General features: G+C 37.2%; 7 protein-coding genes across 9 annotated transcripts; 6 read left to right on the top strand and 1 right to left on the bottom strand.

Moving 5' to 3' along the window:
• Positions 1-3,437: 3,437 nt before the first annotated feature.
• Positions 3,438-4,679, top strand: LOC131775933 (adenosine receptor A3-like). The gene has a single exon (XM_059092051.2). The coding sequence runs from the start codon at positions 3,438-3,440 to the stop codon at positions 4,677-4,679; it is 1,242 nt and encodes a 413-aa protein (XP_058948034.2).
• A 27,327-nt stretch (positions 4,680-32,006) lies between these two features.
• LOC136277126 (tetratricopeptide repeat protein 28-like) lies at positions 32,007-35,782 on the top strand. The gene is made up of 3 exons (XM_066158811.1): positions 32,007-32,564; positions 32,712-35,623; positions 35,749-35,782. Exons 1-3 carry the CDS (start codon positions 32,007-32,009, stop codon positions 35,780-35,782), a joined length of 3,504 nt encoding a protein of 1,167 aa, XP_066014908.1.
• Positions 35,783-35,798: 16 nt separating this feature from the next.
• On the top strand, positions 35,799-37,448 carry LOC136277127 (tetratricopeptide repeat protein 28-like). Its single transcript, XM_066158812.1, has 2 exons — positions 35,799-37,036; positions 37,415-37,448. Exons 1-2 carry the CDS (start codon positions 35,799-35,801, stop codon positions 37,446-37,448), a joined length of 1,272 nt encoding a protein of 423 aa, XP_066014909.1.
• Positions 37,449-39,477: 2,029 nt separating this feature from the next.
• LOC131775931 (receptor-type tyrosine-protein phosphatase S-like) lies at positions 39,478-45,055 on the bottom strand. 2 transcript variants are annotated; one of them, XM_066159202.1, is made up of 4 exons: positions 44,803-45,046; positions 43,911-44,179; positions 42,744-43,034; positions 39,497-41,858 (listed from the first exon to the last, which is right to left on the bottom strand). In XM_066159202.1, the coding sequence occupies exons 2-4, from the start codon at positions 44,020-44,022 to the stop codon at positions 41,743-41,745; spliced, it is 519 nt and encodes a 172-aa protein (XP_066015299.1). In that variant the 5' UTR covers positions 44,023-44,179; positions 44,803-45,046; the 3' UTR covers positions 39,497-41,742. The 2 variants fall into 2 exon arrangements, with proteins under 2 accessions (XP_066015300.1, XP_066015299.1); XM_066159203.1 differs by having other exon boundaries at positions 39,478-41,855; positions 43,911-45,055.
• A 1,545-nt stretch (positions 45,056-46,600) lies between these two features.
• Positions 46,601-55,418, top strand: LOC136277300 (RING finger and CHY zinc finger domain-containing protein 1-like). Of its 2 annotated transcripts, XM_066159201.1 has the most exons (10): positions 46,601-46,750; positions 46,896-47,061; positions 47,894-48,012; positions 48,858-48,936; positions 50,434-50,478; positions 51,919-51,977; positions 52,307-52,336; positions 52,896-53,016; positions 54,231-54,254; positions 54,428-55,418. In XM_066159201.1, the coding sequence occupies exons 4-10, from the start codon at positions 48,901-48,903 to the stop codon at positions 54,734-54,736; spliced, it is 624 nt and encodes a 207-aa protein (XP_066015298.1). In that variant the 5' UTR covers positions 46,601-46,750; positions 46,896-47,061; positions 47,894-48,012; positions 48,858-48,900; the 3' UTR covers positions 54,737-55,418. The 2 variants fall into 2 exon arrangements, with proteins under 2 accessions (XP_066015298.1, XP_066015297.1); XM_066159200.1 differs by lacking the exon at positions 46,601-46,750 and having other exon boundaries at positions 46,761-47,061.
• Positions 55,419-58,026: 2,608 nt separating this feature from the next.
• LOC136277128 (growth hormone secretagogue receptor type 1-like) lies at positions 58,027-58,944 on the top strand. The gene has a single exon (XM_066158813.1). It carries the CDS (start codon positions 58,027-58,029, stop codon positions 58,942-58,944), a length of 918 nt encoding a protein of 305 aa, XP_066014910.1.
• A 6,354-nt stretch (positions 58,945-65,298) lies between these two features.
• On the top strand, positions 65,299-66,540 carry LOC131790890 (adenosine receptor A3-like). Its single transcript, XM_059108139.2, has one exon. The coding sequence runs from the start codon at positions 65,299-65,301 to the stop codon at positions 66,538-66,540; it is 1,242 nt and encodes a 413-aa protein (XP_058964122.1).
• Positions 66,541-71,441: the final 4,901 nt, after the last annotated feature.

Below are 71,441 nucleotides of genomic sequence, written 5' to 3' on the forward strand. Positions count from 1 at the left end.
CTCATAATGTTAGCTTGGAGAATTTGATATAATTACAGTACAGCTTATACAATGGAATCTTTTCAAAATTAAATTATGTATTTCGTTTAGTTCTACTTACAAACTTCTTCTTGTACTTTGCCCAATACGTAACAAGTCCCTTATTAATATGACCCGCATGTGGCACTAGATCTGGAGATATCTCAGACACCCATGCCAGAGGAGTATAGAGAGTTCTATGTACTGGTAAGATGCTTCTGTTAATCTACTGCCTGCTTTTTAACTATTTATGCCCCAAGTTCTGATTGTTACATGTAGTTCTTTCCTTAAGCTGCTACACATTTCCTTATCAATTAGTTATGAGAAGCTGGTCTTAAATCAAGATAATAACTTCTACATGTACCTGATAAGTTTGAGTATTCTCATTTCCTGTTTGGTGGATAAAGTATGGATATTATCAGGAGAAATTTCATTTTAGTCACTTCTGGGAGCTGGAAGGTTACTGGTAATGAATATGATTTTTAGTGATATTGAGACATTTATTTTAGACCTAAATGTTGGTCCTACTAAAAAACTTGCCAGTGGTGATCTAACAGTCATAAAGAGGTGTAAGAGTGATTACCATCTAATTTCTCCTCACAATATCTCCCCTGAATCACTCATTAAGTAATGGGTTAAGTACAGGATGACCATAAAGTTTTGTGTGGGTTTGGAACATTACATAGTTGAACCTTGATTATCCAGAATCCTTGGGGACTGGACAGAATAGTGTGGATAATTGAGAGTCTGTATAATCAAAAATATGAATATTGATGAGCCAAAAATAAAACTGACCAACTGAAAAGAAACTACATGTAGATCACTTAATTATTATCATGCAAGAATTAAAGCATATTCTCAATTTTTTGTCTATTAACTTTATTTTGCTAAAAGTATTTACAAAAAGGTATTAACCATTTAGCCCCTAAGAGTGACTAGCATCTAATTTCTCCTTACTATATCCTCCCTGAATCAATCATGAAAGTTATGAGAATATAGGAGATGATGACCAACTAAAGCAGCTCTTGACTGTTACACAAATTCTCTTTGTCAGCCTCTTTGGAAATGTATTGAGAACAGTATGGAGAATATACATACTGATGTTAGGGGGGGAAGGATTAAGGTGGCCAACAATGTTTTACCACAACGTAATTGATCTTTTGGGCAAAGGAAATTAATAAAAAGTAATCACAGATCTTGAATTTGATGGGGACCAGAGAAGCAAGTCTGGATAATGGAAAAATCTGGATAATTCAGGGTCGACTTTATCACCCATTTTATATCCAGCTTACTAACTAATTCAGGAATACATAAAATTCTAATGACCAACAGTGCAGTTGGAAATGCAATATTTTTACCTCCGTTTTGGTCCATTGCAGGTTCTCTGTCGCGATTGTAACAAGGTAAGCAGCTTGAAGTCCTGGCATAATTACACTTAGAAAATTTGAAACACATTAACTAAAAGATGTTGCAGTTAATGGGTAAATCACAGTGCTGAGAGACTGTAAGCATCACTTCAAAGTGGTTGTAGGAAAATATTGAATGCATGTGAATGTCATGAAACTTTTTTTCCAATAGAAATGCAAAGTAAAATTTCATGTTCTCGGCTTGAAGTGCATGGAGTGTGGTTCCTACAACACAAGCAGAGAGGGTGAGGAGGGTGTGCCTGTGGTACCCAGACCTGCCATATTCAACCCGGTATTTATTGTTGTAAAAAGAGATATTCCATCAGTCCGCTCATACACACCATCTGAGGCGGCTCTCGATCGTTAAACAAGTTCTCTTCGTCGGCAGAATCAGAAATGTATAGAGAACAGTATGGAGAATATGCATACTGATGTTAGGGTTTCAAAGGGCTAAGGCAAACATTCGCTCTAAATGTTATTTCTGCGTGTTCCGTTACTGCATCTTTCTCGTTAGATATTGCATTAAGTGCCATTTCGTTTTTCTTTACAATAGTCAACAAACATTTATTTTTTGGAGACTACTTAGTCATTTTGGCCGCCGAAAGGCGAAATGTTCAGTATATTGGATACAAGTGCGTAACCTCTATTGGTCGTGTATACTCGTTTTTAATCTGTGCCCTCATTAGCTCTTTGGGGTAACTTCCCCTCTCATTGACTGATGTTACTACCTGGTTTTGGTATTACGACATTCAATCGAAAAGTGTGTCAAAGAGATCCTTGTTTCCGAATCGCTCTGGAAATGAAATGATTGCTTAGGGTTATCTTACTAAAAGAGAGCAGTAACCGTCCCTTTGTCTTTATGGAAATAGAATTAAAAAAAGCTGAAGAAGTTTCACATAATCTGTAATTTAACAGCAACAAAAGCAAGTTAGACGAGCTCCATCGCACTTACCGATGGGCTTGGACTATATCGCGCTCGCTAACATACGAGAGAATCAACCCTTTTTTTACCTTCCTGTTTTTTTTCTTTGGTTTACCATCATAAATTATCTTATCAGATTACAAGCCATTTTATATTTTCGTAGGACGCTTTTTTCTAATGTGCATTTTCAAATTGCTGATAAACTATTTTTCAAATACGAATAAAACGAAAAACTCGTTCTGAAAGGAAATGATTTCTCACCGTTGCCTCATCACAGACATTACTGTGAAGATTTCCTCGGTCAAAATGGTTTTTTTTTTAAAATAAATAAGGCTCCTTAAAGGAAAATGTGCGTTTTAAAGTTGCTGATAAACAATTTTTCAAACACGAATTAAACGAGAAAGCTCGTTCTCACAGCTTAAAGTGCCTATTACACGAAATTCTTTTTTTGCGTAAATATTTGGCTTATCAGATGTAAAAACCAATTCCGATTGAAAAAAAAATTCAAAAAGCCCAAAACATGGTTTTTTCGGGCCCTTAAGTGCTTTTATTTTGTCTTTAAGTGTCCCGTGGACTGGTAACGAATTAGTGTCATGGGCACTTTAAGGAAATGATTTCTCACCGTTGCCTCAATACAAAGATATTTCTGTGAAGATTTCTTCGGTCAACATGTGTGATTTTTTTTAAACTGAAATAAGGCTCCTCAAAGGAAAATTTGCGTTTTCAAATTGCTGATAAACCATTTTTCAAACACGAATAAAACAAAAAAACTTGTTCTGAAAGCCAAGGGAAATTGTCTCTCATGGCTGCCTTAATACAAAGACATCTCTCTGAAGATTTCATCGGTCAATTTGTGATTTTTCTCACAGAAATCAGGCTCCTCAAAGGAAAATGTGCATTTTCAAATGAGAATAAAACAAATAAACAAAAAACAACTCGTGCTGAAAGCCTAAGGAAATGATATCTCACCGCTGCATTAATACAAAGACATCTCTGTGAAGATTTCATTGATAAACATCCGTGATTTTATTTAAACGGAAATAACGGTCCCTTAAAAGGAATATTGATCACTTCACTGATCATATTTCGACATGAATGTCAGTATGTCTGAAGATCTCCTTGTCAACTCCTCCGGGTCAAAGTTCTTTTGTCCAAGTGCTCCGCAGATTATCTGGGATTTAGAAAGGAAAGTGTTCATACAGCTTGGAATCGTTATATCTGCCGTCATAGGTTCATTTACAGCTTTGTTGAACATTTTGGTGATCTCAGCAATCAAGAAAACGAGAGAATTGCAGAGGAAGTCTATTATTTTAATCAGCAGTTTGGCAGTCGCAGATCTCTTAGTGGGTGCGGTTTCTGCCCCATTTAACATGACTGTAGATGCGTTGATTCTTCGAGGAACTGTATCGGTGGGCATGATTTGTTTGATAGCTAAACTTACCAAATTTGTTTCGAGTTCTGCTTACCGTGCTTCGTACTATCATGTAGTTCTGTTCAGTTGGGAGATGTATGTTGCGATTGTAAAGCCTATGAAGTACAAGGCTATAGTAACCGAGAAACGCTTAACGAGATTAGCGATAATCGCTTGGATGACAGCCCTTACACCATCGGTCTTATTTCTCGCATTAGAAGCCACTGCGGTTTCCAAAATGGTACCTCGTGTTATATTTGCCATTGTCCAGTTACTCGCCTTTACCCTTATGGTGTATTTTTATTCCATGGTTTATATCGGAATACGAAAATGGAACCGAAGCCAATTCAGCCACGTCAATGCTCTGATCAAAGCGAGGATGGAAAGTAAAACGGCTTTGACGGTGTTTCTGCTAACAATTGCCATTTTAATCGCTATCGTTCCTTTAGGAGTTGCACACGTCTTAGCGCAACGTTCCCTTTTTTTTCGTGAAATTTCAGTTTTGCGATGGGCAGAAACTTTCCTCCTGTTAAACTCCATTGTTAATCCTGCGCTGTATTTTTATAGAAAAAGGAAATACAGGAAAGCTGCTCTTAATCTGCTAAGTAAGCCACGGGAAATTCAGCCAGCGGTTCACGTGGGTCTTCGTAAAGGACGCCAGCGATATTCCTCCGCGTTTGTAAATGTTAAAGAGCTTGTCCACATAGAACGAGGTCAACGTCTCACACGGTCACAGTCCTGGACAGCGGACACACACGTGGTCGCTGGAACACCGACCGTGCCTCGAGAACCAGTGGTCGCAATAATTAACAGAAGAATGTCATTTCCACCCTTAATAAGGCATGAAAACCTTCGTGAAGTGATTCTACCTTTAACTCGAACTTTCAAGGTGCAGATTGAACTTACACCTACAAAGAAATAAGCAAAGAGGAAAGAGAAATTATCGTATGTTTGTAAAGGAGATCAGATGTCACAACACACACGATCAAAAACTTGGGAAGAATACTTATATCTTGTGTTAGAATTTGTGGGCGTGACTAGGCGTGACTACATTAGGTTCGACTACACTTGGCGTGACTACACTAGGTGTGACTACATTAGGTTCGACTACACTTGGCGTGACTACACTAGGCGTGACGTACTGATGTACGCGCGCATAGCCTTATGGGCTGTGCAACTTCGTGCTTCCTCGCTTGTGTTGTGTTTGTAAGTACAGTCCCGAGTTGTAAGATTAAAATGTTTATATTGTAACCTTGATTGAACCTAAAATACTTTCCAATATCTTATACCTAAAGAAACCTGTTACAAATCGCCCCAGGCTACCTCTCAAAGACGCAATTTTAAAGACATCTCTGTGAACATTATATCGGTCAACATCTGTAATTTTTGTCAACAGAAATAAGGCGCTTCAAAGGAAAACCAAAGAAATATTTATTAGCTTTGGTCTTCTTTTACTTCAAACTAGGCTTCACGAGTGATTGATGTTTGTCACTAGAATTTGAGTATATCAGAAGAATCGCTTACAAACTCTTTCCGATCAAAACTCTTTTGTCCAGGTGCTCCACTGTTCGTGTGGCGAGTGCAATTTTGTAATCTTTGAAAAATTGAAAAGTGCTTATTAACACCAATGCCCCTATTCCCCTACCTTTTTTGCTGAAGGTTATGCGTTACCGTGACTAGCGTAAGTTATTCCTGCAAAGCTTCTAAAATGAACGATATTAGTCTAATTATCGTTTTTTTGAAAAGAGATGAGCGTACGCTTTGCGGTGAGTAAATACTTAAACGGATCAATGTTGTTTAAGAAAACCATCGTCAACCCAAAAGGCTTTTTAAGTCGAGGTAATGGACTGAGAAAAAAATTTATGATCGGGATCGGTATTAGCCGGTATAATCTGCCGGGATTACTGAATCAGGAGAAAGCTTTTGTCGGAATCGCGGGATTGAAGAACCTTTTTGAGGACCCCCCGTATGAATTTAGTTATGCCAGTTATCGTACAAAGAGTGTCCTCCGATACAGTTCCTCGAATAATTACTGATCACATCCAAACTGAGGTCAATGAAGCAAAAACCGCACCTACTTAAAGATCAGAGGCAGCCAAACTGGTGATCAGGGAAGTTCGAGTTCCTCCCTTACTCTCTTGTTTTCTTGATCGCTAAGATTACCAAGATGTTCAATAAGATTGTAACTAGACTCACGATGCCTGTAATGACGATTCCAAGCTGAGGATAAATTTTTTTCTTTGAGTCCGAGATGGACAGTAAATCACTTAAACAAAAGAAGACTGGCTCATGGGAATAATTGTCTACAGTTATAAATTTAGGAAGTAATCAGTCAAACCCATTTACTTGAATCTTTAGTTTTCCATGATTTTGTAAGTTAAGAAAGGCGTGGTATGCGAGACTTCCGCTAAAGCTTAGGAAAGGAAATTACTTGCAATCAGGCAATTGTCAGACGTCGGACCATTTAGCACGAAGATTCAAAGAAATACTGTTAATCTAGATTTATTACTAAAGAACACCACCGACAGTAAATATATCGATCTTCTTACCAGAAGTGTAGTCTACATGCTCCATACAGTTAAAGTCACCAATTCACGTGAGCAGTCAGAAACAAACATAGCTACCAATAACTTTTACCTTTTCGTAAATTCGATTCCTCCTTTTTCCTTTTTTTTTTTTACATAACTAAATGAAAATGTACATTACTATTATCAAAGAGATCTCCAAATTGACGAGTGTTGGGCGGAAATTGTTGACGAATACGTGAGCGTGACGAGCGTGATTGGTTATTTTTTCAAAATTTCTTTTTGTTTATATTTTTTCAAAATTTCTTTTTGTTTATATATTAATATTTCTTCAATTTCTCACTTTTGACATTTATTAAAATACACTTCTTCCCAGCCTCTATTCTTCTCTACGATGTACCAAAGATGCCCGCGGTGGCAAAAGGGGAATTACGAATTAAAGTGACGTTTATAAGCTGGAGCGAAAAACTCGAAAATCATAATTGCGTTTGCTCCACAACCTCGTGGAATTTTAAATAACGGTCATACGACCGATAAAGCTCGAGAAGAACAAATCTGTAGAGTAACAAGCACGGACATAGCTTTCTGTTTCGCAGAATTTCTCACAAAGTTAGAAGGAAACTCTGCACACGTTGGTTCTACAGACTTGGACTGTATACTATCGGTTAACTTGACTTTATTCTTCACAATCCAACATTACACGTTCTGTTTTTCGACCTAACTCAATCCCATCTTTTTTGAGTAACAAAAATGCTATGTTTTATTAGCTACGGATACACACACCCAGATACGTAAGTCCGGAGTGGTTAGATAATTTAAGCTAACTTGACAAAGTTCCAGTTTTGTTTTACACATTCTTCAATGATTCGTGGCCACTAATTTCCTGTTACGTCGGCTTGCTCGACAATCATAATGTTGATCTACGCATGCGGTTTTACTAGCGACTATTTGATTAAATACATCATTGTTTAGTTTGTGAAGGCTCGATCACACGATGCCGGTTAATACTTCCTTTGACATTCCACAAATCAATGTTAGCGAAAAGAAATAATAACTTACTTAATCAACTACTAAATATACCGGAACAGGAAAACTTTCTTATGAGCACGTGCAAACCTTTCACGACATTCTGTGTCATCCGAGGGAAGCTGGAAAACATTAAAAACATTACATGTACAACTAGAAATGATTTTTAAAATACACTCCTTTAATATGAACGCGGAATTAACCCTTTCATTTCCAATATCTCAATAGTAACTCTCCCTACTGTTGGTCGCACATTTCTAATAATCTAAGTTCGGAGAATTATGTGTTATATCACATGAAAATGACTGAAAGAGATTTTTTTTCTATTCTCATCACTTGCTTGCTTGACATTATATTGATTTTGTAAGGAGAAATTATGTCTTGGTCACTTCTAGGGATGCAATAAAGGGTTAACAGCCAAATGATTCAACGCAACAGGACTCTAATTTGGGCCGAACTTCGATTACTTTTTCTGTTTTAACTGATCAGCTCCATTTATTCCTTTTCTGGCCTTTTGCATTACATGTACGTATGTTTTGAAAAGAAATTTTTATTTCAGTTTCTTGCCTATAGTTTCATCAGTCATTGCATAAAAACAGTACGGTATGTTTCTGTCTCCAAAGATATGGGATTTCCTTACCTGATGGTTCTATATGGCGAATGATAAATAGTTCATCGATATCGGATTTAATTATTCGTGAGGGGAACGTTTTGGACAAGCTTGAAGGTAAGTACTGCATCAAATTCTTACAATCGACAAACATGAAAATGTTTGACAACCAGAGACCATTAGCAGCTAAGCAGAAAAATCACGATTCAGGAGTTGGAACTTAAAGATAACTATACAAAGTCTCTGCATACTCGGTTTATAATTTAATCCGAATACGAAGCTTTAGCCGAGTTCTTTGTTAATGGACGGTTCTCGAACTACCACAGACAACTCTAAATACTGTCCGCATTACTATACTGGAAGCCCAAGGTTTGTGATTGAATTAGTGGACAAAAAACGGACCAAACCTAAGAAGCACAGAAAGAAAATTGTTTCGTTTGGTATCCTGTTTTATTCTGAGCAGAGTTATCAACGACAAAACATTTTGTAGGCAATTATCACTTATTTGGGGTTCACAAATTACCGTCAACAATTTGCTAGACTGGTGTCACCTGATATGAAACCATGATGTCTATTTTGATCACGCATTCGCGAAAGTGCATGTACCCGATTGAAAGACTTAGGCCCAGTTCAGAAGTCTTCTACCATGAACAAAACAGGGCAGAAAAACGGCGTCTGAACCAAACCTTTTAATTAAGTTCGGCAAAGAATTTAAGTTCGACAACCCCCGCCGTGCTACACGACTCTGGCACGACAAAATTCATAAATTATACTAATGTACTTCGGCGGGATTGCGTTACCGTGGGGAATTCACGAGAATAATTCTGCTTTATGGGGTATGCGCTAAAAGTGCTTCGGTAAATACTGAATTTCGCACGACATTAGCCCGACATCTGAATCAGAGTTGTGCTGGCCTAAGTGAATCAAGTGCGACATGGGATTCAGATCTACCTAACAGGGGAATCTCAGTAGTTTGAAGCTCTGAGGATTTCTGAGAAGATTCGACATCCATAGTTTTTGTTTGTCTTGTGTTTAATGAGTCCAGGGAAAACTTTTTTTTAAATTTGTCACGCAAATTTTTTGTGGTAGCTAGTTCAAAAGAGTGTCACAAAATCCTTCCTCAAATGCCACACATCACCAAGAAATTATAATGAGCAAAGACAATGCATGTTAAAAAAAAAAAACGTCTACATTTACCTCGACGTTTTCCTGCAATAAACAATGTTAGACAATGAAACGCGACTCTAAACATGTATCAATCTGATCGGGTTTTCCTGTGCTGTCGTCATAGTTATTGACGTTTATTTTTATTTTATGTGCATAGATGAATTTCATTTTTCTTCCTTTTCGTTTTTAAGTCATTTTTTACCATCAGGATGCTAAATATGACATGTTTCTGTCTCCAAAGATAAACAACTTCCTCCACACGACTAATTTTCGCTTGTCTTTATTTTCCAGTGGTTGAAATTTGATTCATTCGAGTGAGGAAAGTTTTGGAGGAGTTTGAGGGTGAGTACGATTTTTGTCTTCTTTCAGCATATTCTGTCAGAACTCAAGGAAGAATGAATGATGTAAACATTGATCGCTTGGGGAACAACACTTTTTGAAGCGACGTTTGGGAGCCATATTTTCCTGTCGTGACGAAAGAAATATTTCCGCCATATTACAGATATTTTATCGCAATACAAACAACCCTTTTACTTGCACACATGATCAAATATACAGTTAATCTCTAAACAGTGTTGATACAAAATCCAGCAATCAGATGATGAGAATAACTCAATCAATCAGCACGAGGGTGTAATCTTGATTTGACACCAAATTCTCTCTAACAATTTACAAAAATTTATGGCAGATGGATGGGAGACTTACGAATCACATCTTAGCAGTCAGCGGGTCATCAATATGAATTACTCTTCAGAGTCAGAATTTGAGCCTAATTACGACTAATTTGAACAGCTATTCTCATAAAACTTTTGCCAGATGTTTTGCTGAGCAAATTTTTTTAACTAAATCGAACACCTAGTGACAAACTGCTTTCTGTATCACTAAAATGCTTCAGTCTCCAAGCCAACATCATGGCAACTGTGGTATCGAATATACAACAGATCAAATCTAACAGATTTAATTCAAGGCCGGTTGATGAAAGAGAGGCCCCGTTCTCATCAAAGCGACGTTTTCATGCTACAAACGAAAAACGTCGAAATCATAACGGCTCAAAGATATGATGCGTAAATGCGAATGTTAGAAAAAAACAGTTGCATCACCGATCAAATTCAAGAAGAGCGCTAAGTTAGCTTTATGTGACATATGAGGGAGTCAGAAAGCAAAAGTTTTCAGTTTCATTGAAAAAAGACATCACGATCTGATTAAAACTTGGTCGTTTGTTATTGTGTACGATTTAACAAAACGAGTCAAACCTTTATTTAGTGATTTCTTTTTCTTTTTTCTGCTTTCAACCGTTCGGGTTTAATTGCTCTTAGTACGGCTTTTTGTATTAATTATATTCTGCTACGAAAAACTCTCTTCAGCTTCTTGCGTTTAGTTTCAAAGTCATAGCAGCGAAACATTAAGATTTGTTCTTGTTGCTAAATTATAAACTTTGGACACCTTATGGTTCTGCATAGCTAATACTGACTCGCTTTTCTACTCAGCGAGAGGAATTTTATTAATTTGTATGAAGGAAACGTTACAAGAGTTTGAGGGTAAGAACCACATCACAATCAGCTATGCTATTCTGGGGAAAAATAAAACAACTTAACCCTTTTTTCCCCAGAAGTGATTAAGATGTAACTTCTCTCTATGATATCCATAAATCATCCTCCAAAAAGGTAATGAGAATAATTAAACTTATCAGGTAGAAGTTTTTGTCTTAATCGAAGACCAATTTCTCGTCACTAATGTACATGAAAATGTGTGGCAGTTAGACGGGAAAAGGGTTTAAGAGCGAATTATAAATCAGGAGTTGTCTAGAGGCTAATTTATAAAATTCTAACAAACACACGGCATGCACGGATTCCCTACTTGATTTGAATTACTTCAGTTCCAAGGCTTTGATCGAATTTTTTTTTTGTGTGCTGGATTACAGCATGTTCTCTGAGATCCGCGAGCAAACATCCGAGTGCTGCTAAAGTATGGACGAATACCAGTTTGAATCTTATACCGCACTCAGCGTGGCAGAACCGCTGCGCCTGATCTACGCAGATGCATAATCGCAAAACTATCTGCACTTCATCATCTTAAGTTCCAATTGTAAAATAGCTGTCTACTGCAATTTAAGCTCATAACTGTCACGCGACGAAAGTACAATAGGAGCGGTTTGAATGAGTTTGTTCTGCGTTTATGTTCAGCTGAGAAATGAATTCATGATCAGTGTAGTGTGAGGTCTCGGGTCGGAGTTGTGTTGGGCCTTAGTGAATCAAGTGCCACGTGGGATTCAGATTTAACTGACAGAGCAGTTTCATTAGTTTGAAGTTGCGGGGATTTCTTAAGAGGATTCAACAAAGTGTCACAGAAGTTTTCATTTTCATTTAAAAAGACATCACGATCTGATTAAAACTTGGTCGTTTTGTTATTGTGTACGATTTAACAAAATGAGTCAAACCTTTCTTTAGTGATTTCTCTTTCTTTTTTCTGCTCTCGACCGATCGGGTTTAATTTATCAGCTAATGCTGACTTGTTTTTCTTCTCAGAGAGAGGATTTTGATTCATTTCTATGGAGGAAATCTATGCAGATGTATAATCGCAAAACTATTTGCATTTGACCATCTTTAGTTCAAGTTTTAAACTAGCTGTCTACTGCAATTTAAGCTCATAAGTTTCGCACGACGAAAACATAATAGGAGTTGTTTGAATGAGTTTGTTCTGCGTTTATGTTCAGCTGAGAAATGAATTCATGATCAATGTAGTAAGAAGTCTCACGTCGGAGTTGTGTTGGGCCTTAGTGAATCAAGTGCCACGTGGGATTCAGAGTTATAACTGTCAGAGCAATTTGAAGTCTGATGATTTCTTAAGAGGATTTAACTGCTATAGTTTTTGTGTTGTTTGGTGATTGAACAATGAGTTGAGGGAAAACTTTTTTTGAATTTGTCACACAAATTTGTCAGGGTAGCAAGTTCAAATAAGTGTCACAGAATCTTTCCTCAAATGTCACACATCACCAAGAAATTATACTCAGCAAAGAACACAAAGGTTAAAATGATACGTCTATATTTCATTTAGCTCGACGTTTTGTCGCAATAAACAATGTTAGACAATGAAACGCGACTCTAAACATGTATTAGTCTGATCAGGTTTTCCTGTGCTATCGCCTTAGTTATTTGCGTTTATTTTTAGTTTATGTGCATAGATTCATTTCATTTTCCATCCTTTTCTTTTTTACGTCATTTCTACCATCAGGATGCTAAATATGACATATTTCTGTCTCCAAAGATAAACAACTTCCTCCACACAACTAATTTTCGCTTGTCTTTATTTTCCAGCGGTTGAAATTTGATTCATTCGAGTGAAGAAAGTTTTGGAGGAGTTTGAGGGTGAGTACGATTTCTGACTCAAAAAAAATTCCAGCATATTCTGTCTGAACTCAAATAAGGAGGAATAAAATAAACTTCCCCTTTGAATGATGTAAACATTGATTGCTATAGGAACAACGCTTTTTGGGGCAACGTTTGGGGGCCGTATTTGCCTGTCGTGACAGAAATATTTCCGCTATAGGACAGATATTTTACCGCAATAGAAACAACCCTTTTACTTGCACACATAATAAAATAAATAGATATTCTCTTCACAGTGTTGATACAAAATCCAGCAATCAGATGATGAGAATAGCTCAGTCAAGCAGCATGAGGGTGTAATCTTGATTTGACACCAAATTCTCTCTAACACTTTACAAAGAAATTTATGGCAGATAGAAGTCAGACTTATGAATCACAACTTAGCAGTCAGAGGGTCAACAAATACTCTTTAAACTCAGAGTTTTAGCCTAACTACGACTTATTCGAACAGTTATTGTCATGAAGCTTTGGCCAGATTTTTCGCTGAGCAAATTTTGTAGAACTAAATCGAATACGTAGTAACAAACTGCCTTCTTCATAACTAAATTGCTGCGGTCTCGAAGCCAACTTTTCCAACATCATAGCAACTGAGATATCGAATATACAACAGATCAAATCTAAGAGATTTAATTCAAGGCCGGGTGATGGAAGAGAGACCCCGTTCTCATCCAAGGGACGTTTTCATGCTACAAACGAAAAACGTTGAAATCATAACGGCTCAAAGATATGATACATAAATGCGAATGTAGAAAAAAACGGTTGCATCACCAATCAAATTCAAAAAAGAGCGCCAAGTTAGTTTTATGTGTCATATAAGGGGGGGGGTTTGAATGAGTTTGTTTTGCGTTTAGGTTCAGCTGAGAAATGAATTCATAATTAGTGTAGTGTAAAGTCTCGGGTCGGAGTTGTCTTGGGCCTTAGTGAATCAAGTGCCACGTGGGATTCAGACTTCACTGACAGAGCAATTACATTAGTTTGAAGTTCTGAGGATTTCTTAAGAGGATTTAACTGCTATAGTTTTTGTATTGTTTTGTGTTTGAACAATGAGTTGAAGGAAAACTTTTTTTTTAATTTGTCACGCAAATTTGTCAGGGTAGCAAGTTCAAAAAAGTGTCACAGAATCCTTCCTCAAATGTCACACATCACCAAGAAATTATACTGAGCAAAGAAAACAAATGTTAAAATGATACATCTTTATCTTATTTACTTCGACGTTTTCCCGCAATGAACAATGTTAGACAATGAAACGTGACTCTAAACATGTATCAATCTGATGAGGTTTTCCTGTGCTGTCGCTATAGTTATTGACGTTTATTTTTATTTTATGTGCATAGATTAATTTCATTTTCCTTCAATTTCGTTTTTACGTCATTTCTACCATCAGGATACTAAAAATGACATGTTTCTGTCTCCAAAGGTAAACAACTTCCTCCACACGACTAATTTTCGCTTGTCTTTATTTTCCAGTGGTTAAAATTTGATTCATTCGAGTGAGGAAAGTTTTGAAGGAGTTTGAGGGTGAGTACGATTTCTGACTCAAAACAAACTCCAGCATATTCTGTCTGAACTCAGATAAGGAGGAATAAAATAAACTTCCTCTCTGAATGATGTAAACATTGATTGCTTTAGGAACAACGCTTTTTGAGGCAACGTTTGGGAACCGCATTCGCCTGTCGTGACAACAGAAATATTTCCGCTATATCACAGATATTTTATCGCAATACAAACAACCCTTTTACTTGCATACATGATCAAATATATAGATTTAGGCAAGCCTAAAAGCGGAGCTCGCATTTTTTTTCCCGCACGTCAACAAAACTAAAGCCCCTATTATGGATAAAGTGCGTGGTAATATTAGTGGATTTTCATTTGCAACTTCTCCGTGTCCTTGTAGAGGACTGATTATAAGAGAGTGCCAGTGGTACAGTTGGCCGCGCATGCTAAAAGTAGCACCTTGTGCGGTCGGTCATACGGTCGTACATTTAAGTTTTTTCGGCTTGATGGCTTACTACTATTTTGTATAATTATGGGGCTACGCTCTGCGTTCTCCGCCAATATACAGTTATTCTCTTTACAGTGTTGATACAAAATCCAGAAATCTAATGAAGAAAATAGCTCAATCAATCAGCATGAGGGTGTAATCTTGATTTGACACCAAATTCTCTTCAACAGTTCACAAAAAATTTAAAGCAGATGAAAGGGAGACTTACGAATCCGAACTTAGCAGTCAGAGGGTCAACACTATGAAATACTCTTCAAAGTCAGAATTTGAGCCTAATAACGACTAAGTTGAACAGTTTTTATCATGAAGCTTTTACCAGATTTTTTCGCTGCGCAAATTTTGTGGAACTAAATCGAACACCTAGTGACAAACTGCTTTCTGTATAACTAAAATGCTTCAGTCTCCACGCCAACATCATAGTAACTGTGGTATCGAAATACAACAGATCAAATCTATGGGATTTAATTCAAAGCCGGATGACGGAAGAGAGGCCCCGCTCCGATCAAGGCGAAGTTTTCATATTACAAAAAAACTTCGAAATTATAACGGCTCAAAGATATGATGCGTAAATGCGAATGTTAGAAACAAACAGTTGCATCACCGATCAAATTCAAGAAGAGCTCCAAGTTAGCTTTATGTGTCATATAAGGGAGTCAGAAAGCAAAACTTTTCATTTTCATTAAAAAAGACATCACGATCTGATTAAAACTTGGTCGTTTTGTTATTGTGCACGATTTAACAAAATGAGTCAAACCTTTATTTAGTGATTTCTTTTTTCCTTTTCTGCTTTCAACCGGTCAGGTTTAATGTCCTCTCACAACGGCTTTTTGTATTAATTATATTCTGCTACGAAAAAATCCCTTCAGTTTCTACTAGCTGTCTACTGCAATTTAAGCCCATAAGTGTCACGCGACGAAAATAATAGGAGTGGTTTGAATGAGTTTTTTCTGCGTTTATGTTCAGCTGAGAAATGAATTCATGATCAGTGTAGTGTAAGGTCTCGGGTCGGAGTTGTTTTGGGCCTTAGTGGATCAAGTGCGACGTGGGATTCAGATCTAACTAACAGAGCAATTGCATTAGTTTGAAGTTTCTGCTATCGACCGGTCGGGTTTAATTTAACTCTTACTACGGCTTTTTGTATTAATTATATTCTACTACGACAGAATCCCTTCAATTTCTTGCGTTTAGTTTCAAAGTCACAGCAGCGAAACATCAAGATACGTTCCTGTTGCTAAAAATATAAACTTTTGACACCTGATGGTTCTGCATTGTTAATGCTGACTTGTTTTTTTTCTCAGAGAGAGGAATTTGATTCATTTGTATGGAGGAAATCTATGCAGACGAATAATCGAAAAACTATTTGCACTTGATCATCTTAAGTTTCAGTTGTAAACTAGCTGTCTACTGCAATTTAAGCCCATAAGTGTCACGCGACAAAAATGTAATAAAAGTGGTTTGAATGAGTTTGTTCTGCGTTTATGTTCAGCTGAGAAATGAATTCATGATTAGTGTAGTGTAAGGTCTCAGGTCGGAGTTATGTCGTGCCATAGTGAATCAAGCGCCACGTGGGATTCAGATTTCACTGACAGAACAATTTCATTAGTTTGAAGTTGCGGGGATTTCCCAAGAAGATTTAACTGCTATAGTTTTTGTATCGTTTTGTGTTTGAACAATGAGTTGAGGGAAAACTTTTTTTCCATTTGTCACACAAATTTGTCTGAGTAGCAAGTTCAAATAAGTGTCACAGAATCCTTCCTCAAATGTCACACATCGCCAAGAAATTATACTCAGCAAAGAAAACAAATGTTAAAAATAGGTCCGCAATGCGTACATGTGTGGCTTACAAATTTGAGCTGCTTTTTAGTGTCTGGTGTCTCATTGGGTTTCTATTAGAAGAGCTAATATCTGATTGCCATTAGATAGTTTTCAATATCGATCCTGTTCATCAATAACACAAGATAAATAGCATAAAAAAAGTCCTGAAATGTTCATTCTGAAGATGAGAGTTATTGGCCAAACTTTGTTATTGGAGGTCTCATTTTGACAAGAAAGGTTGCACATGTAACCCAAGGATTTTAGGAACTGAAAAAACATCAGCATAATTTCCCATAGTGGTCTGATAGATTCAGTCATGATTATGTTTACGTAACGAAGTGGAATTGACTTTTGAAGTTTGTAGGTTGATTGTCTTTTTCAAGGCAAGTGATGTGAAATGAACTCTAAGGAAGAATTTAATACGAATATTTTTGGAATTTTGTGTACCAGTACACAAAATTAAAATAGATTTTTCACAGACATCAAATGTTGAGCTCATAGCGTGTGTGCAGTTTAAAGTACTTGAAAAATTTACAAGTGCTCATCAGCTCATCATATGAGAAATCATGTTATTAATTATTCATAATGTATACATGAAAGATACACATTTTCAGGAAATCAACAAACTGATGGCAGATAAATTTGACAGTATTGACTAAATGAAGTGTGCCATCAAAATTTGTCCTTCAGCTGAATTCTTACTCAGAAATGCAATTTTGTTAGTGTTTATCAATATACATAAGAGTATCCCAGCTTTTGTATATTTTTGTCAGCTACTGCATGTATCAATCAGAACAACCTACTTTGTGCAAATCTGATTGGTTTCTAATGTGATCTATTGTTGCTGGGCCTAGTTTATATTATTTTGTACACGAGTTATTACTTGAAAAAGGCACCGAGCTATTTTTAGCCAATCAAAAAAGTGTAACTTTTCATGTATGTCAGTATTGTGATGAATTCACCAAACCAAACAAGTAACTGAAAAGGAGTTGTAGTCTACGAAATAAAGGCCTTGTATTGCTACCAAGCATAGATACCAATGCTTATCTGGACTATTATGAAGAGAATCTAGAAGACTGCTAAGCTTGAAGGAAGTCATGAAATGTTAAGGTCTCAATAATTCTGGCCATAACTTGGAAAACATAACACTAATCACATTTCAGTTAACATTAAAGCACTAGGCTCCTATTCATATTTTAAGAAAAGCAAAACCACTTTGTCACTGAGTTTCAATGGATTACTCCCCAAAGTTTGGAATCAATCACAATAGACATTTCGCATCGCGTTAATGACAAACCGCAGTTTCAGGTTAGGCGTTAGACGTTTGTGACTTTCACTGGTTTAGCTAAAAGTATGTAAACATGGAAGTATAATTTCATTTAAAGAGGCCGTCAAATTGAATTTCCAGACAACAGCAGTGTTTGATTTTCTAATGGCAACAAAAAAGTCATATTTTCACTCACTGGCTAAAAATTGTTTATTCTATTCGTATTGGATGACACGTAATGCCATGGGTGGCAGGGTATTCTGCAGTTTAGCCAAAATTTTTATCTCAGCATGTACTAAAAAGACTGGTTAAGTAATTTTCTTACTAAGCATGTGGTATAAACAGAAATTCAGGATAAAAAACGTTCCGCTAAATGACTTACGTGAAATGTGACCGCACAGAGTCAATAATAACTCCTAAGTTTTAATGTGGCACGACCTGCACTGAAGGTCCAGACCATGAAATGTTGGCCTGTGAGAGCACAACTCCACGCTGTAATCCGCACTTAGAAGACAAGCCGACTATAGGAAAGCCGGCGTGTGAAATCTAAGCAACAAAGATGAACGAAAAACTAGATAAAAAACCGATCTTCGACAGCGTGTTACAGCTACCATTACAAAATAGTCGCTTTCTGAAGCTTTGAAACTCAGGCAACTTAGCCGAGCATAGACTGGAACCTATCTCCGACGATAGTAAACCACGTGACAAGCGCTCTGTTCACCGTGACAAATCCAGCCAGGAATAAATATCTTCGATCATGACGTAGTGTGGTTTACAATTCGTGTAGGCCACACAAAAATGATACGTCTCTTTTATTTACCTCGACGTTTTCCCGCAATAAACAATGTTAGACAATAAAACGCGACTCCAAAGGTGTATCAATCTGATCAGGTTTTCCTGTGCTATCGCCATAGTTATTTGCGTTTATTTTTATTTTATGTGCACAGATTATTTCACTTTCTTTGTACGTCAATTCTACCGTCAGGATGCTAAATATGACATGTTTCTGTCTCCAAAGATAAACAAATTCTCCACACGACTAATTTTCGCATGTCTTTATTCTCCAGTGGTTAAAATTTGATTCATTCGAGCGAGGAAAGTTTTGGAGGAGTTTGAGGGTGAGTACGATTTCTGACTCAAAACAAATTCCAGCATATTCTGTCAGAACTCAAATAAGGAGAAGCAAAATAAACTTCCTCTTGGAATGATGAAAACATTGATTGCTTTAGGAACAATACTTTTTGAGGCAACGTTTGGGATTCGTGTTCGCCTTTCGTGATGACAGAAATATTTCCACTATATCCCAGATATTTTATCACAATACAAACAACCCTTTTACTTGCACAAATGATCAAATATAGTTATTCTTTTTACAGTGTTGATACAAAATCCAGCAATCAGATGGTGAGAATAGCTCAATCAATCAGCATGAGGGTCTAATCTTGATTTGACACCAAATTCTCTTCAACACTTCAAAAAACATTTATAGCAGATGGAGGGGAGACTTACGAATCACATCTTAGCAGTCAGAGGGTCAACACTATGAAATACTCTTCAAAGTCAGAATTTGAGCCTAATTACGACTAATTTAAACAGCTATTGTCATCAAGCTTTTGTCATATTTTTTCGCTGAGCAAATTTTGTTGAACTGAACCGAACACCCAATAACAAACTGTTTTCTGTATCAGTATCCAAGCCAATATCATAGCGACTGTGGTATCGGATATACAACAGATCAAATTTAAGAGATCTGATTCAAAGTCGAGTGACGGAAGAGAGGCCCCGCTCTGATCAAGGCGAAGTTTTCATGCTACAAACGAAAAACGTGGAAATTATAACGGCTCAAAGATATGATACGTAAATGCGAATGTTAGAAAAAAACAGTTACATCACCCATCAAATTCAAGAAGAGCGTCAGGTTAGCTTTATGTGTCATATAAGGGAGTCAGAAAGCAAAAACTTTCATTTACATTAAAAAAGACATCAAGATCTGATTAAAGCTTGGTTGTTTTGTTATGGTGTGCGATTTAACAAAATGAGTTAAACCTTCATTTAGTGATTTCCTTTTTCTTTTCTGTTTTCAACCGGTCAGGTTTAATTTGCCCTTACAACGGCTTCTGTGACGACAGAAATGTTTCCGCTATATCACAGATATTTTATCGCAATAGAAACAACCCTTTTACTTGCACACATGAACAAATATACAGTTATTCTCTTTATAGTGTTGATACAAAATCCAACAATCAGATAATGAGAATATCTCAATCAATCAGCATGGGGGTGTAATCTTGATTTGACACCAAATTCTCTCTAACACTTTACAAAAATTTATAGCAGATGAAGGGGAGACTTACGAATCACATCTTAGCAGTCAGAGGGTGAACGCCATGAAATACTCTCCAAAGTCAGAATTTGAGCCTAATTACGACTAATTTAAACAGCTATTGTCATCTCCGATATTATAACTGCTCAAAGATATGATGCGTGAATGCGAATGTTAGAAAAAAACAGTTACATCACCCATAAAATTCAAGAAGAGCGCCAAGTTAGCTTTATGTGTCATATAAGGGAGTCAGAAAGCAAAACTTTTCATTTTCATTCAAAAAGACTCACGATCTGATTAAAACTTGGTCGTTTTGTTATTGTGTACGATTTAACAAAATGAGTCAAACCTTTATTAAGTAATTTCTTTTTCTTTTTCTGCTTTCAACCGGTCAGGTTTAATGTCCCCTCACAACGGCTTTTTGTATTCATTATATTCTGCCAGGAAAAAATCCCTTCAGTTTCTACTAGCTGTCTACCGCAATTTAAGCCCATAAGTGTCACGCGACGAAAATAATAGGAGTGGTTTGAATGAGTTTTTTTTGCGTTTATGTTCAGCTGATAAATGAATTCATGATCAGTGTAGCGTAAGGTCTCGGGTCGGAGTTGTGTTGGGCCTTAGTGAATCAAGTGCGACGTGGGATTCAGATCTAACTAACAGAGCAATTTTATTAGTTTGAAGTTGCGGGGATTTCTTAAGAGGATTCAACTGTTATAGTTTTTGTATTGTTTTGTGTTTGAACAATGAATTGAGGGAAAACTTTTTTTTAATTTGTCACACAAATTTGTCTGAGTAGCAATTTCAAATAAGTGTCCTTCCTCAAATGTCACACATCACCAAGAAATTATACTCAGCAAAGAAAACAAATGTTAAAATGATACGTCTATATTTAATTTAGCTCGACGTTTTCCCGCAATAAACAATGTCAGTCAATGAAACGCGACTCTAAACACGTATCAATCTGATCAGGTTATCCTGTGCTGTCGTCATCGTTACTGGCGTTTTTTTTATTTTATGTGCATAGATTCATTTCAGTTTTCTTTCTTTTCGTTTTTAAGTCAATTCTACCGTCAGGATGCTAAATATGACATGTTTCTGTCTCCAAAGATGAACAACTTCTTCCACACGACTAATTTTCGCATGTCTATATTTTCCCGTGGTTAAAATTTGATTCATTTGAGTGAGGAAAGTTTTGGAGGAGTTTGAGTGTAAGTACGATTTCTGACTCAAAACAAATCCCAGCATATTCTGTCAGAACTCAAATAAGGGGAACTAAAATGAACTTCCTCTTTGAATGATGAAAACATTGCATGAGAGTGTAATCTTGATTTGACACCAAATTCTCTTCAACACTTCACAAAAAATTTAAAGCAGATGGAAGAGAGATTTACGAATCATATCTTAGAAGTCAGGGTCAACACTATGAAATACTCTTCAGAGTCAGAATTTGAGCCTAATAACGACTAAGTTGAACAGTTTTTGTCATGAAGCTTTTGCTAGATTTTTTCGCTGGGCAAATTTTGTGGAACTAAATCGAACACCTAGTAACAAACTGATTTCTGTATAACTAAAATGCTTCAGTCTCCACGCCAACATCATAGCAACTGTGGTACCGAATATACAAAAGGTCAAATCTATGGGATTTAATTCAAAGGCGGATGACGGAAGAGAAGCCCCGTTCTGATCAAGGCGAAATTTTCATACTACAATCGAAAAACTTCGAAATTATAACGGCTCAAAGGTATGATGCGTAAATGCGAATGTTAGAAAAAACAGTTGCATTACCGATCAAATTCTAGAAGAGCGCCAAGTTAGCTTTATGTGTCATATAAGGGAGTCAGAAAGCAAAACTTTTCATTTTCATTAAAAAGACATCACGATCTGATTAAAACTTGGTCGTTTTGTTATTGTGTACGATTTAGCAAAATGAGTCAAACCTTTATTAAGTGATTTCTTTTTTCTTTTTTCTGCTTTCAACCGGTCTGGTTTAATTTTCCCTTCCAACGGCTTTTTGTATTAATTATATTCTGCTACCAAACAATCCCTTCAGTTTCTTGCGTTTAGTTTCAAAGTCATAGCAACTAAACATCAAGATATGTTCCTGTTACTAAAAATATAAACTTTCGACACCTGATGGTTCTGCATTGCTAATGCTGACATTTTTTTCTTCTCAGAGAGAGGAATTTGATTCATTTGTATGGAGGAAATCTACTCAGATGTATAATCGCAAAACTATTTGCACTTGATCATCTTTAGTTCCAGTTTAAGCCTACTCTGGGACCTTAAGTCGCCGTGACTTTAGGCGACTTTGGGCGAATTAAGGCGACTTAAGGCGACTTTAGCAAAATTGGCACAAAAAATATTGCGACTTTAGGCGATTTAAGGCGACTTAAAGCGATTTTATTTGACTGAAGCGATAAAACCAAAGTCAGCAACAGTCTCTCCATAAACTTTCAAAATGTCTACAGAATCCCTTGCAATAAACACAACAGTCGTTTCGGTTACTTTGGTTTTCTCATAAGTCACCATGGTCTAAAATATTCAGATTTTAAATCAATCTAGCTAAAAATGTTCAGACAGAATTACCACAACAGTTATTGTAAAATTATACAGTCAAAGCTAGTAAATAAATAGCCAGGAAAACATCATGGGTTATATGCCCAACATCAAGCAAACCTATCATAAATATACACATAGTGCCATACATTTTCAATTTAAGAAAAGAGACACAATTTTTATGAAACTATCCATAAATTTTCCACATACTTAATTAAAAACAACATGATTATTTACGTGAATTAATCATTTCACAAAGCTCCACAAATTATAAAAATTGTTATCTTGGTAAACTTGTCTCCCATGTTTTTGGCACTTGCACTGTCAATTTTGGCATGAAAGTTTGGCAAGTCACATGCCTTTCCAACAGCATCCAAAATTGCGCGGGTCCATTTCAGTGACCCAACCAATTTGTTGTTCTCCTGCCTCAGTTAGACAAAACACCCCAATACCATACTGAGAACCAAATGCTAAGGTCCTTCGTAAACTACTTCCTTTCCAGTCTCTCCAACTAATTTTCTAGCTGCAGAAAACTATGACTGGAGTGGAGTGGATAGGGTCAATTGAGAAGGGTGGAACCCTTATGACGTTGCGTAACCAATAGCAACCTAAGGAAACTTAGGGCGACTTAAGGTGGCTTTAGGCGACTTAAGGCGACTTAAGGCGACTTAAGGTCTCAGAGTAGGCCTCAGTTTTAAACTTGCTGTCTACTGCAATTTAAGCTCGTATATAAGTGTCACGCGACAAAAATAAAATAAAAGTGGTTTGGACGAGTTTGTTCTGCGTTTACGTTCAGCTGAGAAATGAATTCATGATCAGTGTAGTGTAAAGTCTCGGGTCGGAGTTGTGCTGGGCCTTAGTGAATCAAGTGCCACGTGGGATTCAGATTTCACTGACAGAGCAATTTCATTAGTTTGAAGTTCCGAGGATTTCTTAAGAGGATTCAACTGCTAGAGTTTTTGCATTGTTGTGTGTTTGGACAATGAGTTGAGGGAAACCTGTTTTAAAATTTGTCACGCAAATTTGTCTGGGTAGCAAGTTCAAATAAGTGTCACAGAATCCTTCCTCAAATGTCACATATCACCAAGAAATTATACTGAGCAAAGAAAACAAATGTTAAAATGATACGTCTACATTTCATTTAGCTCGACGTTTTCCCGCAATAAACAATGTTCGACAATGAAACGTGACTCTAAAGATGTATCAATCTGATCAGGTTTTCCTGTGCTGTCGCCATAGTTATTTGCGTTTATTTTTATTTTATGTGCATAGATTCATTTCATTTTCCTTCCTTTTCGTTTTTTAAGTCATTTCTACTATCAGGATGCTAAATAAGACATGTTCCTGTCTTCCTCCACACGACTAATTTTCGCTTGTCTTTATTTTCCAATGGTTGAAATTTGATTCATTCGAGCGAGGAAAGTTTTGGAGGAGTTTGAGTGTGAGTACGATTTCTGACTCAAAACAAATTCCAGCATATTCTGTCAGAACTCAGATAAGGAGGAATAAAATAAACTTCCTCTCTGAATGATGTAAACATATATTGCTTTAGGAACAACGCTTCTTCAAGGCGACGCTGGGAGCCGTATTCGCATGTCGTAACGACAGAAATATTTCCGCAATATCACAGATATTTTATCGCAATAGAAACAACCCTTTTACCTGCACACATAATCGAATGAATAGATATTCTCTTCACATTGTTGATACAAAATCCAGCAATCAGATGATGAGAATAGCTCAGTCAATCAGCATGAGGGTGTAATCGTGATTTGATACCAAATTCTCTCTAACACTTTACAAAATCACATCTTAGCTGTCAGAAGGTCAACACTATGAAATACTTTTCAAAGTCAGAATTTGAGCCTAATAACGACTAATTTACACAGCTATTGCCAGATGTTTTGCTGAGCAAATTTTATTGAACTGAATCGAACACCTAGTAACAAACTGTTTTCTGTATCAGTATCCAAGCCAACATCATAGCGATTGTGATATCGTATATACAAAAGATTAAATTTAAGAGATCTAATTCAAAGCCGGGTGAAAGAAGAGAGGCCCCGCTCTGATCAAGGCGAAATTTCCAACGAAAAACTTCGAAATTATAACAGCTCAAAGATATGATGCGTAAAAACAGTTGCATCACCGATCAAATTCAAGAAGAGCGCCAAGTTAGCTTTATGTGTCATAAAATGGAGTCAGAAAGCAAAAGTTTTCATTTTCATTAAAAAAGACATCACGATCTGATTAAAACTTGGTCGTTTTGTTATTGTGTACTATTTAACAAAATGAGTCAAACCTTTATTTAGTAATTTCTTTTTTTTTTCTGCTTTTAACCGGCTGGGTTTAATTTACCTTTACTACGGCTTCTGTGATGACAGAAATATTTCCGCTATATCACAGATATTTTATCGCAATAGAAACAACCCTTTTAAGTTTTACACATGATCAAATATACAGTTATTGGCTTTACAGTTTTGATACAAAATCCAGAAATCAGATGATGAGAATAGCTTGATCAATCAGCATGAGGGTGTAATCTTGATTTGACACCAAATTCTCTCTGACACTTTACAAAGAAATTTATGGCAGATAGAAGTCAGACTTATGAATCACAACTTAGCAGTCAGAGGGTCAACAAGCCTAACTACGACTAATTCGAACAGTTTTTGCCATGAAGCTTTGGCCAGATTTTTCGCTGAGCAAATTTTGTAGAACTAAATCGAATACGTAGTAACAAACTGCCTTCTTCATAACTAAATTGCTTCAGTCTCCAAGCCAACTTTTCCAACATCATAGCAACTGTGGTATCGAATATAGAACAGATCAAATCTAAGAGATTTAATTCAAGGCCGGGTGATGGAAGAGAGGCCCCGTTCTCATCAAAGCGACATTTTCATGCTACAAACGAAAAACGTTGAAATCATAACGGCTCAAAGATATGATGCGTAAATGCGAATGTTAGAAAAAAACAGTTGCATCACCAATCAAATTCAAGAAGAGCGCCAAGTTAGTTTTATGTGTCATACAAACAAACAACCCTTTTACTTGCACACATGATCAAATATAGTTATTCTCTTTACAGTGTTGATACAAAATCCAGCAATCAGATGGTGAGAATAGCTCAATCAATCAGCATGAGGATGTAATCTTGATTTGACACCAAATTCTCTTCAACACTTCACAAAACATTTATAGCAGATGGAGGGGAGAATTGCGAATCACAACTTAGCAGCTAGAGGGTCAACACTATGAAATACTCTTCAGAGTCAGAATTTAAGCCTAATTACGACTAATTTAAACAGCTATTGTCATGAAGCTTATGTCAGATTTTTTCGCTGAGCAAATTTTGTTAAACTAAATCGAACACCTAGTAACAAACTGTTTTCTGTATCAGTATCCAAGCCAACATCATAGCGACTGTGGTATCGGATATACAACAGATCAAATTTAAGAGATCTGATTCAAAGCCGGGTGACGGAAGAGAGGCCCCGCTCTGATCAAGGCGAAGTTTTCATGCTACAGACGAAAAACGTCGAAATTATAACGGCTCAAAGGTATGATGCGTAAATGCGAATGTTAGAAAAAAAAAAACAGTTACATCACCGATCAAATTCAAGAAGAGCGCTAAGTTAGCTTTACGTGTCATATTAGGTAGTCAGAAAGCAGAAGTTTTCATTTTCATTGAAAAAGACATCACGATCTGATTAAAACTTGGTCGTTTTGTTATTGTGCACGATTTAACAAAATGAGTCAAACCTTTATTTAGTGATTTCTATTTCTTTTTTCTGTTTTCAACCGGTCAGGTTTAATTTGCCCTTACTATGGCTTCTGTGACGACAGAAATATTTCCGTTATACTACAAATGTTTTATCGCAATAGAAACAACCGTTTAACTTGCACACATGATCATATATCCAGTTATTCTCTTTACAGTGTTGATACAAAATCCAGAAATCAGATGGTGAGAATAGCTCAATCAAAAAGTATGAGGGTGTAATCTTGATTTGACACCAAATTCCCTTTAAAACTTTACAAAGAAATTTACAGCAGATGGAAGGGAGACTTACGAATAAGATCTTAGCAGTCAGAGGGTCAACAAATACTCTTTAAACTCAGAGTTTTAGCCTAATTACGACTAATTCCAACAGATATTATCGTGAAGCTTTTTCCAGATTTTTCAAAGAGCAAATTTTGTAGAACTAAATCGAACACCTAGTAACAAACTGTTTTCTGTATAACTAAATTGCTTCAGTCTCCAAGTCAACATCATAGCGACTGTGGTATCCAATATACAACAGATCAAATCTAAGAGATTTAAGTCAAAACTGGATGAAGGAAGAGAGGCCCCGCGAAATTTTCATGCTACAAAAGAAAAACGAAATTATAACTGCTCAAAGCTATGATGCATAAATGCGAATGTTGAAAAAAACAGTTACATCACCGATCAAATTCAAGAAGAGCGCCAAGTTAGCTTTATGTGTCATATAAGGGAGTCAGAAAGCAAATTTTTTCATTTTCATTAAAAAAGACATCAAGATCTGATTAAAACTTGGTCGTTTTGTTATTGTGTACGATTTAACAAAATCAGTCAAACCTTTCTTTAGAGATTTCTTTCTTCTTTTTTCTGCTTTCAACCGGTCGGGTTTAATTTAGCCCTTACAACGGCTTTTTGTATTAATTATATTCTGCTACGAAAAAATCCCTTCAGTTTCTTGCGTTTAGTTTCAAAGTCATAGCAGCGAAACATCAAGATATGTTTCTGTTACTTTTCAGATTTAACTGACAGAAGAATTTCATCAGTTTGAAGTTCCGGATTTCTTAAGAGGATTCAATTGCTATAGTTTTTGTATTGTTTTGTGTTTGAACAATGAGTTGAGGGAAAACTTTTTTCCATTTGTCACACAAATTTGTCTGGGTAGCAAGTTCAAATAACTGTCACAGAATCCTTCCTCAAATGTCACACATCACCAATAAATTATACCGAGCAAAGAAAACAATGTTAAAAATGATACGTCTATGTTTCAATTACCTCGACGTTTTCCCGCAATAAACAATGTTAGACAATGAAAAGCGACTCCAAAGATGTATCAATCTAATGAGATTTTCCTGTGCTGTCGCCATAGTTATTTGCGTTTATTTTATGCGCATAAATTAATTTCATTTTCCTTCCTTTTTGTTTTTACGTCATTTCTACCATCAGGATGCTAAATATGACATGTTTCTGTCTCCAAAGATAAACAACTTCCTCCACACGACTAATTTTCGCTTGTCTTTATTTTCCAGTGGTTGAAATTTGATTCATTGGAGTGAGGAAAGTTTTGGAGGAGTTTGAGGGTGAGTACGATTTCTGACTCAAAACAAATTCCAGCATATTCTGTCAGAACTCAAGTAAGGAGAAGCAAAATAAACTTCCTCTTGGAATGATGAAAACATTGATTGCTTTAGGAACAACGCTTTTTGAGCCGACGTTTGAGAGCCTTATTCGCCTGTCGTGACGACAGAAATATTTCCGTTATATCCCAGATATTTTATCGCAATAGAAACAACCCTTTTACTTGCACACATGATCAAATATATAGTTATTCTCTTTACAGTGTTGATACAAAATCCAGCAGTCAGATGATGAGAATATTTGACACTAAATTCTCTCTAACAATTACAAAGAAATTTATAGCAGATGAAAGGGAGATCTTATCACATCAATCACATCTTAGCGGTCAGAGGGTCAACGCTTTGAAACACTCTTCAAAGTCAGAATTTGAGCCTAATTACGACTGATCTGAACAGTTTTTGCCATGAAGCTTTTTGCCAGATGTTTTTCTGTGCAAATTTTGTTGAACTTAATCGAACACCTCGTAACAAACTGCTTTCTGTCTGACCACATTGCTTCATTATCCAAGCCAACATCATAGCGACTGTGGTATTGCATATACAACAGATCAAATCTAAGCCGGGTGACGGAAGAGAGGCCCCGCTCTGATCAAAGCCGCGAAATTTGCATGCTACAAGCAAAAAACGAAATTATAACGGCTCAAAGCCATGATGCGTAAATGCGAATGTTAGAAAAAAACAGTTACATCACCGATCAAATTCAAGGAGAGCGCCAAGTTAGCTTTTTTGTGTCATATAAGGGAGTCAAAGCAAAAGTTTTCATTTTCATTAAAAAAGACATCACGATCTGATTAAAACTTGGTCGTTTTGTTATTGTGTACGATTTAACAAAATGAGTCAAACCTTTGTTTATTGATTTCTTTTTTCTTTTTTCTGCTTTTAACCGATCGGGTTTAATTTGCTCTTAGTACGGCTTTTTGTATTAATTATATTCTACTACGAAAAAAACGCTTCTGTTTCTTGCGTTTAGTTTTAAGGTCATAGCAGCCAAACATCAAGATATGGTCCTGTTGCTAAAAATATAAACTTTCGACACCTTATGGTCCTGCATAGCAATATGAATGCTGACTTGTTTTTCTTCTCAGCGAGAGGAATTTGATTCATTTGTATGGAGGAAATGTCACAGAAGTTTTAAGGTAAGAACCACATAACAATCAGCTATGCTATTCTGGGGAAAAATAAAACAACTTAACCCTTTTTTTCCCAGAAGTGATTAAGAAGTAGAAGTTGTTGTCTTGATCAAACAACAATTTCTCGTCACTAATGTACATTAAAATGTGTAGCAGTTAGACGGGAGATGGGTTTAAGAGCGAATTACAAATCAGGAGTTGTCTGGAGGCTAATTTATAAAAGTCTAACAAACACACGGCATGCACGGATTCCCTACTTGATTTGTACAATTTCAGTCCCAAAGCTTTGATTGAATTATTTTTTGTGTGCTGAATTGCAGCATATTCTCTGAGATCTGCGAGCAAACATCATTGCGGCTAAAGCATGGACGAATACCAGTTTAAATCTTATACCGCGCCCGGTGTGGCAAAACCGCTGCGTCTGATCTACACAGATGTATAATCGCAAAACCATTTGCACTTGATCCTCCTTAGTTTCGAGTTGTAAACTAGCTGTCTACTACAATTTAAGCTCATAAGTGTCACGCGACGAAAATATAATAGGAGTGGTTTGAATGAGTTTGTTTTGCGTATATGTTCAATTAATAAGTGAATTCATGATCAGTGTCGTGTGAAGTCTCGGGTCTTAGTTCAAAGACGATTCAAAGGCCGAGATTCTTGTTTGGTTTTGTTTCAAAAGGATTGAGGCTAACTTTTAGTATCAGTCAGTCACGCAACATTCTTGCATGGCTAGAAGCCGAACGACCTTTATCGAATGCTCAAATGTCACGCATGGCTGAGAAAAACTACTGGAAAAAATACTGCTTTTAAAAAATATTATTTAATATATCGCTACACCGTTGAAATATTTGTTGACAATAAATGAGGTTATACCGCAGGCTTAACCATTGATGAATATCTATGAAATGTTTTAGTTCTCACCGTGGTTGTTTGCGTTATTTCAAGAGTTTGGGAGAAGATGTATTTCAGTTTATTGATTTTCTTTTCATTGTCTGTCACTCGATCAGAACTCTAAAAATAACACTCTTCTGTCTTCAAAAATAAACACATTTATTGCTCGCTTGCTTTCGCTTTCCTGGTGTTATTTGATTGATTCGCGCCAAAAGCTTCGGAAGAATTCAAGGATTGCTAATTAATAATTTTCTGTACACGCTCATTCAAATTTTATGATTACATAACAGAAAAATATTGGGCCGGTAATTCCTTTGAACTGCCTATTTATAACTCCTCTTAGACTGTTGTAAATATGAATCGTTTCAGTAACAACGACACAGTAAGTGAAAATTTTCGACCAGATTCTAGTACTGCACGTTCATTGCGTTTTACCTTTTATCTGGTAGAAAATGATTCAAAGAATCAAAAATAATCCTCTTGCTAGCAGAACTGATTGACGCGAATATTCTCCTGAATAATTTCATCGAAAATGCAACAAAGAGGCAAGAGAATAAACAAATCTATCTTGAGTTGTAATCTTGACATAACACAAAAGTCTCCTGTTAATTTGTTAGAAAGGAATTGGTCGCTCCACGAAAGGAGATGTGCTGTCTGATTTTAATAGCAGTTGAATGGTTACCAAATAGGCTACTCAAATTCTAAAGTTAACTCGACACCTTTAATCATGTATCGAAGATTTTGGTAGTTTACGTTAATTTTCCGAGCTCACCCCGACATCTTCCAACAAATTGTACTGATAACAGTACTAGGGTGTCCCAAAAAACATCAGAGCAGTTGCAGTAGCAGAAATCTAAGTCTGATATTTCCGGAGGAGCGTGACTGTTTCATCTGATCCCATGTTTTATTTCAAGCAAAGTCGTCACTGTAAAAACCAGTGAGTGTACTATAATCTGTATTCATTCACAAAATTGCGTAAAACGCACTGCGCCACAAATTGAAGTTTCCTGTATTTCTTGAATGGCTTACATAGAATGTAGGCATTGGGCGAGCTATCAGTAATGATGACATTTCAACATTGCTTTTAAAGTTTAAAACGGGAACTGGTTAAGCACGTTGTCGCAAAAAAATTTGGCTCCATCCTGAGAAGAGTTTAAAATTCAAATTTAAATCAAACAATAAGCAAAACCACTGGTTTTATACCTTGTCACGGTGGACGTTTCCTTTCTCTGCCCTTAGTAAAATTACCCTACATCTGATGCAAAAAAAAAAAATTCAGATGCTAAAGTAAGGTTTATTGCGTATCAGATTGTTAATGTATTGCAAAATTTGATATCGACTCAGTCAATTTGCTGCTTTTATAATTGAATCGATTTTACCATCTCAGTAGCGGATCCAGACCTTGAGCTAAGGGGGTGGGGGGGGGGGGTGGCGGCGGTTTTTTTGTCGTTTGCCCTGCCGGTTTTTCTTCCTTCTGCGATTCTTTTTTTTAACCCAAAATAAGGGAAGTGGGGGGATGGCCCGGGCTCCCCAGGCCCCTCCCATATATCCGCCTCTGCGTATGAGGAAATAATAATATAATTACTAATACAATCGACCCTGTATATTTGGCGATCACCTTATATTAGGCGGTCAGTTGTCAAAATTCCGAGTTGTTTCCTCTTTAATTACTGTAATTTTCACCTCTATTTAGCGGTCGCCTCTATCAAACGGTCGCGGTCACCCTCTACCAAGTCCCAACGGCCTGTTTTTAATGTCTTTTACTTGTAATGAACGATCACCGAAAGTGGGACCACTCAAATAAAACTAAGAATAATCTTTCAAGTAATTTTTAATCCATGTTTCTCTCCCAAAAACAAAGGAAGTATTATTATAGTGAGATTCTGTACATTAGGTGGTCAGTTGTGGCATGAAGTGGCATTATATATCGTTTTTGATGATACCCCTAATCTGTAGAATCTCCATTTAGCGGTCATCCTTCCATTCCCCGCGGGTGACCGCTTAATACAGTTTGACTGTTTATATGTCTAATAATAAAGAAAATTTAACTAAACTAAGATGAAAAAAGAAAATAAATAAGGAACATCTTCCTTACTATATATATATATATCTTTTCTTTATTTCAGCGGCTTTCTTCTTAAACATTCGAAGACCATAATGGACAGCAAAGCAGAAGTCGAAAAAACCATCAAAATAGCTTGTACTGTTGCCTTATTCCTTGGAAACACTAAACGCTATTTAAAAGCAATCGAGCTATGCAACGAATGTTTAGTGGTCCTGAATAACGTAACTCACAGTAAAGAAGATCATTTTACAAAATCCCTTTACCTTAGGATCTTCATGCTAATGTTTCGGGTATACTTCGACATCAGTGATCACACAAGGAGTGAAAGATGCGCCGAAAAAGCTGTTTCACTATCGCACGACACTGGTAACGCGATGATAGAAGCATCCTTCAGCGTAAGTCTGGCAAAAATGTATTTTGACCAAAGACGGCTTGAAGAGTCAGAAAAATTTTGCGAGAGAGCAATCAGAATCGTAAAGGTAATTAGGGAGAGAGAAATAGAAGCCCAAGCCTACACTTGTCTCGGACGTGTTTCCCAAATGCAAAGAAAATATCAAAAGGCAAAAGGGAATTTCGAGAAGGCACTTGCCATCTACATGGAAATTAGAGACAAGAAGGGAGAAGCAGCAGCTCGCGCAAACCTAGGAGAGGTGTTATATTCACTTAGCAAATATCAGAAGGCTGAAGAATATCTTGAGAAAGCACTTGCCATCTACATGGAAATTAGAGACAAGAAGGGAGAAGCAGACGCTCGCACAAACCTAGGAGCGGTGTTACATTCACTTGGTGAATATCAGAAGGCTAAAGAATATTTTGAGAAAGCACTTGCCATCTACATGAAAATTAGAGACAAGACGGGAGAAGCAGACGCTCGTACAAACCTAGGAGAGGTGCTATATTCACTCGGTGAATATCAGAAGGCTAAAGAATATCTTGAGAAAGCACTTGGCATCTTTATGGAAATTAGAGACAAGAGGGGAGAAGCAGTCGCTTGCACAAACCTAGGAGCGGTGTTACATTCACTTGGTGAATATCAGAAGGCTAAAGAATATTTTGAGAAAGCACTTGCCATCTTCATGGAAATTAGAGACAAGAAGGGAGAAGTAGCAACTCGCGCAATCCTAGGAGAGATGTTACGTTCACTCGGCGAATATCAGAAGGCTGAAGAATATAATGAGAAAGCACTTGCCATCTACATGGAAATTAGAGACAAGAAGGGAGAAGCAGACACTCGCCTAAACTTAGGAGCGGTGTTACATTCACTTGGTGAATATCAGAAGGCTAAAGAATATTTTGAGAAAGCACTTGCCATCTACATGGAAATTAGAGACAAGAAGGGAGAAGCAGCAGCTCGCAAAAACCTAGGAGTGATGTTACGTTCACTTGGTGAATATCAGAAGGCTAAAGAATATTTTGAGAAAGCACTTGCCATCTACATGCAAATTAGAGACAAGGAGGGAGAAGCAGACGCTCGCAAAAGCCTAGGAGAGATGTTACGTTCACTCGGCGAATATCAGAAGGCTGAAGAATATAATGAGAAAGCACTTGCCATCTACATGGGAATTAGAAACAAGAAGGGAGAAGCAGACGCTCGCACAAACCTAGGAGCGGTGTTAAGTTCACTCGGCGAATATCAGAAGGCTAAAGAATATTTTGAGAAAGCACTTGCCATCTCTATGGAAATTAGAGACAAGAAGGGTGAAGCAGTCGCTCGCACAAACCTAGGAGCAGTGTTACCTTCACTTGGCGAATATCAGAAGGCTAAAGAATATCTTGAGAAAGCACTTGCCATCTATATGGAAATTAGAGACAAGAAGGGAGAAGCAGACGCTCGCACAAACCTAGGGGCGGTGTTACATTCACTTGGCGAATATCAGAAGGCTAAAGAATATTTTGAGAAAGCACTTGCCATCTCTATGGAAATTAGAGACAAGAAGGGTGAAGCAGTCGCTCGCACAAACCTAGGAGCAGTGTTACCTTCACTTGGCGAATATCAGAAGGCTGAAGAACATTATGAGAAAGCACTTGCCATCTACATGGAAATTAGAGACAAGAAGGGAGAAGCGATCGCTCGCACAAACCTAGGAGAGGTGTTACATTCACTTGGCGAATATCAGAAGGCTGAAGAATATAATGAGAAAGCACTTGCCATCTACATGGAAATTAGAGACAAGAAGGGAGAAGCACACGCTAGCAAAAACCTAGGAGAGGTGTTACATTCACTTGGCGAATATCAGAAGGCTGAAGAATATCTTGAGAAAGCACTTGCCATCAGCATGGAAATTAGAGACAAGAAGGGAGAAGCAGACGCTCGCACAAACCTAGGAGAGGTGTTACGTTCACTCGGCGAATATCAGAAGGTTGAAGAATATAATCAGAAAGCACTTGCCATCTACATGGAAATTAGAGATAAGAAGGGAGAAGCATGCGCTTGCACAAACCTAGGAGAAGTGTTACATTCACTCGGCGAATATCAGAAGGCTGAAGAATATAGTGAGAAAGCACTTGCCATCTCTATGGAAATTAGAGACAAGAAGGGAGAAGCAGACGCTTGCACAAACCTAGGAGCGGTGTTACATTCACTCGGCGAATATCAGAAGGCTGAAGAATATAGTGAGAAAGCACTTGCCATCTCTATGGAAATTAGAGACAAGAAGCGAGAAGCAGTCGCTTGCACAAACCTAGGAGCGGTGTTATATTCACTTAGTGAATATCAGAAGGCTAAAGAATATCTTGAGAAAGCACTTGCCATCTACATGAAAATTAGAGACAAGACGGGAGAAGCAGACGCTCGTACAAACCTAGGAGAGGTGCTATATTCACTCGGTGAATATCAGAAGGCTAAAGAATATCTTGAGAAAGCACTTGGCATCTTTATGGAAATTAGAGACAAGAGGGGAGAAGCAGTCGCTTGCACAAACCTAGGAGCGGTGTTACATTCACTTGGTGAATATCAGAAGGCTAAAGAATATTTTGAGAAAGCAATTGCCATCAGCATGGAAATTAGAGACAAGAAGAGAGAAGCCTTCGCCTGCACAAACCTAGGAGGGGTGTTTGATTTCCTTGGCGAATATCAGAAGGCTAAAGAATACCACGAGAAAGCACTTGCCATCAGCATGGAAATTACAGACAGGAGGGGAGAAGCAGGCGCTCGCTTTAACCTAGGAAAGTTGTTACATTCACTTGGTGAATATCAGAAGGCTAAAGAGTATTTCGAGAAAGCACTTGTCATCTTCATGGAAATTAGTGGAAGAGAGGGAGCAATGGTATGTTTCCTTGGACTCGGAAGTTGCTTTCTTTCGCTTGGAAAATATCGGGACGCTCACGAACATGGGGAGAAAGCACTCTCTATTGCGATGGAAACCGGTAACAGATCAGGAGAAGCGCAAGCGTATGGTATCCTTGGAGAGGTTCGTTATTCCTTACTTGATTATCAAAGGGCCAAAATATACAACGAGAAGCAGATTTTTATCAGCACTGAGATTGGTCACAGACGTCAAGAGGCAATGGCATACCTGGAAAAAGCAAGGATACTTCGACATGACAAACAAAACAAAGCTGTAGAATGCACTGAGAAGGCGCTCTTAATATTTAGTACTATTGGCGACATTAGAGGCGAATTTGCAGCCCTAGCTCAACTCTCTTACATTAAAGTATTGCAATCACAGTTCCAGGAGGCGGAGTCTCATCTTCATGAATGTATTGCCAAGTATGAAAAATTGCGACATTCCTTGCACGGAAACGAGCAGTTTCAAGTATCTCTTTTAGATCATACAGGACTTTTTCCATACAAGATGCTTAGTGGATTTCTTTTTTATTCCACAAATCCTAAAGAAGCACTTTATGTCGAGGAGCTGGCACGGGCTAGGTGCTTGGCAGAGTCTATGGCACTCAACTTTTCCGCTGAAAATCACATCTTATCTGATCCCAAATCATGGTTCGGGATTGAAGAGATTTCAAGAAAAGAAGAGAACTGTACTTTCCTGTACATTTCGTATTTTGATCGAATTGTTCTATTGTGGGTTTTGAAAAGTAACGGAGACACTTTATTCCGATCTTCCGAAGTAGTGGATGACAAGACTCTCATAGCGGAGAAAGCTTTCGATTTAAATAGTTTTTTCGACCAAGATCTCCGCGGCTTTGGAATTTTACCTGCCCATAAATGCGAAGATCGATCTTTGAGTGAAACCATGCCGATATCACTTCACGACCAGAGCGAAGCAGATTTGCGAGGAGAGGAAACTCCAGAAACTACAAGAAGACTTAATTTGTGTTCCAAACTCATCATCACTCCAGTGGCCGATCTACTTACAGAGCCAGAGATCGTTATTGTACCCGAGCGTAGCTTGTACCGAGTCCCATTTTCAGCCTTAAGAGACAAATCAGACGGTATATACATATCGGAGACTCACAGGATTCGCATCGTCCCTTCCTTGACGACTCTTAGGCTCATTCAGGACTGCCCAGCAGATTTTCACAGCGAGGTCGGTGCAGTAGTTGTTGGTGACCCCAAGGTAGGAAAGGTGTATTACATGGGAGGTGAAAGGACATTTGTACCATTGCATTGTGCAAGAAAGGAAGCAGAGATGATCGGAGAACTGCTCGGAGTTCAGCCTTTGTTGGGAGAGCGTGCAAAGAAGCAGGAAGTACTTCAAGCGATGAATTCAGTGAGTTTGATTCATATTGCTGCCCACGGTAACGCCGAAAGAGGAGAGATTGCCCTCTCCCCCAGCCTTGCCACTAACACTATTCCAGAGGAGGACGACTACCTTTTGAGGATCTCTGATGTATCACAAGTTAAGTTGCGAGCCAAACTGGTAGTACTCAGCTGTTGTCACAGTGGACGTGGAGAAATTAAAGCCGAGGGAGTTATTGGAATCGCTCGAGCGTTCCTAGCATCCGGCGCACGTTCAGTGTTGGTGACACTGTGGGCCATAGAGGACGAAGCAACAGAGAAGTTTATGAGGCGTTTCTACAGACACCTTGTTGATGGAGATAGTGTCAGTGAATGTCTTCATCAGGCCATGAAATGGCTGAGAAGCAACGGCTTTCCCAAAGTTTCCCAGTGGGCTCCGTTCATGTTGATTGGAGATAACGTGACATTTGACGTCAAGAAACAAAGGTTAGTGTTATTTCCGAAAGGTCACTAGGCACACACTGAGTCACGTACAGAATCTGGTTTCGATTCAGTTAAGGTCAATGTAACGAGGAGGGGACGTGTTGGTGTTCATTCCAATGTCTTACGCGTGCCTTCTCTGAACACAATGACATAAATAGTTTTGAGAATCCTAAATTTTAGCTAGAAAAATACCAGCGGCATACTGTGTATATGACCATTTTCAAACTCAGAACGATAGTTAAAGTTTTCAACCGCAATTAACAATTTGCAGAACCGGTGGGGCCGCGCGCGAATCAGCTACAACAATAGCGAAGATTATAATGACAGCAGTTTTTAAATGCAACCTTTAACTTAAGTATTTTTTTGTTTGTTTTTCTTTAGGAAAGAAGAAATTGACTGCGAAGGACAACAATGAACTATAAAAGAAACAGTCAGCCAAGCCTTTCAAAAGATTGTCATGAATAATTTCATTGAATATAAATATATGTAACGGCAAGGGAAGTTTAAGTTTAATTTTTCCATTCAAGTAAACTTTAGAATGTACATCTTTATGTAGTTTCGAAAACGTAGATTGCGATTGGAAAGGTTTCGAAGAATTTCTCTTTGTATGGAATTTTTTCCCAGTAACAAAGAATGTAGCGAAGCTATTCAGCTTGTAGTTGTTTCAGCGTGCGACCTAAATCACTTGATTACTTGGTAGTTTTGATCGAATATTCTGTGAGTCAGTTATTTCTTATAAAGGTTCTTGGGAGTCTAACTTATTTGAGTAGAAAGGAGATCATATGCCTAATCTAAGTTAGTCGTGAACGAGCGGACTCCTTTGAGTAAGTTAAACGAGAAAAGGTAAATTGTTTAGTTTTAATTTTCAACCGGGGTCAGAAATGTGAGATGCAGATATGATTGATGTTTACACCGAATTATTCCATTAGATCAACTCATTTTGAGGTATTATCGATTATATCCTTGATCGAATGTTGTGTTTTTAAATAAAAGTAGCATAATTTGTAAATTAAATCGTGATTCTTTTAGTCATTTTTTTTCGGCCAAACCCTTGAAATTTTACGCCCAAAGCTGCCTTCTCCTTGTCACTTATCTGCAAAATATTTTCATGTTATCCTGTTGGCATTTGACTTCTAGCAAATCTGGAAAAGAAACTCCACTTCGTATTAAACATAAATGTTGGTACACGCGCTATAAAGAAGGTGACTCATATCACATGGGAATTTTACACCCCAAAAGCTCTTGTCCATTGCGAATGACTGACGTTAATAAGCACCTCCTTTCCGATCATGCGCGTAACCCTGACAACAGACTCAGCCGTTCATGATATTTGCATTCTTATCCTCGGTTACATGCGTTTCCTTCGATTACTCAATGGTTCCTTCCGGTTTTTTTTTATCATGAAGTCTCATAAGTAAAAAATCAAGATTACTTCGCAACGAGATTTTGTCGCAAATGTGCTATTTTCTTGTAATTTAATTGGCCGTTGTTTTGATTTTGGGGAGACAGAAAAATCCAACGAGTTTACTTCATTTCTTTCCCTTCCTCTTATGACAGGAATGCTCTTTGCAAATGTCTTATGTAATCCCCCTTTTTTTGAGAGAACATTTTGGGTGTGGCTTGCGTTTTTTCCATTTTACTTATTTGTGTTCTGAAAGACTGGTTACCCAAGGCTACTTTCTTTTTGCTGTCGAGTTACTTTTTCTAAGAAACCAAGAGTTACTTGTTCTCAGAAACAGAGAAGGCTTTTTCACAAACTTTTGTAAAAGAAAGAGTACAAATTGCCTATCTTCTGATAGGAAGAAAGAATGATTGCACATTTTGATCAAATCGAAGTTTCCTGGTCAAGTACTTTGTTCATAACAGAGGATGTAAAGACTTCCCATTTAATCCCCAGATTTCCAAGTACACTACAAGAAAACGAGTTGAAGTTGGAAATTATCCGAGAGCCTTAGCGAACTTCGCCAAAAACATACGTCCAAGAAAACCTTATCTTCGTCGAGCACTTAGCGTTCAACAATCTGCCTAAAAAAAATAATTGACGTTACAATAATATTCCAGAAGACAGGATATATTTATAATAGTCACGCGCAGCCGAATTCTTCCATAGCACGTGCACCAAAGTGGTGCCCTTCAAAAGTAAAGTTATCCGCAAATCACTCAGTAGACACGACAATGGACAAGAAAAAGATGAAAGACGTTCGATAGTGCTTTAGAACCCTCTATTTAGATAGCACATAACGGTTCCTTTCCGTGTTTTGACCTCCACCAGAAAAAGACAACAACAACAACAAAAGCAAAAACACAAAGTTAGTAGCGTCTCACAACAGCTGATGATGAAGAGAAGTACAGGGACTCTTATTTCGTAATGACATTCCTCCTTCTTAACATTCAAGATGTAACAAAAATTACTTCAAAAACCAACCTTCAAGCACGTTAAAGTACTCAAAATTTATATTTTCTAATGATAAGCAGAGAGCATCCCGGCGATAATTCATTTATTCAACTACCAAACAGCTAATGAAAATTGTACATGCAGTACCAAAGAACACATCCATTTTATATAAATATAAACATATAACAAAAAGTATGGATTTGACAACAACTCCCTCTCTGTTCATCTTAATAAACTTAATTACCTTTTGTTCTCTACACATTTTTAAAAATTGTAATAAATAATAAATTATTAATATAACTAATAATGAAATTTACATCAAACTATTATAAATCTATTAAAATACACAATAACCAAATCTAAGACAAGTTTCTGTAAACCAGATCTGCCAGCACAGAGCAGTCTATTGAAAAGTTCACACATCAATCAGAATTCCAAGTCATTCTATTTGGAGGTTGGTTTGGCTACTGTTAACTCTTCCTCTTAATTAAGCAAACACTTCCTGTGACTAACCACTTTGTAAATACAAACTTTTTCCTCGTCATGAAATGTTTTGGAAAAGAACCACGACCAGTTTAGTCACCAGAAATTTGACATTTTTTCTGTTAATTTTATAGTTCTCGGACATTAAAAACACAAAGCATTCCAGAGGTTTTCTGCCCTCCGGTACCAAAAACCCTGATAGTTTTGTCTGATTTACAAATCCAAACTGCGTGATAGTTATGGAAGATTCTTGATTTCATGAAAAATGAGTGATATTGTGGATAAAGGGATTTGAAGGAAATGTTTCAAACATGAAAAATAAATAAGTATTTAACTACAGTTAAAGTTGCCTGATTCAGCCAATAATTGCTTCTGAAACTACTCTTACTAGTATGTTTACTTTATAACAACTGATTGGGTTGCAAAAAAAAGTCATCAGTTGCCCAAAAGGTTTCTACTAGTTGTTTTGATTTTTCTCTACATGTAAGTAATTTTTTTTCTTGGCGTAAGAAGGGTTCTTTGAGAGAGAACCAACTGCTTATCACTCCTCTGATAATACTGTAGGGGAGCTCTCAAAATAAAGAAAAATCTCTAAAAAATCAGTTTGTACATTAAATATCCTGGCCAGTCATTTGTGACAACTAGAAGATTTCTTTAAATAACAAATCCGCCCTGTTTCATAAAACAATTTATGAGCTTAACACTTCACTGAAAATTGCTTGCTCAATAAATTAGTAAGAGTAGCTAGTTAATCCCTGACAGAAATAAAAGGAATGCTTTACACAGTAAGGTAGCACATACAGAGGATAATTTTCATCACATTCACACAAGTTTTTAATCAAAACATGTAAATGGGTGCATAGAAAAGAGCTCTGAGTAGCTTGTGATAGACAGCTAGATTCTCCTTCCAAAATAGCATGTATTCCATTGTGAAACAAAGGGAGAAGTAGCAGTTACATCACAACTCACTCAAAGCTTTATTCAATGCATTCCCCTTCAGTTTTGTTAGCAAAAGTTAAGACTTGCATTTATCCAAACCTCAGATACACTTTAAAATCAATATGCACAACATTGGTCTGCTCAACCTTGATGCAACATTTTAAAACGTTCCAAGTACACATATAAAAGACAGGCGTAAAGAAATTAGAGACCCATCATTCGATACTCATTTGCGCCCCTATGCTAGACCCAAACAAACATATCAGTCTGATTCAAAACAGATGTTTGCACTGTCCATATTCTGTATTTACAAGTATAAGAAGAGGAAGGAACTTTTGGGTCATCTCATGACCCAAGTATAAATTGTCCTCTTAACAAATAATTATGCTCTTACGCTTATATGTGTAAACAACCTGAGTGCTGTTCTATTTTAAGTGATTATGAAGAACATCACTGCTCCAGCCTCTATCAACTGTCAGCCAACTGTTGGCCAACAGATAACCCACAGGTTACAAATTGGCCATCAACAAAAGTTTTAATGGATTTTAAAGCAATATACCTGCCAATTAACCTCCAAAATAATACTTTGACTTGGTTTTTATGAACGCTTTTAGAAGTTGATCTTACTCTGCATACACTGAACACTATTAAATGACTTAATACCACATACGATTCAACAATAACATTTTGGCCACAATCTCTTGAACAATGAAGTATGTCCAATGAGCCTATTGGCCAACTGTCAGGTGGACTGTTGGCCAATTGTTGATTGTGAGTTGACTAACAAGCTTTTTCAGGGAGTTGTTCTTCACAATTACCCTATTTTCTTTGTTTAATTGATAAAACATACACTTGGGACCCTGGGAGTAGGTTTATGTACGATCATAATATATCAGTTGCTTGCTACCATGCAGAACCACGCCAAAACAGAGAGCATAAGGAGTACAATCTGTGGGAAGTGCATGGGAGAGCCGCCAGAAATTGGTAGCTGGGAATGTTCAAAGTCTTCTGAAAGAAACAGTTTAACAAGAAGACAGTCATACTGATATAATCTTGTAAATAAAATAAGAAAGATGGTAAGTTTTGGACTTGGTAAAGAAATAGAGAAAGATGTTTTTTTTGTCTTGTCATGAGCATGGAACAAGGAAAAGATTACGAGTTAATTCCCATAAGTAATCGAACCTCAGACCTTTGGGTTCCATGCTCTGATGCTCTACCACTGAGTCACAGAGGCTATGATGAGCATGGCCCATTACAAAGTTCTACACCTTTACATCAGTATACATATTCTACATACTGTTATCCATACATTTCCCAAGGTGCTGATAAGGAGAACTTGATTAACAATCAAGAGCTACTTTATTCAGTGATCATTGTCTCTATTCTTGTGACTTTAATGTGTGATTTTGGGCTGATATTGTTTGGAGAAATCAGATGTTAGTCTCTCTTAAAGCTTAAAAGGTATATGGCTTTCATTATATGTAGGTTCCCTTGCCATTAATCTTTGTTTGTTTGTTTGTTTGCTTTCTCTTTCAGTTGTTGTCAATTGTAGTAATGTCACATATAATGACAAATTAACCCTTTACACTCTAACATCAGGATGCATATTCTCCATACATTTCCTAAGATGCTGATGAAGAGAATTTGTTTAAAAATCAAGAGCCTCTTCCTTTATTCTTGAGACCCTAATGTGTGATTCAGGGGTGATTCTGTAAGGAGTAATTTGATGCTAGTCACTCTCTGGGGTCAAAGATTAAAAATATTATATAAATATATATATAAATAAATATATGTAACATTTTAACTCTGACCCCTGGGAGTGACCAGCATCAAATTACTCCTTACAGAATCACCCCTGATATACACCATATAGGGTCAAAAGTATGGACTTACCAAGATCTATAATCACTTCATTTGAAGGGGGTCCTAAGCCTGCCTTGTTCTGGGCCCTGACTCTAGCATTGTACTTTCCATTTGGAAGTCTCAGGCCGCCATATTCAGTACTTGTAGTTTCGGCTTTGTTCGGTGACTTCCACGAGAGACCTTTAGCCACATATTGAATAACATAACGCTTGATTTCTGTGCCACCATCTGTTGATGGGGGATCCCATTTCAGTTGGATATAAATTGCTGCTTCATCAAATACTGTTTGTGTTTTAAGATTTCTTGGTGGTGATGGTGGAGCTGTAACAAAAAGTATCCTTACAATTTAGTTGAGAATTAGAGAGATTTCCACTCTGATATCGACTGACAACAGCAAACTAAATTTAAGACTCCCAGCTAACATCCATTGAACAACCTAGAAGCAACTCAAAAGCTAGACATTTGGCAAAATGGAATCTATTTGTTAACCCTTTACAGTCCCTATCATCATTATGCATTTTCTCTCTACTCTTCTCTATACATTTCCTAAGGTGCTGACTAAGAGAATTTGTTTAACAATCAAGAGTTTCTTTAGTTGGTGATCATTTCCTTCATTCTCATGACCTCAATATGTGATTCTGGGATGATATTGTAAGGAGAAATTAGATGCTGGTCAACTTTCAGGGGTTACAGGATTAATGTTTATCGTATGATAAAAGGCAAAATGATGTTAATGGTGACCCCATTAGATCAGAATTTAGACCCAATAAAAATGCATTATTTAAACCTTTACACTGTAACATCAGTATGCATATTCTCCATACTTCTCCCTAGACATTTCCTAGGTTCTGACAAGGAGAATTTGTTCAACAATCAAGAGATTTTTTAGTCAATGTTCTTCTCCTTTATTCTCATGACCTTAATGTTTGAGTTAAGGGTGATTTGAGAGGAGAAATTAGATGTTAGTCACTATTAGGTGTTAAATGGTTAATAATTCAGGTTATCATAGGAGGGGAATTCTCCTTATCATATATGGTATCAAGCAGATAGATCTTGCAAAGAAAGGAAAAAATCAATACCAAGGTATTGTTTAATTTAACACAAAACTTTCACAGCTAAAATTCAAAGAAATGTAGGGCAGACAGATGGGAGAATTGATACAAAGATCTTGTGTGTAACAGGGTTAATAACACATACTAAGCTTTTTGACATTGACTGCATGGTATTTTGTTCTTGGCTTGGAATTTCTCAAACTCAACATCCTCTTTGGTAACCATTCGTAGGTAGCTCTTGCTAGCTGTGTCATCATGCCATCCCTTGGGTTACTGTTGTGTTTGATGGGATATGCATTCACGAGAACATTGCTGTATGGCCCTCCAGAATCGTCACCACACAAACTACTGTTATCTTGTGGTTCAACCAAGACTCTTTACTGACATCAGAGGCAGACTTATCTATCAAAAGATCTAGAATATGGCAAAAATAGCGCATGAACGATCGTCAAAATCAGAGACTAAAAGGAGAAGAGCATGCAACTAGCTTCCCTATTTTGTACATATGCGTTGTTAGATATGTATTTCAATTGTTAAGGAAAATAAATTTGTCGTTGCTGGTTGTACACAACAGTAGGTTAGTGATCTCCAAAATTTGAACACAACTGAGGAAATATGAACTTTCAAGCCAGTAGAGCATTTTCTTTTTTCCTGTCAAATTTTAAATAATTTCAAGCAATTTAGGTAATAAAAAGAGGTACTTCAGCCAGTAAATGTTGCCATTTACTGTCTGAAAAGAAGAACACTGCTAAGTTCCTAGTTTTTACCTCCACTATCAAAAAGTAATTATGATGTCATGACACAGAGTTTGTTTAGAGATTGCAAAGAGAAACAATCTTTCAAAGATAGAGTCATTTTATCAACTAAGCTGGTGTAAACTGGCCACCATAGAGAGCTTCTCAAGCAGCCTGTCACCCTTTACCTCCCATGAGTGACCAAGACAGAATTTCTCCCAACAAAATTGATACAATATCCAACAGACAAGTGACAAGAATAGAGAAAAATATCAATTAGGGGATTACAAGTTGATCTAATACCTAATTCTCCAAGCTAAACCCTTGCAAAATGGCTTTTGGAATTCCTAGGAATAAAGGTGTGAATTTTCCCGGTAAATTCGGACTGGGAATTCCTAGGAGAATTCCTAGGAATTATTAACCATAACAACTCAGGTTCTAAAAACCTAGAAATTCCGAGAAATTCCCAAAAATGCCCAGAAATTCCCACTAAATTCCAAGTTTATAGCCAACAGGACTTGGAATTCCTAGGAATTCCAACTCAGAGAACCAATGACTTTCCCTGAAAAGCTGTAAATCTAAAAAATTCCTAGGAATTTCTGGGAATTTTTGGGAATTTTTAGGAATGTTTAAGAATTACTGGGAATTTTAAGCAAAAATATGAGGCTAATGATATAAAATAAATATTTTAAATTAAAAAAACCCAGCTAAAATTCAAGTATTAAATAAAATTTATTTAGAAGCTTAATTAAGGCTTACATGTAAAATATTTTTTGATTAATTATTAACATCAATGTGTGGTAATATTAGGATGGAATTTGATTTATTTTTCTTTTCTTGAAAACTTCATACGGATTAATCCTCAATTACAGCTATTCATATAAAATAGTTCTAATCAATCATCAAATTTGGTTTGACACAAATTGTGAATAAAATCTGTTGATTCTTTTCCATAAAATACAATATCTTAAGTTATATTTGAAAACCAAGCACTCTTGGGAGTGAAGGGGCTAATTACAGACAAATAAAATTGATTTTTTGATTAAAATCTTGTTGTAACTGTAACAATAAATTAGAATGAAGTTATCCTAAACTGCAAACTTAGCTGCTGTTTGTATTTTTTTTCCTGGGCTCACAATGAGTTGGCCTTGAATGAGGTTGTCAACAAGAACCTTGACCATTTTGTATCTGGATTCCTTGACATCTGAATTTGAAAAAAAATAATATATTAAAATATGTATATTTAAAGCTCAGACCAGGCTTTTAAGATGGCTATGAGGAAAAGGGCATTCCTTGGATTCTCAAATTGAGAAATCTCTGTTATATTGAGTGACTTTTATATTGAAGTTAGTACATCTCTCTCATGGATTTTACTAAAAAAGGGCTGAATACATTATTTTGTTTTTACCAAGGAGGGCTTCTTTATGTACTAAGGTTTGTTTAATAACAGTTCCTATTATGAATCTTGAATGTTCCCAAACGTGACTAGAGGAATCTTGAAACGTTACTGATAGGTTTATTTCATTGTAAAGAATAAGCTTAAGAAACTGCGGCATGCAAGTGACCGATTCGATTCTCAGAATTAGTCTAGTTTCAGTTGCGCCGAGCGTTATGTAAGCTTAATTCAACCCGCTACATCTATTCTTTTATAAGATTTTGATCACGTAACGAATATCGCAATTTTTACTCACCACAAACTTTCAAAATCGTAGCTTTACAGATGGCCACTCGACCCTTGTTTGTACCAGTCAATATGTCAACTGTTGTCCCTTCTTTTAACTCCACGGCGCCAACGACTTTCTTCTCTTTTACAACACTCACGCTATTCTCGTTTTCCCATTGAACCACAATAAAAGCTATCTTTAGAAATGTTATATTAAGCAAAACAGTTGAGAAAAGCGATCAACCGATGAAAAGTACATTCAAAGATGAGCGCCAAATGGAGTCTTCTTTGTTTCCGATCACGGGCATGATCACGTGGATCTTTTAGGACTTGTCATTGGCTAGCAAAGTGAATCCGCTGGCTTGCCGATTGCAGTGTTAAGAGAAGCGCACAACTTTATTCTGACTTCTCCGTCCGGTTCTCTGCTTCTAGAAGATGGATACCTTGGTGATATAAATAAAGATGTGAGCTCACTCTATGTAGAAATAATCGACAAGAATCGATCGTATTACAAATGCACGATTTGTGGTCGAAAGTTGTCGAGGAAACAAAGACTCGAAACTCACTTGAGTTGTGTTAATGGCAAAGGTGAGAAATAACACAAGCCAATCACAGTTTTGAATGCGACTACAAATCGTCTTTTACCCTCATATTTGGAAAAGAAGGATACCACATTCACAAGTATAAGAGATACATAGATGATCCCAGTGTACCAGTACCTAAATCTACAAAGCTTGACCGTAGCAAGCGTTCAGCAACACGTTCCAACACCGCCATCTCGATTCCTCAGTCAGTCGTTTCCACTGAACTTAAAGCAGTATTGACAACAGAGTAGAGTGCGTCTTACAAAGGAGAAACATTTGTACAAGAGACAGAAGTAGCTATATGCGATTACAGAGGTGTGTTGGAACTCTGGTCCACAAATAGTTGCCAAATACCATGCACTGCCCGAAGTATAAAACAATTTTGTTGATAGCTGACAGACAGAGAAGAACAACAAGTAAACTTAAGAGCTGTTATTATTGAAGTGTGACTAGCACTTTTCATTTTTATATTCCTAGGAATTCCCAGGAATTCCCAGAAAACCGGGAATTCAGTTTGCAAGGGTTATTTGCATAATTGGGAATTTTTGAGAATTCCTAGGAATTCCCAGAAAACTGGGAATTCAGTTCGCAAGGGTAAGACTGACCAGCTTCTAATTTCTCCTTACAATCACACTCCCAAATCAATCACTAAGGTCACAAGAATCAAGGAAATGATCACCAACATATAAAGCTCTTGATTATTACACAAATTCTCCCTGTCAGCACTTCAGGAAATGTACAGAGAACAGTATAGAAAATATGCATGCTGATTTTAAGATGTAACAGATTAAAAATTACTCTACACTGTATATACTTGGTGCACAAGACTGTGGGTTATTCCAGTAGGCACCAGTTTGACCTGCAAAGTTTGCCAGCTATAAGAAAGGTGATTAGTGAGAAAGGTTGCAAAAAAATTGAGAGCAAAATTTTGTCACCAAATCTTTGTTTGAGCAGATCTATAAATAAAATTATATAGTTCTAATCTTCAACATAATCTTTAATGTAGATGAATATGGAGGGTTAGTTTCTTTTATTAGAGTGCTGTGCCAGAAGGAGAGTATAAATTGGCTACCATAGTATATAAATGTATTTCTCCAGATACAACTCTGAGACAGACAGACTGACTGATTTAATTTTCTAACCAAAGGTCAGATCCCACTGTAAAGAATGTGGGATAAAATTTGGACGATACTATTGTGAGATCTGCCGCTTGTTTGATGATACAGAGAAGGGGCAGTTTTACTGCAGTGGTTGTGGAATTTGCAGGTATTGTCATTTTTATGTTAACAAATACTAACACTGTTAGTAAATGTAGTGTTTTTGATATGGTTGCGGAAAAGATTACAATGTAGTGAGTTATTGAAGGAGAAGTATAGTCCACACCATTGAAATGTAATTTATCTAAAAATTAACTTTGTACCAATCACCACCGCTGAAAAGCTTATCTATAAATTTAGTTTGTACCATGTGTTAAGATTCCAAAGAGTACTAGCAACAGTTAGCCATTTGGAAGTTGTTTTAGACGTATCAGTACTTCAAGTTCAAAAATAGGTGCTGCCCTTTTGAAAACAACCTCTTCCAGAAAGCTAGCTACACATATGTGATGTCCCAGAACTGGTTCACAAACAGAAGCTGCTCTAGTTCTATTATTTCTTGTCACTTGCCTGCTTGATGTTGTATTGATACTGTGGGGAGAGATTCAGTCTTGGTCACTCATGGGAGTGAAAGAGTTAACCCTTTAACTGCCATGAGTGACCAAGACAGAATTTCTCCTTACAATATCAATACAATATCATGCTGACAAGTGATGAGAATGAGGAAAAATATCAATTAGGGAATTATAAATTGATCCAATACCAAAATTAATTCTCCAAACTGACATTGCAAGAACTTCAAACAGACAGTAAGGAGAATTACTAATGAGATCTTGGGAGTTAAAGGATTAATTGTTCTTAGATCTCCATTGGAAACAATTGAGGTTGCCATCAGAAGCTGCGAGGGGGCGGAAACCCAACTTTCAATGCACTTGTATTATTAACCAGTAATCCCTGCATAATCTTTATTTTGATATGTAATGCATCAAACTGACTTAAGAAATCTTCATATGGCAGAGTTGGTGGAAAAGAGAACTTCTTCCACTGTGATCGATGTGACATGTGCCTTGGAATTCAGCTGAAGGACTTGCATAAGGTGAGTTTACTGTGGCGCTCTGTTAAACCACTACCGTCGAACACCAGTATGCAATTTCTCTTAACTGTTCTTTATACATTTTCTATGGTTCTTAGAGGAGAATTTGTTGAACTATCAAGTTACATGTAGAGCTGCTTGAGTTTGTGATCATTTCCTTTATTCTCATGGCCGTAATGTTTGATTCAGTGGACTGGTACAGTTGCAAGAAATGAGATGCTTATAAAAGTAATATTAATACTAATAATAATAATAATAATAATAACAACTTTATTTATATGGCGCTTGTATTCTCTGCTCAAGGCACTTTACAATCATACAAAATCATACATCATTGATAAAAATTTTCAAATTTACAACCATATCCTACAATATGATACTTAAACATAGCTAAAATTCATAATCAAATATGATTAAAAAAGAAAAACAAAACTAAAGCCAGCCATATCTTATTATATGATACTTAAACATAGCTAAAATTCACCATGATCAAAAAAAGGAAATTAAGTGTAAAGCAATATTATTATATAAATCTATAAAAGTAACGATCTGTTATTCAATAAATTTACTAAACAGAAACATCTTAATTGCTCTTTTAAAAATTGAGAGACAGCCACGCTCTCATCACCAACATGTAACAATTGAAAGGATGGAGAGGGACGATACTCTAAGTGGATGAGCATGATTCCATTTTACAACATTGCACTGTTCCAAATAATTCACCCTATCAATTTCAAGACCAGTTGAATGCCATTTATGTTTGAGCCTTCACCTCTTCCTCTTCTGAGTGGTGATCTCCTCATTATACCAAGGGGCATTTGGTTGAATGACAATAGTGCGAGTTTTTTTAGGTGCCAGCTTGTCCAAAGCCTTGCACAACACCTCATCATACTCCTTGGCCAACGACTCAATACATTGCAAGACACATCCACCCGACAAACCGGTCAATATAGTCATCTCATTGAAAGCACCAAAATCAAATCCCTTTAATTTATGAGAGACAACAGTCTTCCTCTCATTTACTGGTTTCCATAAGTTCAGATTAAAGCAAACAGCCTTGTGATCAGAGATAAACTGTTCCATGACTGTGACAATCTTTAGGCCTAAAGCACCCTCAGTCTCATTCCTTGTAATGACTAAGGTTAACATTAATTTTGCATATGCAAAGGAAAAAACCATGATCATGAAAATGTTCTATTTTTCAGATTTAAACAAGGTTAAAAACAATTTATACATTTAACTTAAACTTTTTTCTTTTCAATTGTTTGATAAATACATGTACCCAGATTACCTTAGGTATACATGCAAACAAAGTGTGCCTTTATTGCTGCTGAAATATACTAATCTAGAAGTACTGTTTTGTTGGCCATTACGACAGTCTTTAGAAAATATGTAATTGTGCTTTGAAAACTGAGTCCTTATCATAACATGTGTTAATTAGGTTAAACTCATGATTGGTTTGGCTTCTTGTTAAATGAATTCTAAATTTTCTTGTCTCAGTGCGTTGAAAAGAGTTCACGGTCTGATTGTCCCATTTGCTATGAGGTGAGAGTTATGCTACATGAAATAATTGACCTTTTATCTCCGAAGATCTGATTGTTAATTCTCCCATCTTGCTGCTAGACATTTCCCATTACATTGGTTATAAGAATGTGGTGTTAGATCAAGATAACAACTTCTACCTGATAAGTTTGAGTATTCTCATTTTCTGTTTGCTAAATACTGTGTGGATATAATAGGGGAGAATTTACATGTTAATCACTTCTGAGAGTTAAAGGGTTAAGTTTTGTTGTAGAAAGTTGTATAAAAACGACTTATTCACAGGTACACAAAGCAACATTAATGTTGTGATTTGGAATTTGGTATTAGTCATCTTTTAAAAATTACCTTGTGTAGCAGTGACATCTTCTGGCAAGTGAGTGCTTAACTAAATCTTGAGATGGACAGGGGTCATTTTTCTTCCCCAACCATCCCTCCCTTCACTAGTTCTTCATTCTCACAAATTCCTCTCATGTAAAATCTTTTAGTTGATCCAGCTTTTAATCTTACCCAGCCAATACAAGTATTACATGATTGTACAGTGTAGACTGTTCCACACAATTTTTTTATCCTTGCATGGGGTCGTGGGATCCTGAGTAGGCAAGTAGGGCCCATCTTATCTGCTTAAGATTGCCAATCATACCACAGGAGTTGCTCAATCTTGCCCACAGGCACTGCTAACTTTATAATAAGGTGGCTTAAACACTTGATCAGAGTGTTTATAGTTAAATTGCTGAGCAGAAAGTATGCTTGTTATGCACTGCCAGGCTGTTTAAACTATAGCTGACATTTCAAGCCTTAGCCCTGCGCCAGAGCGAAAGACACTAGACTGACAAAAAGATGCTCTGGTGAAAGATGCTTGTTCATAATAGCTACATGTACATTAGTACATAGGGCTGGTGCTTGAAACATTAGCTTCAGAAATGTGTTACAGTGGCCAATTTACAATATCAACTCAGTTGACCCTTTAACTCTCAGATCAAACTTGTAATTCTCCATACTGTCAGCCATACAATTTTTATAATGTTGGTTCAGAGAATTTAGTATTTGATCAAATAACTATCCCCAAATTGATACTTGTCTTTATTCTTCTCACTTAACTGATTGATATTGTATTGATATTGTAAGGAGAAATTCTGTCTTGGTCACTCATGGGAGTTAAAGGGTTAACTCTTTCACTCCCATGAGTGACCAAGACAGAATTTCTCCCCACAGTATCAATACAAGATCAAGTAGACAAGTTATAAGAATAAAGAAATATATCAGGTAGGGTATTATTAGTTTATCCAATACCAAATTCTCAGAACTGACATCATGATCATTGTATAGCAGGCAGTTAAGAGAATTTCTAAATACAATTTTGGAAGTGAAAGTGTTACATAACTTGACCTATTTAGTCATCTAAAAGATAGTAATGTCATAGTTAATTGATCTCACTATTATTAGGATATTCACACCTCAAGAATACCAGCACATGTACCTTCATGCGGGCATCTACTTCACAGGTATGATTCTCCTTCACCTTCAAATTTTTGTTTGTTGCCGTAATGCTTGTACATGCACCATCAACAAACTGAGGTAACTAAAACTAATATTTCTTCAAGACATTTAGGTGATCACATCAAAGGCATCGGCCTTTACACTGTTCAATATACAACTGTACAGAATGATTGGTGAAAAATAAATCAGCTAATGCACCAATCATATTATTGAGGAAATTGTAGAGGTTATGGTAAATGTATTTTATAGCATGCAATTTCTCTATTTGTATACCAATCTTAAATGTGCTTTGAGAAAGTGTCAGTCAGTAACAGTGAAAATTGTTACTTTGCAGCTCTTGCTTCACCAAGTTACTGGAGTCAGGGTATGTCATTTTTTTATTTTGTTTTGTCTTTGTCCTTCCTGGGGTGGAACAAGATGGAATGGGACAAAGAAGCAGAGATGGCACTTCATTAATGGAAATCTCTTCCCAACACTCTGTTGTGGTTACACAAATAGAATCTTGGGTATTGCTGTACTAAATCTTCTAATGAAGTGGTACAGCTGTGTCATTCAAAATGTCAGCTTTAGGAACTTTCTATAATGGGCAATTTTCATTTTCAACTCAGTTGATAACAGCAAATATTATCTTTACATAGAATACTTCCCACAGATGCAATGCCAGTGACAGTTTCTTCAAAAACTTACCCAGTTAATTAATCGCAAGGCAATTTAACCCTTTCACTTCTAAGACCTATGCTGTAACTTTTCCTACTGTATGACAAACAATTCTCATAATGTTTGTTTGGAGGATTTGATATAAATAATAGTACAACTGAAGCACTGGGATCTTTTCACAATTCAATTATGTATTTCTTTTAGTTCTACTTAATATAAACTTGTTTTTGTACCATAGTAATAAACAATTTTTATTCTGTGTTTAGGGGGTATGCTTGCCCAATATGTAACAAGTCCCTTATTAATATGACCCGCATGTGGCGCACACTAGATCTTGAGATATCTCAGACACCCATGCCAGAGGAGTATAGGGAGTTCTATGTACTGGTAAGGTGCTGTTGTTAATCTAATGCCTGCTTTTTTACCATTTAAGCCCCAAGTTCTCATTGTTACATGTAGTTCTTCCCTTAAGCTGCTACACATTTCCTTATCAATTAGTTATGAGAAGTTGGTCTTAAATCAAGATAATAACTTCTACATGTACCTGATAAGTTTGAGTATTCTCATTTCCTGTTTGATGGATAAACTATGGATATTATCAGGAGAAGTTTCATGTTAGTCACTTCTGGGAGTCAAGACATTAATTTTAGACCTAAATGTTGGTCCTACTAAAAAACTTGCCAGTGGTGATCTAACAGTCATTAAGAGGTGTAAGAGTGATTACCATCTAATTTCTCCTCACAATATCTCCCCTGAATCACTCATTAAGTGATGGGTTAAGTAAAGTATGTACATTGTAGGTTCTTCATAAATGTTGGACAAGATCGCTGAGGAATATAACTATAGTACAAATAGACAAGTTTTTGTCCATAGAGTTTTGCATGGTTTTGGAACATTACATAATTGAACCTTGATTATCTGGAATCCTTGGGGACTGGACAGAATAGCGTGGATAACTGAGAGTCTGGATAGTCAAAATATAAATATTTATGAGCCAAAAAATACAACTGATCAACTGAAAAGAAACTAGATCATTTTATTATTATCATGCAAGAATTAAAGCATGTTCTCAAATTTTTGTCTATCATCTGTTAACCTTGAATTTTGCTAAAAGTATTTACAAAAAGGTATTAACCATTTAGCCCCTAAGAGTGACTAGCATCTAATTTCTCCTCACTATATCCTCCCTGAATCAAACATGAAAGTTATGAGAATAGAGGAGATGATCAGCAACTAAAGCAGCTCTTGACTGTTACACAAATTCTCCTTGTCAGCTTCTTTGGAAATGTATTGAGAACAGTATGGAGAATATACATACTGATGTTAGGGGGGGGGAAGGATTAAGGTAGCCAACAATGTTTTATTACAACATAATTGATCCTTTGGGCAATGGAAATTAATAAAAAGTAGTCACAGATCTTGAATTTGATGGGGGCCAGAAAAGCAAGTCTGGATAATGGGAAAATCTGGATAATTCAGGGTCGACTTTATCACCCATTTTATATCCAGCTGACTAACTAATTCAGGAGTACATAAAATTCTAATGACCAACAGTGCAGTTGGAAATGCAATATTTTTACCTCCTTTTTGGTCCATTGCAGGTTCTCTGTCGCGATTGTAACAAGGTAAGCAGATTACTTGGCATAATTTGTACTTAGAAAATTAAAACACATTTACTAAAAGATGTTGCAATTTATGACTACATCACACTGCTGAGAGACTGTTAACATCACTTCTAAGTGGTTGTAGGGAAATATTGAGTGTATGTGAATGTCATGAAACTTTTTTTTTCTAATAGAAAAGCAAAGTAAAATTTCATGTTCTCGGCTTGAAGTGCATGGAGTGTGGTTCCTACAACACGAGCAGAGAGGGTGAGGAGGGTGTCCCTGTGGTACCCAGACCTGCCATAGGTGACCCAGCTGCAGATAACGAGGATGGCTGGGAAACAGAAGAAGAAGAGGAAATTGTAGGAGGAGAGGAAGAACCTGCAGCAAATGGAAATGAAACACGACAACAACAAGACGACAGTATAAGTGATGAACTGAATATAGCAGATGTTGTGATAAATGTAGACGGTGACAGGGACAGTGTTCTGCCTTTAGACTGACGGAGGCACACCATGAAGCCTTTTGCGTGCTCTCTTAACCTGATTGAGCTCAAAATAGTCAATGAGAAACTCCCACAGGAGCTGCAAACTAAGGCAGCAAGCAAATGAGCCTTGGATAGAAAATAATTTTCCTCACTGCTTCTGCTGCCCCCCCAATCATACAGCGCCATTCGTGAAAGTCTGCTCAAAGGTCAAGAGCAGTATGTTGCATCTGGTGAACACCAAGTTAAATTTTGTCACGAGTTTTGGGCAGTTGACTTTGCATGAGGTTTGAAATGCACTATTTATTACTTGGTGTCACCATGCGTACATATTTGTAGGAGATATGAAGCAGCAGGGATTTTGAAGAGCCTTATGGAGAGCCGCTCGAGGCATACCGGGAGCAACTCTGACTTCTTGAGTCCTCGTTAAACTTCCCAAGTGCTTCATATCTCGCTCAATGCGAATTGGCACGTGTAAGAGTCAATTGATTTGGTACATTTTCAACCCGGTATTTACTGTTGTAGAAAGAGAGATTCCATCAGACCGCTCGTACACACGTTTCCGCTCGTATACACGCGTTGTCTGTGAGCACGATTGTAATATGAAACACGCATGCACATCTGAATTTAATTTCACCAATTTATTGGCTATATTGTAATCGTTTTTAACCAGGTAACCAAAGGAATAAGTAAAATTTTGAAACAATGCTATAAGTGGCACGATCCATTTTACCGTCAGACTATCGTTTCTTTCTATTTACCTGATAGAATGAAAACTCCCTCCTTTTCGGCTAGGTCCGCCACGAGTTAAATAAAGATTAGCGAAAAGAAAAATTGATCTTATCGCACCGTTAAGGAAAAAAAAAGGCCGTGAACACGCCGTGCGGAGTTCTGGGAATGAGGCTCAAAATGTAATTAATCCGTAAAATAAGCTTGTCTTGGTAGTGTGTTGACGGTTATCTTAACAAGTAGATAAGAGACTTCACAATGCACCGCTATGTGTCACAGTTACTGATTTGTGTACAACACTTTAATTTGTTCGATCGTTTAGTTTCATCGTCTGGGTCATGAAAGTCCTCAAAAAGATTATTGTTGGTGAACAGTAACTGAACACAGCGGTCAAACGTCTGGCATGTGCAAAGGAATTAATTTTAGCCGGCCGCGCACTGCGCGAAATTTCTCATGGTCTTTCATATCGTCACAATCTAGCATTGTATAGTATCAAATCTTTGAAATACAGGCGCAAAGAGCAGTGTCACAAACTTCTTCACTCAGTTGTATCTCGGTAACAGTGTGCACAAAACCCATCATGTGTTACTATCCCAAAAAATTATACAATTTTGGAATCTAGCGCAATTTTACGTTATCAAAAAATGCGCACTAATCGTTACACGTAAACATAAATTCCATCCATGTTCAGTCGGTAGACCTTCTGTACGTTGTCTTTTTCTACGCAGTTATATGACACGAAATTCTTTTTTTTTTTAGATATTATGGGCATACATCATTAACTCTAAATTTTATGCTATTTAGCCTCAGGAGGCCGCGAATTTGAATACTTTTAACGAACTATCCGTCTCTCTAAGCACCCTTTAATCAAATTTTAAGGCCACGAGAAAGTAGGAAATGATCACCATCTGAGGCGGCTCTCGATTGTTAAACAAATTCTCCTTGTCAGCAGCATAAGAAATGTACAGAGAACAGTATGGAAAATATGTATACTGATGTTAGGGTTTAAAAGGGTTAAGGCAAACATTCGCTCTAAATTTTATTTCTGCGTGTTCCGTTACTGCCTCTTTCTCATTACATATTGCATTAAGTGCCATTTCGTTTCTCTTTACAATAGTCAACAAACATTTATTTTGTGGAAACTATTTAGTCATTTTGGTCGCCAAAAGGCGAAATGTTCAGTATCTTGGATACAAGTACGTAATCTCCAATGGTCGAGCATGCTCGTTTTTAATCTGCGCTCTCGTTGGCTCTTTGGGGTACCTTCCCTTCTTCTCATTGGCCGATGATACTACCTGGTTTTGGTGTTACGACATTCAATCGAAAAGTGCGTTAAAGAGATCCTTGTTTCCAGTTTGCTCTGAAAATGAAATGGTTCCCAATTATCTTACTAAAAGAAAGCAGTAACCGTCCCTTTGTCCTTATGGAAATGAAAAAAGCTGAAGTAGTGTCACATACTCAGTAATTAAATAGCAACAAGGCAGACGAGCTCCATCGCACGCTTCGATGGGCTTGGACTATATCGCGCTCGCTAATATACGAGAGAATCGACCCTTTTTTCACCTTGCTGTTTTTTTTCTTTGGTTTACCATCGTAGATTATCCTATCAGATTACAAGTTATTTCATGTTTTCGTAGGACGTTTTTTTCTAATGTGCATTTTCAAATTGCTGGTAAACCATTTTTCAAATACGAATAAAACGAAAAACTCGTTCTGAAAGGAAATGATTTCTCGCCGTTGCCTCATCACAGACATTTCTGTGAAGATTTATTCGGTCGACATGTGATTTTTTTAATGAAATAAGGCTCCTCAAAGGAAAATGTGCATTTTCCTGTTGCTGATAAACCATTTTTCAAACACGAATAAAACAAATAATCTCGTTCTGAAAACCTAAGGAAATGATTTCCCACCGCTGCCTCAATACAAAGACATCTCTATGAAGATTTCGTCAGTTAACATGTGATTTTTCTCACGGAATTCAGGCTCCTCAAAAGAAAGTGTTCATTTTCAAATAAAAATAAAACAAAACAAAAAACTTGTGCGGAAAGCCTAAGAAAATGATTTCTCGCCGTTGCCTTAATACAAAGACATCGCTGTTACGATTTCATCGGTCAACATCCGTGACTTTTTTTGAAACGGAAATTACGGTCCATAAAAGGAAAATGATAAAAATGATTACATAAGCTTCAAGTTCTTCGACTCCATATTGGAGGGTAAACCGAGCCATGATGATCACTTGACTGATTATATGTCGACATGAATGTGAGTATGTCTGAAGATCCCCTTGTAAACTCTTCCCGGTCAAAGTTATTTTGTCCAGGTGCTCCGCTGATTATCTAGGATTTAGAAAGGAAAGCGTTCCTACAGCTTGGAATCGCTTTATCTGCCGTAATAGGTTTATTTGCAGTTTTGTTGAACATTTTGGTGATCTTAGCAATCAAGAAAACGAGAGAATTGCAGACAAACTCTGTCATTTTAGTCACCAGTTTGGCAGTCGTAGATCTCATAGTGGGTGCGGTTTCTGCCCCATTTAACATCACTTTAGATGCGTTAATTCTTCGAGGAACTATATCGGTGGGCATGATCTGTGTGATAGCTAAACTTACCAAATTTGTTTCGAGCACTACTTACCGTGCTTCGTACTATCACGTAATTCTGTTCAGTTGGGAGAGGTATGTTGCGATTGTAAAGCCTATGAAGTACAAGGCTATAGTAACCGAGAAACGCTTAACGAGATTAGCGATAATCGCCTGGATGACAGCCCTTACAACATCGGTCTTATTTCTCGCATTAGAAGCTACTGCGGTTTCCAGAATGGTACCTCGTGTTATATTTGCTATTGTCCAGTTACTCGCCTTTACCCTTATGGTGTATTTTTATTCCATGGTTTATATCGGAATACGAAAATGGAACCGAAGCCAATTCAGCCACGTCAATGCTCTGATCAAAGCGAGGATGGAACGTAAAACGGCTTTGACGGTGTTTCTGCTAACAATTGCCATTTTAATCGCTATCGTTCCTTTAGGGGTTGCACACGTCTTAGCGCAACGTTCCCCTTTTTTTCGTGAAATTTCAGTTTTGCGATGGGCAGAAACTTTCCTCCGGTTAAACTCCATTGTAAATCCTGCGCTGTATTTTTATAGACACAGGAAATATAGGGAAGCTGCTCTTAGACTGCTAAGTAAGCCACGGGAAATTCAGCCAGCGGTTCACGTGGGTCTTCGTAAAAGACGCCAGCGATATTCTTCCGCGTTTGTAAATGTGAAAGAGCTTGTCTACATAGAAAGAGGTCAACGCCTCACACGGTCACAGTCCTGGACAGCGGACACACACATGGTCACTGGAACACCGACTGTGTCTCGAGAACCACTGGTCGCAATAATGAACAGAAGAATGTCATGTCCACCCTTAACAAGGCATGAAAACCTTCGTGAAGTGATTCAACCTTTCACTCAAACTGTTAAGGTGCAGATTGAACTTCCACTTACAAAGAAATAAGCAAAGAGGAAGAAAAAGGTTATCGTGTGTTTGTAAAGGAAATCAGAAGTCACAACACACAAGATCAAAAACTTGGGAAGAATACTCATATCTACTGTTAGAATTTGTGGGCGTGACCAAGCGTGACTACACTAGACGTGACTACACTAGGCGTGACTACACTAGGCGTGACTACACTAGGCGTGACACACTGATGTACGCGCGCACAGCCTTATTGGCTTTGTGACTTCGTGCTTCTGTTTTTCGAAAGAAATCCTCGCTTGTGTTGTGTTTGTAAATACAGTCCCGAGTTGTAAGATTAAAATGTTCATATTGGAACCTTGAGTGGACCTAAAATACTTTCCAATATCTTATACTTAAAGACACTCGTTACAAATCGCCCCAGGCTACCTCTCAAAGACACAATTCAGCGCCAACAGTTCCAGCGATGAATTATGTTACTTAACCCTTCACAGGCTAACATCAGTATTCATATTCTCCATACTGTTCTCTGTACATTTACTGAGGTGCTGACAAGGAGAATTTGTTAAACAATCAAGAGTTTCTTTAGTTGGTGATCATTTCCTTTATTCTCATGACATTAATGTGTGATTCAGTGGTGATATTGTAAGGAGAAATTAGATCTTCGACAGCCTCACCTGTGTATTCTTCTTCTCCGCACTGTTCTCTTTAGATGTTTATGACGAGGAGAATTGTTTGATAATCAGGAGCTTCTCGAATTTGGTGATCATTTTCTTTCCTCTCATCACCTTTTCATTTGATTGAAGGGTTATATACCGTAGGGAGAAATCAGCCGCCAGTCACTATAGTAGATGAACAGAAGGTATTTTGATCGAGTGTCGTATAATCGAAATTTTAGTTTTTGCAACATTCCATCAGAACACGAAGAATTATCACAAGTAGCCAATAAAATCTTACAGTGAAACAAAGCAAAATGCTTGAAGCGCGGGAAAATGTGCATCACCAGGTGGCGATTAGATTCAGTCTTGTTTCTGGTTGGTTGAGATCGGGTCGTTAGTTCCCCAACCAATCACAACGCAAAGGAAGGGAAAACAAAGATAAACCTGAATTACTTGCAATATTCAGTCGAAAGCACGCTTGAAGGACCGTCAAACGAGAGGGTTGTTACTAAAACGGGAAACAAGCTTAAGAAATGGAGAATAACGAGTCGGAAAATCAAATGGGAAATTGAGATTGGAAAAGTCGTTTTTTTACATCAGTTGTCTACAATGCGGAATAAATATTTTTCAGAGATAATTATTGATATTCTTTTTTGTTAGCGTTTACGGCAAAAAGAAAGTGACAGAAAAAGAAAGAGGTTACACAGAATGTACATTTTCTCATTGCTTGTATCTTTCTTTTCTTCTGCGGGGCTCTGAAAAACACAACTGGCAAAATATTCACCGTATTACTTGCTAAACCATCACATGAGGTACCTACATCGCAAATCAGTCTATAGAAAAAAGAATAAAGGGGTAAGTTTCTAAAGAAACTGTGGTTCTGCGTCTGTGGGAGAGTATAGCAGGTAATTTAGTGTTAACAACTGAGTTGAAAACGTAAATCAGCCACCGTAAAGGGTAAAAAAGCTAAATTACTTGCGATTGAAAAAAGAATTACACGACGAGAAAAAGTCATATAACGACCATTCGTGCAAGCCAAGAGTCCTCACAAAGTCCTCACAAAGAAATATTTGTTAGTTTTGGTCTTTTTTTACTTCAAACTAGGCTTCACGAGTGACTGATGTTTGTCACTAGAATTAACTAAGATTACTAAGATGTTCATTAAGATTGTAACTGGACTCACGATGGCTGTAATGACGAATCCAAGCTGAGGATAGATTTTTTTCTTTGAGTCTGAGATGAACAGTAAATTACTGAAACAAAAGAAGACTGGCTTGGAGGAATAATTATCTACAGTTATAAATTTAGGAAGTAATCAGTCGAACCCATTTACTTGAATCTTTAGTTTTCCATGATTTTGTAAGTTAAGAAAGGCGTGGTATGCGAGACTTCCGCTAAAGCTTAGGAAAGGAAATTACTTGCAATCAGGCAATTGTCAGACATCAGATCATTTAGCACGAAGATTCAAAGATAAACTGCTATTCTACACATGATCCTAAAGAACTCCACCGACAGTAAATATATCGATCTTCTTATCAGAAGTGTAGTCCACATATTTAAAGCCAAAAATTCGCGTAAGCAGTCAAAATAAAGCTACCAGTAATTATTGCCTTTTCGTAAATTCGATTCCTCCTTCTTGTTCTTCTTTTTTTTTTCTACATAACTTAATGAAAATGTACATTACTATTATCAGAGAGATCTGCAAATTGACGAGTGTTGGGCGGAAATTGTTGACGAATACTTTAAAGATTTGGAAACTTGGGGAAATGTCAAAATCATCAATTGCCCACAACATCCAAATTGCTGACTGGATATGCACGACAAAGCGATTACAAATTTACGCAACAAAGCGATAAATAATTTTATTCGAATCTCTTAATTTCTCCTCTCGTTTATGAACGACAAATTTTGCGAGCTATTTTTCCTGTTCCTTTTTCTGGCTGTAAGTCCTTAGTTACTCTAGAATAAGAATCAGTCGTGGTTTGGACGCTCATTCAGAAAATTGGTCCGGAAATTGAGTGCAATCTTGAAGCAGAATGATGTCAGTTCCGCACATCTTGATGACCAAAGTGATTTCCAGATGATGACAGTGATTACGCCACCTCTCATTGTTAGGAAAAACAGAGCTCCAAAATATTGCACAGAAATTGTCGACGAATGGTTTTAAGATTTGGAAAATGCATATGCCTGAGACTTGGAAAATTATTCTATTCATTTACCTACTGCAACATCGCAAACCCTTATTTTGTCCGACAGAGTTTCATCTTTTTGCTATATCAAAATCAAGTGTGCTTCCGCAATGAACATGAGAAGTTTGGAAAAAAACAATCTGCAATTTTACGCTTAATCAAAAGTATAACATAATTCTCGATCGTGATCGGTTATTACCAGCCCGATTTGAGCACTTATAACATACCTAAAAAAATTACGCGCGTCTGATTGGCTGAAAACGGTTGCATTTTATATGTAACACGAGTGCAAATGACAAGTAGTGCGCCCAAGATCTCTGTTGTAACTTTTCTTACTGGCTGACAAACAATTCTCATAATGTTAGTTTGGAGAATTTTATATAATTACAGTGCAACTTATGCGCTGGAATCTTTTCACAATTAAATTATGTATTTCTTTTAGTTCTACATACCAACTTTTTCTTGTACCGTAGTAATAAACAATTTTTATTCTGTATTTAGGGGGTATGCTTGCCCAATATGTAACAAGTTCCTTATTAATATGACCCGCATGTGGTGCACACTAGATCTTGAGATATCTCAGACACCCATGCCAGAGGAGTATAGGGAGTTCTATGTACTGGTAAGGTGCTGTTGTTAATCTACTGCCTGCTTTTTTACCATTTAAGCCCCAAGTTCTGATTGTTACATGTAGTTCTTCCCTTAAGCTGCTACACATTTCCTTATCAATTAGTTATGAGAAGTTGGTCTTAAATCAAGATAATAACTTTTACGTGTACATGATAAGTTTGAATATTCTCATTTCCTGTTTGGTGGATAAAGTATGGATATTATCAGGAGAAGTTTCACGTTAGTCACTTCTGGCAGCTGGCGAGTTACTGGTAGTGAATATGATTATTAGTGATTGAGATATTTATTTTAGATCTAGATGTTGGTCATACTAAAAAACTTGTCAGTGGTGATCTAACAGTCATTAAGAGGTGTAAGAGTGATTGGCATCTAATTTCTCCTCACAATATCTCCCCTGAATCACTCATTAAGTAATGGGTTACGTACAGTATGTCCATAGAGTTTTGCATGGGTTTTAAACATTACATGCTTGAACCTGGATTATCCAGAATCCGCGGGGACTGGGTAATCGAAAATATGAATATTGATGAGCGAAAAATAAAACTGACCAACTGAAAAGAAACTACATGTAGATCATTAAATTAATATCATGCAAGAATTAAAGCATATTCTTAATTTTTGTCTATTAACTTTATTTTGCTAAAAGTATTTACAAAAAGGTATTAACCATTTAGCCCCTAAGAGTGACTAGCATCTAATTTCTCCTTACTATATCCTCCCTGAATCAAACTTGAAAGTTATGAGAATAGAGGAGATGATCACCAACTAAAGCAGCTGTTGATTGTTACACAAATTCTCCTTGTCAGCCTCTTTGGAAATGTATTGAGAACATTATGGAGAATATACATACTGATGTTAGGGGGGAAAGGATTAAGGTAGTCAACAATGTTTTATTACAACATAATTGATCTTTTGGGCAATGAAAATTAATAAAAAGTAGTCACAGATCTTGAATTTGATGGGGGCCAGAGAAGCAAGTCTGGATAATGGAAAAATCTGGATAATTTAGGGTCGACTTTATCACTCCTTTTATATCCAGCTGACTAACTAATTCAGGAAAACATAAAATTCTAATGATCAACAGTGCAGTTGGAAATGCAATATTTTTACCTCCGTTTTGGTCCATTGCAGGTTCTCTGTCGCGATTGTAACAAGGTAAGCAGCTTGAAGTCCTGGCATAATTAAACTTGGAAATTTGAAACACATTAACTAAAAGATGTTGCAGTTAATGGGTAAATCACAGTGCTGAGAGACTGTAAGCATCACTTCAAAGTGGTTGTAAGAAAATATTGAATGTATGTGAATGTCATGAAACTTTTTTTCCAATAGAAATGCAAAATAAAATTTTATGTTCTCGGCTTGAAGTGCATGGAGTGTAGTTCCTCCAACACAAGCAGAGAGGGTGAGGAGGGTGTCCCTGTGGTACCCAGACCTGCCATTTCCACCGCAGTGCAAATGTGTGAATTTTCATATATCTAAAATCTTCATTCACTTGGATGTTTATTTGGACCCAATTCATTGACCAGCTCCCAGTTGGCTTGTTAGCTCAATTGGTAGAGCGCTGCACCGGTATCGCAGAGGTCATGGGTTCAAATCCCGTACGGGCCTAAAAAATATTTTTCAGGTCCTATTTACAACTACTCGTTTCAGTAGTGTTCTTAGCTGCGAGGATCTCCTAATTTCATCTTTCCACCGCAGTGCAAATATGTGAATTTTCATATATCTAAAACCGGTATTTATTGTTGTAAAAAGAGATATTCCATCAGTCCGCTCATACACACCATCTGAGGCGGCTCTCGATCGTTAAACAAGTTCTCTTCGTCAGCAGAATCAGAAATGTATAGAGAACAGTATGGAGAATATGCATATCAAAGGTTAAGGCAAACTTTCCGTGTTCCGTTATTGCCTCTTTCTCATTAGATATTGCATTAAGTGCCCATTTGGTTTTTCTTTACAATAGTCAACCAACATTTATTTTTTGGAGACTGCTTAGTCATTTTGGCCGCCAAAAGGCGAAATGTTCAGTATATTGGATACAAGTGCGTAACCTCTATTGGTCGTGGATGCTCGTTTTTAATCTGCGCTCTCATTGGCTCTTTGAGGTAACTTCCCTTCTCATTGGCTGATGTTACTAGCTGGTTTTGGTGTTACGACATTCAATTGAAAAGTGCGTCAAAGAGATCCTTGTTTCCGAATCGCTCTGGAAATGAAATGATTGCTTAGGGTTATCTTACTAAAGGAGAGCAGTAACCGTCCCTTTGTCTTTATGAAAATAGAATTAAAAAAAGCTGAAGAAGTTTCACATAATCTGTAATTTAACAGCAACAAAAATAAGGCAGACGAAGTCCACCGCACTCCCCGATGGGCTTGGACTATATCGCGCTCGCTAATATACGAGAGAATCAACCCTTTTTTTACCTTGCTGCTTTTTTTCTTTGGTTTACCATCATAAATTATCTTATGAGATTACAAGCCATTTTCTATTTTCGTGGGACGCTTTTTTCTAATGTGCATTCTCAAATTGCTGATAAACCATTTTTCAAATACGAATAAAACGAAAAACTCGTTCTGAAAGGAAATGAGCTGTGAAGATTTCATCGGTCAATTTGTAATTTTTCTCACAGAAATCAGGCTCCTCAAAGGAAAATGTGCATTTTCAAATGAGAATAAAACAAATAAACAAAAAAAAAACTCGTGCTGAAAGCCTAAGGAAATGATTTCTCACCGCTGCATTAATACAAAGACATCTCTGTGAAGATTTCATTACTAAACATCCGTGATTTTACTTAAGCGGAAATAACGGTCCCTTAAAAGGAAAATGATAAAGAATGATTACATAAGCTTCAAGTTCTTTGATTCGGATTATTGGAGGGTAAACCGAGTCATATTGATCACTTGACTGATCATATGTCGACATGAATGTGAGTATGTCTGAAGATTTCCTTGTCAACTCTTCCCGGTCAAAGTTCTTTTGTCCAGGTGCTCCGCTGATTATCTGGGATTTAGAAAGGAAAGTGTTCATACAGCTTGGAATCGCTATATCTGCCACCATAGGTTCATTTGCACTTTTGTTGAACATTTTGGTGATCTTAACAATCAAGAAAACGAGAGAATTGCAGACAAACTCTATCATTTTAGTCACCAGTTTGGCAGTCGCAGATCTCTTAGTGGGTGCGGTTTCTGCCCCATTTAACATCACTGTAGATGCGTTGATTCTTCGAGGAACTATATCGGTGGGCATGATTTGTTTGATAGCTAAACTTACAAAATTTGTTTCGAGCACTACTTACCGTGCTTCGTACTATCATGTAGTTCTGTTCAGTTGGGAGAGGTATGTTGCGATTGTAAAGCCTACGAAGTACAAGGCTATAGTAACCGAGAAACGCTTAACGAGATTAGCGATAATCGCTTGGATGACAGCCCTTACACCATCGGTCTTATTTCTTGCATTAGAAGCCACTGCGGTTTCCAAAATGTTACCTCGTGTTATATTTGCCATTGTCCAGTTACTCGCCTTTACCCTTATGGTGTATTTTTATTCCATGGTTTATATTGGAATACGAAAATGGAACCGAAGCCAATTCAGCCACGTCAATGCTCTGATCAAAGCGAGGATGGAAAGTAAAACGGCTTTGACGGTGTTTCTGCTAACAATTGCCATTTTAATTGCTATCGTTCCTTTAGGGGTTGCACACGTCTTAGCGCAACGTTCCCTTTTTTTTCGTAAAATTTCAGTTTTGCGATGGGCGGAAACCTTCCTCCTGTTAAACTCCATTGTGAATCCTGCGCTGTATTTTTATAGAAACAGGAAATACAGGAAAGCTGCTCTTAATCTGCTAAGTAAGCCACGGGAAATTCAGCCAGCGGTTCACGTGGGTCTTCGTAAAAGACGCCAGCGATATTCCTCCGCGTTTGTAAATGTTAAAGAGCTTGTCCACATAGAAAGAGGTCAACGTCTCACACGGTCACAGTCCTGGACAGCGGACACACACGTAGTCGCTGGAACACCGACCGTGTCTCGAGAACCAGTGGTCGCAATAATTAACAGAAGAATGTCATGTCCACCCTTAATAAGGCATGAAAACCTTCGTGAAGTGATTCAACCTTTAACTCGAACTTTCAAGGTGCAGATTGAACTTACACCTACAAAGAAATAAGCAAAGAGGAAAGAGAAATTATCGTATGTTTGTAAAGGAGATCAGAAGTCACAACACACACGATCAAAAACTTGGGAAGAATACTTTTATCTTGTGTTAGAATTTGTGGGCGTGACTAGGCGTGACTACACTAGGCGTGACTACATTAGGTTCGACTACACTTGGCGTGACTACACTAGGTGTGACTACATTAGGTTCGACTACACTTGGCGTGACTACACTAGGCGTGACGTACTGATGTACGCGCGCATAGCCTTATGGGCTGTGCAACTTCGTGCTTCCTCGCTTGTGTTGTGTTTGTAAGTACAGTCCCGAGTTGTAAGATTAAAATGTTCATATTGTAACCTTGATTGAACCTAAAATACTTTCCAATATCTTATACCTAAAGAATCCTGTTACAAATCGCCCCAGGCTACCTCTCAAAGACGCAATTTTAAAGACATCTCTGTGAACATTATATCGGTCAACATCTGTAATTTTTGTCAACAGAAATAAGGCGCTTCAAAGGAAAACCAAAGAAATATTTATTAGCTTTGGTCTTCTTTTACTTCAAATTAGGCTTCACGAGTGATTGATGTTTGTCACTAGAATTTGAGTATATCAGAAGAATCGCTTACAAACTCTTTCCGATCAAAACTCTTTTGTCCAGGTGCTCCACTGTTCGTGTGGCGAGTGCAATTTTGTAATCTTTGAAAAATTGAAAAGTGCTTATTAACACCAATGCCCCTATTCCCCTACCTTTTTTGCTGAAGGTTATGCGTTACCGTGACTAGCGTACGTTATATTCCTGCAAAGCTTCTAAAATGAACGATATTAGTCTAATTATCGTTTTTTTGAAAAGAGATGAGCGTACGCTTTGCGGTGAGTAAATACTTAAACGGATCAATGTTGTTTAAGAAAACCATCGTCAACCCAAAAGGCGTTTTAAGTTGAGGTAATGGACTGAGAAAAAAATTTATGACAGGGATCGGTATTAGCCGGTATAATTTGTCGGGATTACTGAATCATGAGAAAGCTTTAGTCGGGATCACGGGACTGAAGAACCTTTTTGAGGACCCTTCCTTATGAATTTAGTTATGCCAGTTATCGTACAAACAATGTCCTCCGATACAGTTCCTCGAATAATTACTGATCACATCCAAACTGAGGTCAATGAAGCAAAAACCGCACCTACTTAAAGATCAGAGGCAGCCAAACTGGTGATCAGGGAAGTTCGAGTTCCTCCTTTAATCTCTTGTTTTCTTGATCGCTAAGATTACCAAGATGTTCAATAAGATTGTAACTGGACTCACGATGCCTGTAATGGCGATTCCAAGCTGAGGATAATTTTTTTTCTTTGAGTCCGAGATGAACAGTAAATTACTTAAACAAAAGAAGACTGGTTCAGAGGAATAATTGTCTACAGTTATAACTTTAGGAAGTAATCAGTCAAACCCATTTACCTGAATCTTTAGTTTTCCACGATTTTGTAAGTTAAGAAAGGCGTGGTATGCGAGACTTCCGCTAAAGCTTAGGAAAGGAAATTACTTGCAATCAGGCAATTGTCAGACGTTGGACCATTTAGCACGAAGATTCAAAGAAATACTGTTAATCTAGATACAATCCTATAGAACTCCACCGACAGTAAATATATCGATCTTCTTACCAGATGTGTAGTCTACATGCTCCATACAGTTAAAGTCACCAATTCGCGTTAGCAGTCAGAAACAAATATAGCTACCAGTAATTTTTACCTTTTCGTTAATTCGATTCCTCCTTTTTCCTTGTTTTGTTTTTTTTTTTACATAACTAAATGAAAATGTACATTACTATTATCAAAGAGATCTGCAAATTGACGAGTGTTGGGCGGAAATTGTTGACGAATACTCTAAAGATTTGGAAACTTGGAGAAATTTCAAGTTCATCAATTGCCCACAAAATAGAAATTGCTGACTGGATATGCACGACAAAGCGATTACAAATTTACGCGACAAAGCGATAAATAATTTCATTCGAATCTCTTAATTTCTCCTCTCGTCTATGAACGAGAAATCTTGCGGCTTATTTTTCCTGTTCTTTTTTCCTTAGTTTCTCTAGAATAAGAATCAGTCGTGGTTTGGACGTTCATTCAAAAAAATTGGTCCGGAAATTGAGTGCAATCTTGAAGCAAAATGCTATCAGTTCCGTAAATCTTGATGACCAAAGTGATTTCCAGATGATGTCAGTGATTTCGCTATCCCTTGCGCTCGTTGTTAGGAAGCACGGAGCTCCAAAATATCGCACGGAAATTGTTGACAAATAGTTTTAAGATTTGGAAAATGCATATACCTGAAACTTGGAAAAGTGTCATGTTCATTTACCTCCTGCAACATCGCAAACCCTAATTTGTCCGACAAAGTTTTTTTTTTCGCTATATCAAAATCAAGTGTGTTTGCACAATGAACAAGAGAAATTTTGGGGAAATAAACCAATCTGCAATTTTACGCTTAATCAAAACTAACAAAACAAAATTCTGGAGCGTGATTGGTTATATTTTTGTTTATATATTAAAATTTCTTGAATTTATCACTTTTGACATTTATTAAAATACACTTCTTGCCAGCTTCTATTCTTCTTTACGATGTACCAAAGATGCCCGCGGTGGCAAAAGGGGAATTACGAATTAAAGTGACGTTTATAAGCTGGAGCGAAAAACTCGAAAATCATAATTGCGTTTGCTCCACAACCTCGTGGAATTTTAAATAACGGTCATACGACCGATAAAGCTCGAGAAGAACAAATCTGTAGAGTAACAAGCACGGACATAGCTTTCTGTTTCGCAGAATTTCTCACTAAGTTAGAAGGAAACTCTGCACACGTTGGTTCTACAGACTTGGACTGTATACTATCGGTTAACTTGACTTTATTCTTCACAATCCAACATTACACGTTCTGTTTTTCGACCTAACTCAATCCCATCTTTTTTGAGAAACAAAAATGCTTTGTTTTATTAGCTACGGATACACACACCCAGATACGTAAGTCCGGAGTGGTTAGATAATTTAAGCTAACTTGACAAAGTTCCAGTTTTGTTTTACACATTCTTCAATGATTCGTGGCCACTAATTTCCTGTTACGTCGGCTTGCTCGACAATCATAATGTTGATCTACGCATGCGGTTTTACTAGCGACTATTTGATTAAATACATCATTGTTTAGTTTGTGAAGGCTCGATCACACGATGCCGGTTAATACTTCCTTTGACATTCCACAAATCAATGTTAGCGACAAGAAATAATAACTTACTTAATCAACTACTAAATATACCGGAACAGGAAAACTTTCTTATGAGCACGTGCAAACCTTTCACGACATTCTGTGTCATCCGAGGGAAGCTGGAAAACATTAAACACATTACATGTACAACTAGAGATGATTTTAAAAATGCACTCCTTTAATATGAACGCGGAATTAACCCTTTCATTTCCAATATCTCAATGGTAATTCTCCCTAATGTTGGTCGTACATTTCTAATAATCTAAGTTCGGAGAATTTGATGTTGTATCACATGAAAATGACTGAACGAGATTTTTTTTCTATTCTCATCACTTGCTTGCTTAACATTATATTGATTTTGTAAGGAGAAATTATGTCTTGGTCACTTCTAGGGGTGCATGAAAGGGTTAACAGTCAAATGATTCAACGCAACAGGACTCTAATTTGGGCCGAACTTCGATTTTTTTTTCCGTTGTAACTGATGAGCTCCATTTATTCCTTTCTCGGGCCTTTTGCATTACATGTACGTATGTTTTGAAAGGAAATTTTTATTTCAGTTTCTTGCCTATAGTTTCATCAGTCATTGCATAAAAACAGTACGGTATGTTTCTGTCTCCAAAGATATGGGATTTCCTTACCTGATGGTTCTATATGGCGAGTGATAACTAGGTCATCGATATCGGATTTAATTATTCGTGAGGGGAACGTTTTGGACAAGCTTGAAGGTAAGTACTGCATCAAATTCTTATAATCGACAAACATGAAAATGTTTGACAACCAGAGACCATAAGCAGCTAAGCAGAAAAATCACGATTCAGGAGTTGGAACTTAAAGATAATTATACGAAGTCTTTGCACACTCGGTTTATAATTTAATCCGAATACGAAGCTTTAGCCGAGTTGTTTGTTAATGGACGGTTCTCGAACTACCACAGAAAACTCTAAATACTGTCCGCATTACTATACTGGAAGCCCAAGGTTTGTGATTGAATTAGTGGACAAAAAACGGACCAAACCTAAGAAGCACAGAAAGAAAATTGTTTCGTTTGGTATCCTGTTTTATTCTGAGCAGAGTTATCAACGACAAAACATTTTGTATGTAATTATCACTTATTTGGGGTTCACAAATTACCGTCAACAATTTGCTAGACTGGTGTCACCTGATATGAAACCATGATGTCTATTTTGATCACGCATTCGCGAAAGTGCATGTAGCCGATTGAAAGACTTAGGCCCAGTTCAGAAGTCGTGCTTCTGCCATGAACAAAACAGGGCAGAAAAACGGCGTCTGAACCAAACCTTTTAATTAAGTTCGGTAAAGAATTTAAGTTCGACAACCCCCGCCGTGCTACACGACTCTGGCACGACAAAATTCATAAATTATACTAATGTACTTCGGCGGGATTGCGTTACCGTGGGGAATTCACGAGAATAATTCTCCTTTATGGGGTATGCGCTAAGAGTGCTTCGGTAAATACTAAATTTCGCACGACATTAGCCCGACATCTGAATCAGAGTTGTGCTGGCCTAAGTGAATCAAGTGCGACATGGGATTCAGATCTACCTGACAGGGGAATCTCAGTAGTTTGAAGCTCTGAGGATTTCTGAGAAGATTCGACATCCATAGTTTTTGTTTGTCTTGTGTTTAATGAGTCCAGGGAAAACTTT

The sequence above is a fragment of the Pocillopora verrucosa genome, chromosome 12 (genome assembly GCF_036669915.1).
Source record: "Pocillopora verrucosa isolate sample1 chromosome 12, ASM3666991v2, whole genome shotgun sequence".
NCBI lineage: Eukaryota > Metazoa > Cnidaria > Anthozoa > Scleractinia > Pocilloporidae > Pocillopora > Pocillopora verrucosa.

Bases quoted from the DNA above. Each gene is read 5' to 3' on its own strand.
- LOC131775933 (XM_059092051.2), top strand. From the start codon at position 3,438: ATGAATGTCAGTATGTCTGAAGATCTCCTTGTCAACTCCTCCGGGTCA.
- LOC136277126 (XM_066158811.1), top strand. From the start codon at position 32,007: ATGGACAGCAAAGCAGAAGTCGAAAAAACCATCAAAATAGCTTGTACT. The intron at 32,565-32,711 runs GTGTTATATTCA...GGTGAATATCAG, and splicing joins CTCGCGCAAACCTAGGAGAG to AAGGCTAAAGAATATTTTGA. The intron at 35,624-35,748 runs GTATGAAAAATT...CAAATCCTAAAG, and splicing joins CTTCATGAATGTATTGCCAA to AAGCACTTTATGTCGAGGAG.
- LOC136277127 (XM_066158812.1), top strand. From the start codon at position 35,799: ATGGCACTCAACTTTTCCGCTGAAAATCACATCTTATCTGATCCCAAA. The intron at 37,037-37,414 runs GTTAGTGTTATT...GTTTTTCTTTAG, and splicing joins TTTGACGTCAAGAAACAAAG to GAAAGAAGAAATTGACTGCG.
- LOC131775931 (XM_066159202.1), bottom strand. From the start codon at position 44,022: ATGATGACACAGCTAGCAAGAGCTACCTACGAATGGTTACCAAAGAGG. The intron at 43,035-43,910 runs GTATGTGTTATT...TTTTTGTTACAG, and splicing joins AGTCAATGTCAAAAAGCTTA to CTCCACCATCACCACCAAGA. The intron at 41,859-42,743 runs GTAAGTCCATAC...TGTTTCTTTCAG, and splicing joins TGAAGTGATTATAGATCTTG to AAGACTTTGAACATTCCCAG.
- LOC136277300 (XM_066159201.1), top strand. From the start codon at position 48,901: ATGTGCCTTGGAATTCAGCTGAAGGACTTGCATAAG. The intron at 50,479-51,918 runs GTGAGAGTTATG...CACTATTATTAG, and splicing joins ATTGTCCCATTTGCTATGAG to GATATTCACACCTCAAGAAT. The intron at 53,017-54,230 runs GTAAGGTGCTGT...GGTCCATTGCAG, and splicing joins ATAGGGAGTTCTATGTACTG to GTTCTCTGTCGCGATTGTAA.
- LOC136277128 (XM_066158813.1), top strand. From the start codon at position 58,027: ATGATCTGTGTGATAGCTAAACTTACCAAATTTGTTTCGAGCACTACT.
- LOC131790890 (XM_059108139.2), top strand. From the start codon at position 65,299: ATGAATGTGAGTATGTCTGAAGATTTCCTTGTCAACTCTTCCCGGTCA.